We start from the raw sequence: 72,089 nt of genomic DNA on the forward strand, positions 1-72,089 counted from the left end.
CTCTGCATGTAATTGTACTGTATTAGTCAGAGCACACATAACACCAACAGTACTGTCACACGGAATGAAAGTCTAAATTGGCTTTTTTTTTTTGACAGGAAATAAACCTTAATATTTTCATGAAATTGAGCAAAATGACTGAATGAATCAATCAATAAAAAATGACCAGAGATACAAAAGGATGAATATGCAGGTAAGCGGAATCTAGAGATATAGCAGTACCAGTAGTATGACAAATCAAAGGCAGTCCATGTAAATGACACTGCATATGTTTCCCAACGTACTGTACCATATTAACTCTTTCTGTACAGTCTGAAAGTGCTGAGTGTTCTGAGTGCAGAGATAAAAGATTTGCATTAAGTCACTTAAGAGGAATTTAGTCACTCTCCCATTGGCTTTCACTCAAAGAGGCCAGATAATTCTTAAATATGCAGGAGTGGTTGATATTTTAAGAAAGTAATTTGTGTGAAATTCGACTTTGCTTGAAAAACCGCAGACAGCAAGGAATAAGTAAGAAGTAAGAAAATGGAAGATCCAAGAGAGACAGTGTGTGGCGGAATAAATGATGAAGCAAAAAAAAAAAAAAAAGATGCAGAAAGGGAGCAAAATAGATGACATGAAGTATATAACTGATATACAATATATAAATCTTTGAAAGATTTTGGGGATTTTTTGCTAAGGACATTGATTGACAGTTCTCATGTTACCCGAAACAGTATGAATGATTTTAAATATGTGAATGATTTTTTTTTTCATAGATTTTAAGGCATGCCATGTAACATGTCAAACATCTGAACTCTGCATAATAAGGGAAATAGGATTTTTCTAGGATTTGATGACTAATGATGAAGTATACTGCTGAATGAGTTGAGATAAAAGGCAATGCTGAAATTTTTGAAGGACCACGCTTGATTAAAAACATAGAAAAAACACACAAAAAAAACTAGAAACATTAAAAAAAAAGTAATTTGTTATTTACTTTACCTTTAAGACTGCGATGCAGAACATCAGTAAAGCTAATCAAAGATGTAGAACAAGCATCCTAGTTGCAAACAAAAAAATCAACTAAACGATGACACAATCAAGAACAGCTAGACTTTCCAGTATGTTTTGTCTTAACTTTACTGTGTGCAGTATTTCTCAATGCCATGTCTGAAAAATGCAATTTATTGAACATTTTCTGATGCATGGTGTGTAAACTGGTAAGCTAGCAAAAGCCCTTTGTGTCCCATGGCAACTTTTCTGTTCTTAGCCTGTGTTGATAACATTGTGTAGACTGTGACCGATTGATGGTTTCTTCCCGCTTATATCAGAAAATTCATCGTTTACAAATTTGCCAAAAATAAGCATTTATCTATTTGCAACATTACCAAACTACAATTATTCAAAGATCAGACGTAGTTTGACATCATCACATTAAAAAAAAAAGTCATCGAAAACAAACAAAAATAGATAAATGTGGTTTTGCATGTTAATCCTGAATTTTTTTGATTTTTAGAAATGGGTTGGGCTTTGCGTTCCACTTTACAATTATTTATTTCCTCACATGTTTTTCCTGGGGATTTTGTATCTGACACGGTTTATCTAACAAAATCAGATTCAAGAGTATCAATGAGCTGGTGACATTCCAAGATTTTCTTCACAACCTGATGCTTGATCCATATAAATAAGAAAGGGTAAGTGAAAAAGATAAAAGATTACAACTATATTAAAGGAATTTAATATACATGAGCAGTGTTGGGAAGGTTACTTTTCAAATGTACTCCACTACAGGATTACAGAATACATGCCCCAAAATTTATTTTGAAACATATTCTGTTACGTTACTCAGTGAGAGTAACGTATCCTGAATACTTTGGATTACTTAATATATTATGATGTACTATTGCTGTGTGATTTATTACTATTACTGAAGTTATTCGCCATACCAATACCAACTAGATTTTAAATTCTTAATATGAGTAACAAGATGAGTAACAGTAGGGTGGACATTAGGTAAGGCTGCACTTTTTGCAGCGATCTCGTATAGATAACTATTCTGCACATATAGAAAACAGGTCCGCGGCTCCGAACCATAAAAGCATAAAACCGTAAAGGGACCTCTGGCTAACACGTTGGGTTCCGTAGCCGAAAACTAGCTTTACTTTGTTGTCTGGGTCAACTGTGCTAGCGAGAGACAGAGAAAGGCGTTGAAAGGCTGCTCCAACAGAACTTATTGTTTCGGAGGAAAACAAGAACACAGTGTACAGTTGAGTCTTAATAACTTACTTACAACTGGGCTCGTCAGGCACTCTTTTTGGCTGTAGTGGTTATTATTATATTTACATGCTTCCATCTCCTGTTTCTAGTCGGTGAAAACTCTGACTTTTAGACTCTCCTTTTTCTCCCTCCTTTGCGCTCACAGACACAGAACTGGTATGGCGGTCCACAGTAGCGGTTTTAGATACGGGCGACACGGGCAGTTGCCCGGGGCGGCATCGTGGTGGTGGGCGGCATCACGGGCATCGGCAAAAAAAAACAAAAACTCATGCTGCCCCGACATCAGCCAGCGCATATTGGGAATGGTACAGGCACCGATCGGTTTTCTATCGTACATTTGCTGGGGCGCCCTCCGTTTGCGAGGTGCGCCTGCTGCTTGCGACACAGGGAGGAGAGGGCGGGGCGGCGGGGGATTCTCTCGCTGGCTGGAGCAGCATCTAATAACCAACTCGCAAAATAAAATAAAATAAAAACAAAACAACAAACACGAAAACATCAGACATCATGATAGAGACTTATAATTTGCACCGATGTTTTTTCGAAATTCTATACACGAAAAGTGAGCGCGAGAGCCCTCGGTGCGCCTGCTTGCTGCTGAAGTCAAAGTAAACTTTATTGTCATCTCCGCTACATACAGTCCAGTAGAGAGACAAGACGACGAGGTTCCAGTTACAGCAGTGCAAGTAAACAAACAATAAATATAAGAAGAGTAAGAAAATAAATATACACTTTAGGACTCGGGGTAAAGGGATCAATAACAATTTAAAATTTATAATTTACAGTTTGATGATTTAAAGTCTCACACACAAGCCGTCGAAAGGGGATGGGGGGCCTGCTGCTTCCAAGTAGAGCACATTTCATTCATAATGTTGTAAATCCAAGCCCATTATGTATTCATGATTTGAATCCTGGGTTGTGTGAAATCTCAGAAATAAACCCTAGACAAAGTGAATGTGTGAACTAAGGTGTAGGTGTGTTAGATCATGTTGTGGTGATCCTCGAGTTGGGGGATTTGTGTTCATACTGGAGTGCAAAATTAAAACCAATGGAAGATGGACAAGAAAAGTTCAAAGCCATCAGGTCCTCAGTTTAGAAAAAAGAGAAAAGAAGAGGAGGAGAAATGAGCAAAAGATACAGGTAAGCAGATGTGTCACTGGATAATGGCAGGTAATCCTGAAACAATCAGAATCAGAATACTTTATTAATCCCTAAGGAAATTATCTGGGTTACAGTTGCTCCAAAAAGAAATGGTAAAAATAGTAACAGTAACAGACTAAACTCCAAACAATACATTATGTTACAGATTTTAATATTAATTAGTCATTGTCAATTGTTGATTTGTCCTGTTCTCATTGTATGACGAATTATGATGGCTGTTTGGTAGCCGTTTGCATACTATGCATACTCTCTCTCTCTTCATATGTGTGTGTGTGTGTACAACAGTTTTATGTTAATGTACAATCCTTAATATGTTTTGTGTGTGTGTGTGTGTGTGTGGTGGGGGGCGCCAGAGGGAGTGTTCGCCCAGGGCGCCAAACAGGCTAGGACCGCCACTGGCGGTCCATTCTCCCTGCAGCACAGACTACACTGCCCATGAGGCTACATTCTTTAGGGCTATGCCTGTAACACTCTGCCTATTGCCTTCATATTAAATCATTTTAATATATAATATGATCACATCATTATGCGGGCCGCAAGTAGGGGTGACATGGGCCGCGGGATTAAGACCCAGGGATTAGAGCCTCTTAATGTGTGTTTTGTTTGGGTTTCCACCAGAAATTGGAATTGCCAAAATATGAAACAGGAAAATACCGCCGTGTAATCCATTTATTTCAACAAAGTAACTCTATTCTGAATATGACCCTTTTAAACGGTAACTGTAATGGATTACAGTTACTCATATTTTGTATTTTAAATACATAACGGCGGTACATGTATTCTGTTACTCCCCAACACTGTACATGAGTGTATTATGTGTCTGCAGAAGTGAATGTGTGAGGCAACGGAGAGAAAGATAGTATAGTGATAGTATGACTTCGTGCAGGCCTGAAAATTAATTAATTTATGTGGGGCATTTTGTGATATTAGACATTAGGTATTTCTCAATGAGCTTTATAAAGACACTCCCACTCATGAATACTATGCACACATGGACATACACACACAGACACAAGCACAAACACATCTGCTATGTTCCTGTTCAGGCCAAATACCATTATTCTAATTCAAGACTCAAGCAGTTTTGGACCACAAGAGGCAGTTGTTGGATAGCCATACCCTTCAAATCCAGTGACACACAATCTGCCTCACACATACACATATGTGCACACATGGCTAGACACCCCACTCAACCCCCCATCATGCCATCTCCCCACCTTACCCCCAAAACACCCGAAAACAAAATTTATTCATTCATTTATTCATTCATCCAATCATTTTGGCCCCTTCACTATTTGAGAGGAGGTGAATAGGCCCATTGTGCTGCAACCTGTGTACCTCAACGCCTCAAGCACTCTGGCCAATTTTTGCTCCCATGCTGTCCCCTTAAGAGGAAAGAGCTGAAATGAAAAGCCTCGTCCTTCTTTCTCCCTCCTGCTCTCCTTCCCCCCTGCCATCATCCTCCCATCCTCCTCTCCTCTCCAAAAACAACCCATAATGGGGGACTGGAGGCTGTCTATCTATTTTTTTTTACTGCCAAAAGAAGCGAAAGAGAAAGAGAGTAAGGGAGAGAGAGAGAGACCAACAGTGAGCTCATCATCCTTGATTAGGCCTGTCACCACCAGGTAGGAGGCAGCAATTAGCCTTGGCCAGGCCTGTTCCACTGAGACATACGCATGCACACATGCCCACACGTGCTCCCTCACACACACATGCTTAATTACGCCGACACAACAGACACTCGTTCAGACACACACCCATACACTTGGGGGACCAACTGAATGAGTGCGGCATCTGTTAGAGAGTGATTTGGCTGGTGAAGTGAAAGAAAGGATGGATGAATGTGCAGTGAGGAGGAGAACAGCAGTGGCTCACCCGCATGGAGGGATGAGAACAGCAAAAGAAGTCATGGTGAAGGACAGGAGAGGAAAATGATGGAGGGAGGAAAAGTTTTTTTTATAAAGCTAGGAGAAAGGTAAGAGGACAGGTGGAAAAGGACAATGTAGGGGAAGGAGTAAATATAATTCAATTCATGAATGTATAAAATGCTCAAATTTGGTAATGTGGTGAATAGTCCAGGAAGGAGCAAAAGAAACACTAAGCTGAGGAGTGGCTAAAGCAGAAAAAACAAAACAAAAGAGTGGAAATAAAAAGAGTAAGGCTGCATAGATTGATAGTATAGTTTGTAATGGGACAAAAGGAAGGGCCAAGCAAGGCATGAAGGGAAATGAGGAATGAGGAGAGGAAGGGGGAGTGGGGCAAATGTGCAAGTGAAGGAAGAAATGAGAGATGGAGGAGTAGAAGGGAGGACAGATGGAGTGAGGAAAGGGAAAGGAAAGCAGGCATGTAGCAAATGAGAGGTGGGGAGAGATGGGAAGAAAGAGCAAGGGCTGAGATGGACGAGGGAGAGGAGATTGGCTGTTTGGTTTTGATAGCATGTGCCAAATCGATTGTGGCTGACTAATCCAGTTAGTTATGGCAGAGGCATGCAGAAAAGGCGCTTATGGGGGTGTTAGGTTATTGGGTAGGGGTACGGGTGTGTGCGTGCATGCACGTGTGTATGTGTGTGTGTCTGCGTGCATGTGCATGTATGTCCGTCTGTAGTGGTGCGACTGGTGTATATTTCCTGCCCTGTGTTTCTACATGTGTTTGCACGCGTGTTTGTGTGAAGCATGTCCAAAACAGCCATGCAATGAAAATTTGTTATCTGAGAAAATAATGAAATAAATGAATAACACAGCACACAACAGTTATTATTCGCTCATACATATTAATTAAAAGTGTTCCAACATAAAACTCATTTAAACGACTTTTATTATAAATGAAAGGACCGGCAACGAAAAAATAAAGGGATTACCTTTAACATGGTATGATTCTTTTCATTCTTTTTTGACTAAATGATAGATTAATTAGATTCTTCAGTGCAAACAGACATGGACAGATGGACTCTGTTGGCAAATAACCACTTGCAAAGGATTTTCTTAAGGTGTCCAGTCAACTAAACATTTTCAGGAATTACTGTATGTTAAAGAACAAGGAATTTCTTTGTCAGAATTCTTAAAAAAAAAAAAAATACATGGTAAAATATTATTGCTAAACAGCAGTAGTGCTACTTGGTGCTTACCATGCACTGCCCTGGTAGGCTGCTCTTAACAATGAGCCACTTATATAGAAAAGGAACGCTGGCATGTTAAATCAATTCTATAAATGCCTGCATTTACTTCTCCTTAGAGGGGAAAAAAAGAAATTCTCTTAGGTCTAATAAATGCTGCCACTGACCATATTTCTGATTAGGGGCTTTGGGTGGAGGAAGGGGTTTGACACTCATTTTTCACAAACAATTTTTCCATTTTTCTTCACAGGCAGACAGTTGGCATTAGATTAGCACAGGCCTAACAGAGACAGGGCTGCTAGCAAATTGTGCAGCTTGAAGGGCAAACGCCCCTCTGAATTTATCAACTTATGGCTCCAGTGAGCTGCAAGGGATGGTGATGACCTTAAGATACCCTCCTTTTACCGTCAGTCCAAGCTACATGCAGAGGTTTGTTAGAGAGCCATAGGCTACTAGCCTGAATGGATAGATTGTTTTCTGTAATTTCATATTTAATAAATCTGTATGTGCTGCACTACGACATATGTCTGTGGCTTAATTAAATAGTGAATACACATTTACAGCTTTATTCTTACTATGTTGTTATTTAAAGGTACAGTCAGTTGTTTTGGTTTATTTAATAGAAAAACAAATATTATACTCATAAATATACATTGATTTCTCTGTAATTATGTCTTCTAACAAATAAATTCAGTCTCATGAACTTACAATACATGGTAGGGAGTGCCAGTTTGTGAAAGCTGCCAGTGGCAGAGATGGCCATTCCACCTAATCATATTTTATGTATGTGGTTAGAGATCTATAGATGGAGTATAAGTGCGTGTGCCGTAGTGGCAAATGTTAATTTGTTGCTGCATTTTGAGACTCAAGATATAAAGGGTCATATCTTCACATAAGGGGTCTCCTTCACCAAAGAAGCAAAAACACAAAGGGAAAAGAGTGCAATCAATATTTTAATAAAACAAGTTTCCCTTTTTCCTCATCTAAAACGTCATTTCCTGAACAGAAGTCAGCCAAAAATGTGCATAAATATGCTTATTTATGCTGATATTGTTGCAATTATTTATGGTCAGCAGATTAGATGTTTGACCCTCCTGTACCCGGATTGCTGTCAAGGAGCTGGCTAAACAGCAACAGCTGGTTATAAGTTAACATTATGACTGCATTCTCACATCATATGGAACCTTTTTGCTAAGTAAGATATGAGAGCATTAAGTCCATCAAAAAGTAGTTAATAAACCAGCAAACAAGCAGCAAAAACGCAAGAACAGAAAAGTTCATTATATGATCAACAGTTCACAAGTATCACTGCCATTGGTCAGAAGTGAGCTTCACTGACTCATCGACTTGTTTTGGACTTCTTTCAAAAAGTTTTACATCCTTCTTCAGAAGTAAACTGACACCATTTTGACTAGAGACCGGCCCACCAGGTATTATAGGAAAAGCCATAAAGCCTTTGAATGAAAACAAATGCTGTTGTGACAGTAATGTACAGTCTCGTTGGTATATGCATGATTTCTATACATTTTACATCAGATGAAAACGTTTGTTGTACGATTCAGATAAGTTTTAATTTAAAGCTAGACATTTTACATGAGAATAAGAAAGAAAAGTATGTCTTTGTGGCCCCCTTTGCCCTACCTGGCCCCCTGGGAAAACTTTGCTAGATCCGCCCCTGCACAGTTACCAGCTGTAAGCTTCTTAGAAAAGGATCCTGGTGTTATTTGTCTCTCAGAAACAGTTCATAACTTCCCTTCAACTCATTCATGTCACCTAAAAGGTAAACCTGTTTCTCCATCACCTGTTCAGCTCTGATGATTCAGTAAGGACATCTCCTGGTTTCATCTTCAAAGAAAACAAAAAACATTGGCCCATAAAAATGAAAAATCACCATCGGCCCACCAGTGCCCTCACATACAGAGCACTAAAGGGCCAGACTCCAGACTTCTTCTTTTCAATCTCTGGCACTAAGTCTTTGGAACAGAAATTATGTTATGCTGACTCTGTGGAAAAACCTGTAAAGACTCTTTTAAAAAAAAACTCTATTAAAACCTTGTTTAACCAAGATTTTTTTTAAATTGCTGATTGTATATTTATTCTGTATCAAAATAAATGTTACTTATTTTATACTTTATGGATAATTATGGATAATGTTAATACAATTTTATTGATAGATCCAATGTTGTTCAGAATGTTGTTTAAAGTAAAAACTTTGAGTATTAATGGAAACTAACAGTTTGGCACAGATACCACTCTTTATGTGCTGTCTTATAAGACTGAATGAAGATGGAATAGAGAGGGTATGCTTGAGACTTGGATATATACGCATAGCATGCTGTGTGTACTCAAGTGTGTGCTCCTCAAACTCCATCACTCATGTATATGACAGCTTGATACAAAGAGCTGTTGTTCACTGCTGCAACTCAACTAAAAGGACAGAAACAATGGAAGCATAGATTTCAAAGCCATTCTAAAATACACTGTACTGCATTGTACTGTGCAGGATTTCCTTTGTTAGATTAATTTAACAAAGTATATCCTTAAATTAAATAAGTGAAATGTAGCTGGATGAGTACATTGTGCCTTAAAAACAAATGGACTTTGTTAAATGCAATTGGTTTCTTTTCATAAGGCAGCTAGTCATAGTGCTTCAGTAACAGAGTAAGAGTAAGTCTTTAGGACTGTTTGATTATGTAGACTGCATGCAACCATTCTACATTTAGTATCTCTGGATTTGCTTACTAGCTTACTAAATCACTTGATTTACTGATTGATTGACTCACTGATTATTTACTTATTGTTTTTGCATTCCATAGATCAGCACTAAGAACACTGACACTCAGATTCCTAACTGTGTTATTAAAATAATAAATATAGTACAATGGACATATTTCATACTGTAAAGTAATTATCACCCAGTCTAGATAATCAAAAGACTTGTTTTTAGTCTAAAAGTCATTCTTACTACTTACTTACTTACTTACTACTCTTACTACTAAATGAAAACATAGTTGTTAAAATGGCAATGTCACAAATAGCACCAGTTTTTTTTTTATGTTTTTTAATGTTTAAAGAATGAGTAGAGTCAAAGTTAACATTTTATTTTCACAGATAAAGTTGCATCAAATGAAAGACAAGGAGGGCATCAGGCAACATTTTTACAAACAATAAAAAGAGACAGACAGGGAACAAGTTAACGTAATGAACAAACGCTCTGAAAACCCATATGGTTTACCTCAATATAACATTTTGCACTTAACTTTGAAAGCATGGTGTAATGGCCATGGATAAATTGGGCTATTTCAGAGGAAATACACTAAGCTTTTATGTTTGTTTTTTTTTTATTTCCGTTTGTTCCAAATTGACTTAAAGCATAAAGGATTACCTCTATCAAAATGGAGAAGGAACTTCCTCAATTGCCATCTGCTGCACTGAACGACTACTTTGTTACTTGCTGCTATTTCAGAATAACAACATCATATTCCCTTTCCTGATCATTTAAGTTCTTATTAAAATAATGATGTTTGTAATGGTAAACATTTTGAACAGGTATGTACTGTAAGCTAAAAGTAAAATAAACATTTTTGTTGTTGGTTTTTCAGTTTTGATTCCCTTGGGGTCAAGAACAATGTTAATATTTTGCTAGAATGACTATGACTCCTATCTGTCCACATGCAGTTGAGATGTGTGCACATGATGTACAGTGTTTTTTCCAATGACGTTTTCTGAGGTTTTGACTTGTGTCTGTGTGCGACTCTGTGGGATATAATTTATTCTTAATGTAACCAACTCCACCTCATCCTGTTTCTCCTCACCTGAAGCCTCAGAACTCAGGACTTTAACATGCTAAAACATTCATAAACATGCTTTTTTCAGATATTGCCACAATTGATTAATATCATTAGAATTAATATGTGACTCTCCCATCTACTGACAGCTGATAAATCTGCTAGTAACAGCTGTTTATAAGCTAAAATAACATTAGGCTAGTGCCCCAAAAATCACACTTTCCATCTGATAAACTGATTGATTACATTCTTATATTGTATGGGAGTTCATTTGTTAATTGTAAAAGTCTGACATTAGATCCATTTTCTATTTACTTTAGAACTAGTTTCAGTAACACCATCTAACAGTGGCTAACACCGGCAAAAATAGCAGCACTTACAGAAAATGTCATGATCTTCAGGATCTTTAACAGCTCACCTCAATCACTGTCCTCAGTCCAAAAGGAGTCTAAGCCATATTAGACTCCTTTCACAAAGTTTTATCATCTCCTTTATTTACTCTGACTGGACCCACATTTCATACAGATGCATGATGGTCAGAGAGTTTGAGTTAACTTGGAGTAAAAATGCAAAATATTGTAAAATACTTGAAACAAATATTTTTTTTTCATAATTTGCTATTAAGTGTTGAAATTGTTCAAATGCCTTAAAACAGTGTTTACAAAAAAATGTTTTTATATACAGCTGTAGAAACTTGCTGGGCATCCTCATTTGTTATTGGGAAAACAGAGTGGCCAGAGGAAAAGATTTTCCTCAGTGTGACCCTTTTAATTTTGATGGATCAGAATCTTTGTTTAGTCAGAATAACATCAGTTAGACTGCACTCTTAATACTGTATTAGTTTGGATTATTTCTGCTCAGTGAGAATTAATTAGGAGGCTCCCCTTTTTTAGGAATTGCTGATTTCTATTCAATGGATTTTGACCTAAAAAAAAAACCCGACCTGCAGTGAACCCAAAGCTCAAAAATGCTTATATAATGTCAGAATTATTAAACAAAAACAATCATATTAATGAATAATAATTAATAATCTAAATCTAATTTCTCCACCATACTTACGGTAAGGTGTCAATCCGTGAGTCAAACCTCCTCTCAGTTGGGTGAATATAGTGACCTAGAGGTAGTCAACATGTTGATATGTTAATGAGTTGTATAAAAAGGTAAATAATTAAAAATTCATAAAAAGTGCTGCACTGTAATGAAAAACATTGGACATTTCATGAGTTGAAAGTGGGTCAACATAAAATTTGCACTGCTACTGTCCCTGTATTAAATCATCCTGAACCTTACAAAGTAAATGTTGACTCAGAGTTAATCTATTTCATAAAATTTGAAAATTCAAATTGTGTTTTTGATTGCTTCTTTGTCAGACTGCATTTCCCTTCTGACTCATATCTGGCAGGACGCTGAGAGGGAGAAAGCGAGTGAGAGGGACAAGGAGAGAGCTTTGTGCATTACAATGGCTGGAGCCAAGAGCTCGAATTGATATGGCTCGGGACCACCATGGTCCTCCACCAAACTAATGGCTGCTTCAGAGGATGCTAGAGAAGAAAAGTCCATCCATCAATCTATTTTCTTAACCGTTTATCCAACTAGAGTCTTGGGAGAGCTGGAGCCTATCTTGGCTGAAATTTGCCGGGAGGTGGGGTACACCCTGGACTGGTTGCCAATCCATCACAGGAAAGGAAAAGTCCTTCACCTCAAAAGAGCTTTCTGTGTCACTTTCAACTGTTCTATGGCCCGGGGATCACTATTTAACTCTTGCCACACATATTCACCCAAATTTCAAGCCTCGTTTAATTTAAACTATCTATTCAGTGCCAATCTGATCAAACAGATCAGTTAATTGAATTTTGCTCTTTGATGGTGACACTACAATAGACTATGTATTAAAAATAATAGGGCTTCAGGAACAAAGCATACAAATGTTCTTTCACCTTCAAACTTTTCCTGCTTTCTTTTTATTAATGAAGCACTGAAGGCAAGCTATAAAAATATCTTGGAGTTCAAACATGTTTTGTAGAATCCTTAGAACATACAATAGCATTGAGATGACCTCAGCAGATTGGATATCCTATTTTAGCTTAACTACTGTACATTTAGTTGGCATCACAGATTATGAAATGCCTACCGAACACCTTTAAATGTCAGTTTGAAGAGTATCAATTAATCACAAATCTTTGGCTATACAATTACAAAGGAAAGACAGGTAGTACAGACGAAAAGAAGAAGAAGAATGGGGATTATGGATATACAAAAATGCACCAAAAAGATGCACAGGATTTCAATTTAATAGTTTGAGATGACACTTTAAATCCATTTAATTCACCATTGCAACACAGTTTCAATTTTCATCAGATATTGTGAATAAATAAGTGTTTCTACTCCTTTTTTGATTTACAAAAAGACAGAATACTATATAAATAGCATATAGTATATAACAATGACACAAGACTAACCAAACCCTTGCTCTCAAACATAATTATAACACATCATGGCCATGAATCATGGCTAGTAAAGCTATTCAGCCTGGTGTCACTTGCAATGTGACACATAAAGAAGCATAGCTGCTATCTCTTTGCATCACATTTGACTACACTACAAGCTCCATTTAGTGTTACATCTCATTTTTTTCCTGTCCAATTTTAATGGTGTGTTAAGCTTCATGCAAGCAAGACTGATCTACTGTTTTTCCTAAAATAAATAGGTTTTTTAATGTAAAAACCTGATCCTAACAGTGAGAGAAATTTAAGGGAAATTGAAAAATTGGCCATTTTTGATTCCTTGGGAGTGTTAAAGGTTGCATCTTTTGATAATAATCAATATAATTATTGTAATGGCCACAACATAGCTATCGCCATGGACCTCTGGGAATTCAGTGGGCCAGATATAGAAGTTCTAAACTATGTGATTGCTTTTGCTGTTATGGCTGCATTCAATTATGAACTCTCCCTCATAACCTCAGGTATTGCGAAGCACAGCAAAACCATGGCTGATTCAATTCACTACAAATAAAACCTGGGACAGGGTGCCCGCAATCAATGGATAATTTCCACGTTACATGTCCTGTGGAGTTCTGTGGTGTCAGATGCAATCAAAAGTGTCAGAACCTGTAAAACTTCCTCTCACCTTGTGTGTATATAGGAGAGCGAGTGTGCTCAGAGGGTATGTGTGCACATGTTACCTTGCCCCTCAATAACCACACTGTCGCGCACTGCTCTGTCAACAACAAATGGTACCAACCACTGTGTTGTGAATCCAATTTTCAACACCCAGTAGGTGTCATTCTGTACTTTATGTCAATAAAGCCGTTTCATTTGCATCATTATAAGTATTTATATTGATACTAAAATACTTTTACTTCTCAGAAGGCAGAGTGCTATTGTGCTATTGTGCTATGGCTTTACCAGAACATAACTTTAACAGAACATGCTACGTTTAAGATAACATCACATGCTGCAGGTGCATTAATGAGCACCTCAAACATGCTTACAGTTATTTGCAAAAACCGCACATCGTCATTGCAAAGACTCTTTTATTAAAATACTGCTAGAAATTGCACAAAACCTTAACAGTAATGTCTTCTCTTAGTTTTAACATTAAAACCTCTCACAGCAAAGGGGTTTTTGGTTGATTATTGACCTTAACATAGTAAGAATGTTATATTAACATAGTGCTATGTATCTGTCACTCTAAAAAACATAATGACCAATTCTAATATTAATCATCAAGAGGTGCTATATCTCTAATAGTTATGAGGTGTATCTTTGCTTAACTCTTGGAAGACATAAGAATAAGAGGAATGATTAAATTTCTTTCCTTTTCCTGTGCTTGCTAATGGCATTACATCTCTTTGTTATGCCTTGCTGGTGCAGACAGCAGTCCCTCGGTAATTAAGTACAAATGCTAGAGAGAGAAAGAGAGCGAGGGAGGGAGAGGACGAGAAAGAGGAAGGCTCAGCTGGTTCCTTGAACATAAAAACAGGTCTAATTAACAGCGCTGGCTTCACACATGAGATTGACTCAAAGGGGAGTGAATTGCAGGCAATTACTCATACAGCAGAATATCATTTATAGACAGTTCATCTGGAAACTTCTCCCAGTTTATTAATTTTACTGCTATGATACTGGAAAATGTTAAGCATGGATGTATTGCAATTTATAAAATGATGTAACAATGTTAGAACGACCGAGAATCTTCTGTTGTGAAGACAAAAGTACAAATCTGTTTTCCGTACAATGTGGGCTAATTACCCCTCCTTATTTTGACTTTAGGATGAAGTTGTTCCATTTTTACAATGTGGATGTTACCTGATGTGAGGATATTGCTTCGTCATCAGGTTTGTCTGACAAAAGATGGAGAAAAAAACCAACGAAAAAAACCTCTCCACTCTCCCTGTCTCTTATTTTCTTTTCACAGTGAGACATAATAAATGGCTAGTCAGCATCCCACCAGAGAATAATATAACTCCAGCTGTTGCTTTCTGTCCATGTCTTCCATGTCTACCTCCACCAGTATTTTCCTTTTCCCTCCACCTTTTTTTTTTCTGAACATGCAGTCACTGGCAGACACTCCCCACCTCATCCCACATACACACATACACCTCCCACCCTTCACTCCCATCTTAACTCTATCAGTCCCCCCCGTCTGGAACACTCTCCTTTCCCTTGTACCAACCCTTTCCCCTCTCACTCCATCGTCAGCACTCAGCATCCTCCCCCACAGAACAGAGAGAGAAGCCAACATTATTCTAGCAGAGGAGCAGGTGAGGGTTAAAAGGCGACCATGGCCTAGTCTTCCAGGAATTAAAGGGAAAGAGCTCGGGGAAGCTGGGGATAAAGACAGGGCCTGTTTAAAATTCTGACACCTCTCTGCTATAAAGTAGGATTTCTGAGCCACTTGGGGCACAGGGAGGAGGAAAAGCGACTTAAGCAGATGCAGAGGGTAAATGCAGGGCTTTGTTATTTCTGACAAGCCCACAGAATGGAAATGTCATTAACTGACTGTAAATATTCAAACTCCATCTCTTCCATTCCCACTGTCTGATGGAGGTTTTTACAATGTTATTTTGTCTTTAGGCATTTGCATAGATAATACACATTGCGCACTGAGAAGAAATTCTCTTAAACCTACATCAATAATTCAAGCATATAGGTAAAAAAAAGGAAAACAAAAAAAAAAGATAGGAATATGAAAGCCTCCGTACAAGAATTATTCATTTGCATTAATTTTGTGTGAGGTTTGCTGAATTATGCAACTAAAAAAGAGGGAACAATGTCTTCCATAGTGTAGTTGCAGTGCAGGAAAATGTACAGTTTTGTCTAGGCAACTGTATTACATTTTGCTGAAACTGCTTCATAAGAATTTTATTCAACAAGCCACAGAACTTTTTTCCACCAAGTGTATGTTATTTCGTTTGTAATGTGCACTATTTTATTGACCTGTTATGCATATATTATGTTAAATTATTTACTTTTAAAGATTCTATTTAAAACCTGCACAAATTCAAACAACAAATCTCAAGATTCGGGGTTTGGGCAACTGTAAAGCCATTGCATGTAAGATCAGACATTGCTCTGCTCTAACATGGAGTAGAAGTGCATGTTTGCCTGTCTACCATAGCGTGTCCATATATTGCACAGGGCAACATGATAGTAATACAGATTTCCCCTAAGGATATATAACAAGATAGCAAGAAATACATGGAAGAGTGAAAAAAAGCAGCAAAGAAGTGGGACTCCCAAGTCCAAACTAAGACAAGACTAGCCTAGGTAATGTACACAAACAAACTAGCCACAAAAGACAACCCAAGCAGATGACAACATTTGCAGCCAACACCTTCAAGGACAAATGGAATACTGCTGGCAGCCACAGAGCACCTCAGGGCAGCCAGTGGAATCACTCTACCACCAACAACATATATTTATCATTTAGCCCTTGGCAATTCAGCCTCCTGAGACATTTGGAATGCCTCATCAAATGATGCCGATGTTCCCTTTCAGTGGTTTTGTGTTGTTTGCCCAAAAGCTGCAAGGCACATTCATCTTTGGAATAAGCCAATCCCCTTTCTTCCTTTCTCCCCTTGTGGATATGTTGAGAAGCCTGCTGATGTGGGTTATTTGTCCCCCTCATACTGAACACAAGGAGCGAGTGTATTTGGGTTGATTTTGTTGCAATATATTCTACACTACTGCATGAGATGGTTATTGGGAGACTTAAAACAAAAAAGAAAATGAATGTTTTTCTAGCCTGTTTATTTATTTATTTACTTTGTAGAGTTAGTTAGAGATATCACTCCATCAGTCAGTAAGTGATTGCTTTGACAAGACTGAGAAATACCAGAAACTTTATCACTAGAAGGTTCTGTACAGTAATATTCAGCAGACATGAATAATCATCTGCATTTTTCTTTATCAAAACTTATTGTGTGGATTGCCATAAAATGTTATATTCAAATCTCCCAGCGAATGAATCAGTGACTTTTGTGGCTGTGACCAATGACAGACCTAGTTTTCACCTAGTTTTCAGTGAAATATCCTCATAAAATGACAGAACACTTTGACCATTCCCCTTACTATGTTTCCCCATAACTTTTGCAGTTTTGTTACTTCTAAGATTGATATTTTTGTTTTTGATGAAATAACTAATATCTAATAAATGCACTGCCTTGAAACGTGTTATACACACTCATGTTTCCCTGAAGATAACATATATTAAGTGGTTCCTTAACTTAAAAGGTATGGTAAGGTGTCAAAAGAAAAAGAAAAGAAATTGAGAATTTAGTCTTTTTTAACCAAATACAAAAATTTCCACCCGACTTTGTCCTTCTTAAATAAATACCAAGACCTACTGCCATTCAATCGCCTGCACTAACACGCTAAAGTAAGGCTTTAGCCTGTAAACTAAGATGACGAGGTTATAATTTTACCGGCTGATCAGCATGCATTTCAATACTGATGTTAAAATGTAGTACACTGAAAATTTTGATTATTAAGTATGATTCCCAATCATGGCGTTACCTGCCTTTTATCTTATCTTGCCAAACCAGGAGAGTAAAAAATAGACAAATAAGGGTTAAAAAAAAATCTTTATCTGCAGCAAGCAGACACAAAATTGTAATGAAATAGGCATGCTCATTACTCGTCCATTTAAAGTCCAAAGATATCCATTGTACATGCGGCAGTTCCCTGGAAGCAGCTCGTTATAAAGAATGGAAAGGTACTGAACATCAATAGCATGCATGACTTCTTTTATGAGCCTTGCACACAGTTAAATTGGTGACATTTGGCCTTTAATGGGCTGGCTGAAAACTCATATCCTTTCTAACTACTGAATGAGGACTTCTAATGAACACCCAACCAGCTAAGAGAGTTAGTGGCCAGTACTCAGTGAACTGAAAAACCAGGAAAGGCAATTATCAGCGCTCCCAAACAGCACTGATCGAGGATTGCTGCCCAGAGCAATGTTTTTAACCTTGATTTTAGAACCCTAGATTTACTGCAGCTGCTATGCAGCAATTTTTATTATTAATCATATAAAATTTAATTATACTCTTTTTGAGGACATACTAACAGCACTAAATTGAAATGTAAAAAAATATACAGCCACAGAAAAATAACTACTGCAGTATAATAATTATAATGATGATGATGATGATGATTAGAACTCCAGTTTGGGCTTATTGGTCGGTTTTAGCCTGTAATCATAGCATAAACAACTAAACCTCGAGATCAGCTAATTCATAAGCTGAAAGGTCACGAAACCCTAGCTTACTGACCCAGCTAAAAACTTGCTGAGGGGGAACATATACCATGTTTTATACTTCAGCATTACTTTTCATGCCTTCATTTCAAGCACAGGACTTTGCTATTGATCTATGAGCCTGAAGATTGGACGTTGCGATTAATGACCTTAGATGAAAGAAGTATTCCTCTGAGGTCCATTTCTTGAAATGCCACTAGATTACCTCCCACCTTCCACCAGAGCTTCATCATGAGTGTGAGTGATGCAGGGGCAGGAGGACTGAAGAAATGATGGCCCCTGAGTCGCAAGAGAGCTGTGTAAGTATAAGGTAAGGTAATTTTTGCGAAGAGCTATCTCCATCTCTCTTTTCGTGTCATTTACTCATTCTCTAAATTTTCCTTCTTCATCTTTCCTCTTCTTTCTGCCTTGCATCCTCACTCCCTCTTTTTACTCACCCCATCCCATTTTGCTTGGCTCAAGTCCTCAATTATTTTCAGACTGCCAGGCAAGGCAGTGCAGGGGCACAGGGGACCATTTGGACTTAGTACATTAAAGAATTCATGATTTGAAACCACCACAGCCCACGCTGACGACTCTATGATATGACTTTTCAGTGCCTGAAGCTGCTTCCTTCTTCCCCCCTTTTCCACCAGACTGGCTTTCATTCCCCCTGACGACTGACATTGATCTATCCTTGAGTCTTTTAGCTCCAGGACTCCCATACCTTAAACTTCTAAGTCTTGACCATTAAAAGAACAGAGAAGCCAATATTTATGAATCTGTCTGCAATGATTTCCTGGTCCGTTTCTTGTGTCACCATCTGTAAATTGGCTTGTTGGTATTAGGCACATACAGCGACAGACTTGACAGCAAACTGCTGAAAAAGTGATGAAATGTCTCAGGGAAACACGATGTAATGGTGTTAAAGAGAAGAAGGGATAACACAACACTGAGCAGTGTGTGCTGAACAAACAGAGTTTAACATATTTGGAAAAGGCAAAGTAAAACAATACAGGTCATATCTACTGACACATTAATGTTTTCATTTCTTTTTTTCTTTGAGTATTAAGTTGAGTATTCAATAATTAACATTACACTCTAATAGGTTAACTAGAATGCTTTTGTATTAAGCATCCTGTACCAGTGGACTCAAACAACGACAGCTTATCAAAAAGACAAGTAGGAGGGGGGTATTAATTTAGTCAAATTCACAAAATTGAGCTTTTTAAAGTTGAGTTTTGCTTGAAAAATGTGACTTCCTCAGGTTTATGTACACATTAGCTAAATTAGGGTTAATTATTGCACAAACAGTAGGTTTAACATTATGTTCAGTGTCAACATCACAGCCAGTACCTGTTCTCTGCGGGAGAGACTTCAGATTTCGCTCTCAGTGGGACGGTGGTGACACTGCACACATCTAATGTCGCTACTCTACTTGTAGTGACTTCATTCATAAACTGCAATGTGTGAAATAGCACATTCAAAATATTTGTATTATCAGAGTCCCAACAATATCTAAATGCCACAGCTATAAAATGTATAGTCTTTTACACACTTAGCCACTCACCCTTCACAATTTCATTCAAGCTCCACTGTGTATCCTGCTTTTAATGTTTTGTGTGTGTGTTTGAACGACCTGCTCTTCTGTGAATACAGTAAAGAGCATGGCGTGAGCAATGTGATGGGAACATAGTGCCATCTTCTGCTCAGACTTGTTACTGCTATTTTCTTGATTACACTGGTTCATGTCTGCGACATCTGGTTGCAGGGACATAATGTGATGTTAATCTCCTGAGACCTGGTCTTATTTTACCTCAATATTCTGTTCAACCTGGTGCTTTTATTTACTTGTGTGGAATAAGAAGAACTCAGACAGACACCATCTCTGCTACGCACACCTAGTCAACATACTGAATGTCCTAACATGTGTTTCCAGACTGCAGGGGCATTCTTCCATTGCTTGGCTTCAACATCCAATACCAAACAAGCCTTCCTCACTGTGGGCGGCATGCTGCTCACAGTGTGAGCTCCCTAATGGCTATAATGGAGGACAAGACCATTTATTATTACTGGCGGGATGAGGTATGTATACGGCTACAATTAAGGAGAAAAACATCCTGGTGCTTGTAAAGGGCAGTAATGTGACTCTGGGAGTGATGGATGCAGGAGGAATGAGTCTCGCAGGCCTGTGGGAGTATCTTATTATCTGAGGCAGGTGGGGGATCCGTCATTGAGGAAAATTAGAAAAGGGAGCCAGAATGAGCGGGAAAAGAAAGACATGGGGGAGAAAGAGGCTGGAAAGATAGGTATCTTGAAATTGGAGAGAAGGAAAAGGAGAGGAGCCAAGAAACAAAGTAAGAGATGTTAAAACAAGAGAAGGTAGAACACAGGTTTGCTCTGCTGGTCAGTTGCATAGTGACAGTAGGCAAGATAAGTGTAGCTAAACTTGCTTTGAAGCAAATTCATCTGTTATTACAGATAATTGGAAATCAAATTGAAGAACTGCCCTTGATGTAATGCTTTCCATGTGGAATTCACTTATTTACGATTCCATTGGGAATTAGATTATTAGTAAAGTTACTGACGATCCTTTCAAATTGCTGGTAATAATGCCCCCTTCTTGCCATGTATGTGCTCTATGTGGAAAAGGATTTCTCTCTCTCTCTCTCATCATTTTTCCTATTCAGAAATCTGTTTCCTTAAAGAACAGGAAATATTGCCTATACTTTACCCTGCATCCATTTGTTTATATTTTGGTATCACTGCAGATATAAAGCCATTAATCTGCGCCTAAGAACACATTATTGTATGCATGAAAAGGACAGGCACCACTATCTGTGTGAATTATTACAAACACCAGAGTTCATGTTCACTACTAGCAAGCAAATCTCAATTAAACTGGCAGGTGAAAGTTAAATGCATAAAATACCGTGCTTGCAGAGTTACAGCCAAATGTATTACTTTTGGGATGAACAGCCATATGCATGAATTCATTCTGTGGGGCAGCAAATGCCAATGAGCTGCCTAATAGCACCATTAGGCTCTGACAAATGAAAAAACAAACTTACTCTAGAATGGAGATTCATACGTTTCAGTGCCTTTGGTTTCTTAACCGTCACTCCTGGGTCGATCTTACAATTATCTATGGCTGTGACATTTGAACTGCAATTGATTCAAATGGAACATTCATGCCCATGGATCACTGTTATTCAAATTGTACAACAGATGAAATTGTAGACTCTAATGTGGACTGATTTCATTATCATTGGCGCTTGGAAATGTCCAGTTGGAATACTTAACATAATCAGGCAATCAGGGAAGGTTAACTCTACACTGTACTTAGACTTTCAAATACCAATATTTTATTAAGCTATGATTGGCTGTTTGAGCTAAAAATCAAACTGATAAAATAATGGGTGCACTGTTTCACAAATACTGCTACTCTTTTTAACTCTACATTATAGACATGTGTGAGTCAAATGCATTACAGAATTACTGCCTAATGTGAATTTTTGCTAAATGTAGTAGACCGTCTGTGTATTCTTGAGGCTTAAATGCATGATGGGCAATAAAGATTATTGCATCACAGATTTTAAGAATTTTTCAATACAAGTCAATTTTAAAATAACAGAAATACACACACAGAAAGATATTTTCCAGTTGCTTGTGTAAGAAAAATGCAGTTATATAATCTCAAAAAAGTAGTTTGTACACAAAAAGAAAAATATGCATTCCTTTTCCCCCCTATCTTTTACTTATCTGGATAATCCGAAAATTCCTAAAAATGTCAATAAAATGTCAGGGTCCCCTATCTCATGTACATACTCCTGACATTTCGTGAGGATGTGGTGGAAACTTTATACAGTATATACCTCTGTCTGCGTGCACTGGGCTTGATTCTGTGTATGTGCACGAGTGTCGCCGTGCCCATGTGGACTTGTTAAATCGATTTTCTGGAAGATGTACGTGATTTGCAGTGTCAGTTGTACACATTGACAGGCAGCCTAGTCTAATGTAAAAATGGATAATCCCCAGCCTCATGGTGGATGCTCCATGATAAGAAATTTATTGTCATTTTAATGTGTTTTCATTGATATAATCATCTGCCAAAAGCAGGGAGGTGAAATTGAGAGAAACAGAACAGCACAAAGAAACACATAGAAAAGCACACCGAGACAATTAGTCATAAAATAAGGCAAAGTGAACATTAGCAAGACTAAAAATCTATTTATTTATGCAGAAAGAAAAAAAACTACAACAGTCAGACAGAAGGAGCAAGTGATAGAAAGAGGCAGATGGGGGACATTAAGTCAAAGTTAAGTAACCATCGTCTGCTTCTTTATCTCACCCAGATATGGTAATCCAGTGAGCCTCTGATATTTGTTTAACAGCCTGGCTTGTGTGTGTGTGTGTGTGTGTGTGTGTGTGTGTGTGTGTGTGTGTGTGCGTGCGTGCGTGCGCATATGTGTGAGATTGAGAATAAGAGTGAGAAAAGGCCCAGTCGTGCTTTTTCATCTTGCTCCCAGTTACACCAGCTCAGCTTAGCCAATGCTGAATGAAACAGTTATAATCTCATTGTGATGGAAAAGTGAGTATAAACTACTTCTAAGGCATTCAGAAAAAACACAGCTGTGCATATGTGTGTTAAAGTAATCTCAGTAAACAGATATCTGCATATAAATTTGCAGGATCCGTAGGCAAGGGACATGACTTTTTATTACTGATGTGCTTTCTGATGTGTGGTTGCAGTGCCACTACTATTGAACAGTCAAGTCTGAACAGACTCTGGTTGCATAAACAGGTCTAAGGGAGAATTAAAGAAAAAAAAAAATCAGCTAGTAACATAGTAAAAAATCTACTCACTGGTCACATGATGAGTCTCTGCAGCATTTGTAAAATGATGCATGGAAATATCAGTCATTTGAACCAAAATCAGGCCATTGGTCCCAGAAGCCAAATGCATGTTTTAGCTAGGTTTGTTGAGTCTTCAGACACAGAGGTCTAATTAGCTGACTGGCTTTTTTCAGCTTGCTCAGTCACCATGGTAACTTTTTTTCTAGCATTAGGCTGATAGTAATATAAATTCTTAGCTGAGGAAAGACTTTTGGATACTGCAGACTTTATTTGCCTGCCAAGTAAACACACTCAACCTAAATTGTATCACACACATTTAGTTGTTGATGGTAGTGATTTTATGTAACTTGTACTTGATAATATATATAAATACACTGCAGTAAACACATTTAGACACCCTGCATTTTTGCTTTGTTCCTGGAAATATATGGGCATTTCCAGGAATGGTATACTGTCAATGAGTGGTTAAAAAATATGAAAAATAAATAGAGGGTGCTTAATTTTAAAATGGTAGATTGTACTTTTTTTTTTTTTTGTTGTTGTTTGTTTGTTTGTTCTTTTCAAAACATATTCAATTTACATTTAATATATAACCAGACTTTGGTTATATTTCTTTTGAACCTAATTTTGTTTCTGTTAATCAAATTCATTTTTTTATATCATAGGGCATCCATGTGAATCCTCCTTGGAAGAAAAACAAAAGTCAATAAAAGCATGAAAGTTAATAAACACATGTGTACTGATGTTTGATTTTCTGTTTTTAATTGCCAACTTGATTTTGCCTGTCCCAGGTCAGATAAAAAGTATGTCAAGTGTGAATGAAAAACCTACTCTTGCAGCTATAATGTATTGAGGGATTTCACAACCAATCCTGTTTTATTTCCATGCACAGATTTCTTAAGTTTTAATTCTAGGGATTTAATAAAAGTACCACTTTAACTATTTAGGAATTGCCTGAAGTCTAGAGCCCATGGACATCACCAATTGCTGATTTTTTTTTCCTTTGAGATGCTCTGCTAGGCCTTTACTGCAGCCACCTTCAGCTTCTGCTCATTTGTTTGTCTCTTTGCATTTAATTTTGTATTTAATAAGAGCCATCTCTACTGGATTAAGATCAGATGAATGACTCAGAGTTGGAAGTATCATTATAGTCACAACACTACCGCCTCCTCCATGTTTCACAAATAATGTGCTACTGTCATTGTCAGGATATCGTGTTTGTTTTTTCCTCCTCTGTGCTTTGGTTTCCCTCTCTGGAGTTGGTTATAGTGGGTTCGCCTGTGGATGAGTTTGGATGCCAATACCATTCATTTCCCCTGGTCTTAAATACAGCAGACTCATTGAGTTTGCTGTATTTAGGATTGATAATTGTCCCAAGAGCATCTTCACCCTTATAGTTGTAGTGACTACTCTGTGATCCATAGCTCAGTAATAATAATTCTCTTTCCGTTCCAGCTCGCCTTTTCCAAGCTTGGCTCCTCGATTCCAGCCCATTTTTGTCCGTGGTTCATCCTCAGTGCCTCCAGTGTGCTCCCCGCTGTCTCACTAGGATACTGTAAGCTGCTTTCACTAACTGCTGTCCGCCTGCCCACTCTCCGCCACAGCTGCTCACCTAGCCTGTTGAGTAGATGTACCGAACCCCTCCCAACCTTGGATCCCCCTCACAGAAAAGTAAGAGTGTCTAAACTCACAAGGCAAACCTGTCTCTCAGAAAATTCAGCTAACTGTCTCCTCTCCTTCCCCAGCACCTCCTCGAGTCTCGCTGGTTTCTATTAAAAGGAGTACCTGGTACCTATTAGTCTGTTCGAGATGGTGTTCTGCTGCCAGTCTGGTAAATGGTGGAGAAGATTGGTCAGGATTATCGATGATGGGCAACAGTTTGGTCAGTGACCTTCTCTCAACCACAGCTTCAAAAATGTCTTGTTTGAAGCCAATCACAGACCCATTCCTAGTAGTTTCATTCAGTCTATTTTTGTCGCCAGCGCCATCGCTGGTCTCCCGTAGACTACAGCAAAGTATGCTGCATTCGCCCCAAACGAGTGATGAAAAATCACCAACATTTTGTGGACACAATGAAGCATCCCAGCTTCCTTAAGAAACAGAGCCTTCTCATCCTCTTTTCATCCACCAGTGCTCTGTACTCCTTCATAGAGAGTATTTCTCTAAATTGCATGACCCTAGGTTGTGCTGAACCTGAGGCATACAAGGTTGACATGGATGGAGATGGCACAGCCCCTTGTGAAGCACTGCTTGTGCGCATCACCAAATCAGAAGAACATTGACCAATCTGACACTGGCCTGTCAGGAAGTCAGTAATCCATGAGAAGGTTGACATCTACCCTGATATTTTCTGTAGCTTCTCTCTCAGTAGCAGGGGCTGGATGATGTTGAATGAGAAATCAATGGTGATCTTCATTATACAGCTGTTACTATCTTGATTGGAGAAAAATCTCTGCAGCATGGAGATTATTGGGTCATCCACTCCCATGTTTGGTCTATATGCAAACTTTAGAGGATCAAGAGATTTTTTTTTACCTGAGACAGCTATGTGGAGCCAAAACTAATCTCTCCAAGTTGATTGATAATCATTAAGTGAGGCTGACAGTGTTAACTTTTTTAACACTAGTATCTTCTCCTGTTTGAGTTAATAGTAAATGTGACAGAGGATCACAGACATTTGGCTAGCACAGGTCCTTGGAGCCTTGAGAATGATACGGTACCATGAAGCCCAGCAACCTTCCCCTTTAGTCACGTGTAGTGCGAGAGATCATTTGTTTTCTGTGACTTGTGTATTAGTGGGGTATGGACTTACACTGATTATGTGTATCCCATTATTGCATTGCCATAACAATTGGATGAATACATAACAAAGTTCAGTATAAACACAGGACCATTTCAACATGCTGTTGATGGCACACTTGCAAGTTCAGACATGGAAAAAGACCCATTCTTACTCACTGGCTTGCACATTTGATTATGGCCACGCTCACCCTTTGCTGGCAAAATGACTTCTTGCAGGCCCTGATGGCTAAAGTGAATAAACCTCCATTAACTTTACCTTTTTCTTCCCTCTACAGTTCTCTCAGATTTTCTCCCATCTCTTCTGTTTATTTCTTAGTTCTTTCTTTGTCCCTTAACCCTCTTTTCTTTCTTACCACTCCCTTACCACAATCCATCTAACTCTCCTTCTGAGCCCTCTCTCTAATATCTCCCCTGCAGCCATTTTTGGGACCCTACAGGGAGGGAAGCAATCTTAGATTTATTTTACCTCCAATTTCCAATTTGAGAGACCCCTGCTGCTCGAGGCGAATCTTCAAAGGGCCTGATGTGAGTCGTACTGTTAAATTAAAGTCTGTAAAAAATGGCAAAATATTTCAACCCCCCCATGTTCCTAAATAGAGCAACAAGAACCAGAACATCATCTACGCTCTGTACACAGAACAGCATGTATTACCTCCCTGAATAGTTTCTAGGGATACAATCCCTGGCAAGGAACATGACTTAAAGTGAACATGAGACAGAAATGTGCCAAAAGTGAATAATAATAATAGAAAAAACACAACTTGAACTGTAATCAGAACTTTTCATGTAAATAGTAAATCCCTTCAACAGGACAGTTAACATAACAAGAAGCATTTCAGCTACATAAATGACTTTCATGCCACTATATTAACCTCTCTTCCATGACATTCATTTTAAATTTCTCTTTGATATTTGGGCTGATTGGCACCTGATGAATGTAAAAACAAAGAATTACCAGATTTTTATTTTTTTTTTACCTAATTTTTGTTTCTGAGAAAAATGAGATCCACATATAAGGATATTTGTTTAAAATTTCAATAGAACAGTGGCAGTATAATGTCCTCGTAAGTGGATATCAGGCCCTTGTAGAGCAAAATGTAGTATTTTGGTGTAGACAACCCAAAATGTGATGTCCACATATAGGGATGCCAGGTCCTAGGAAGTTAAATACCGTGTTGGGAAAATACTATATACTTGCAGTCAGTGCCACAGTGATACATTCAACAGTTACAGTAGGTGGCATTAAAAGACAAATTAAAGCTCTCCTGGCCTTATTTCATAGCTGATCTGACCCCATGCAAAATAAGACCCAAACTATTGCCCGAATGTCCTTTGATACGCCATCACCACTGAAAAGAATACAGTCTGCCTTGTAGTCTCCATATGTCAGTTCTCAAATCCTTCCACAAAAGAGCCACATACACGCCATTTCTTTTTTGTTCTTGATCTCTCAGAAACACAAACTGTCTCTCTCTCTCCCTTTCTTTCTTTCAAAAACAAACACTCTCTCTTTGACTGGCCTATACACACACTGTACTCTTGCATTTACACTCGCGCAGCACACAGTCCTCTTCTCACAGTATAAAGCCTGAAGACAGGTGTTGGATTAGCTTTCTGGAAGAAAAGAGCTCAACTCCTTTCATAGGAGTTGAGCTGGCCTGGAGAGCCGGGGAGGCAGGTGCACCATGAGAAGAGGGAACGGGAAAGAAGTGCGTGTATGCATGTGCGTTTGTGTGTCAGAGGATGCAGCCCAGTCATCCTATCTATTGAGAGGAAAAGAAGGGGCTTTTGGCAAAGCTGGCTCCTGTAATTGGAGATCCTGGCGTGGCCAGAAGTGAAGCGTGGTTGGCTGTTGCCACGTGGTGACAGTTGCTTGCCAGCCATCCTGTCTATACACATATACAAGCACACTTTCATACACACAGAGAGACAAATGCACACTTGGACGTTTAAACTTTTGAATGCCTTCCACTGACTAACAGTTGCTCTAATCTGTTTAGATTTTCCCCACAAAAATTGTTATGTTCATCATGAGAATCAGATCATTTTCTGCATCATCTCTAAAATGAAAAACAATCTTTTTATTATTAATTGTAAATCCAACAATCATGCAATCAGGAACCTGGCCAGCATAGCAAATACTTACATTGCAGACTCACAGACTTTGCAAACATGCACAAGCTGCCAGCTTGTAACCAGGGTAACAGAGAGAGCAAAGGAGGCCTCTTCCAGATGCTTTTGTTCTTAAGGACAACCCTTGGAGACTGTCTGCCATATTACCATGGGACTCTAGCCCTCTCTCTCACTCACCCTCTCCCTCGCTCTCTCTTCTCTCTCTCTATCACCTTTAATCCTCCAATTTGAGGCTTTTTTCATTTAAATGACCAATTACAGAGATGCAGAGAAAAGGGGGAAGCGCAACAAAGTAGAGGGGGTTTGAGGAGGGGAGTAAACTGAAGGGCAGATGGAAAAGTACAGAAAGAGCTGAAGATAGGCAAGCATACTGCAGTGTGGTTGTGTGTGTTTGTGTGTGTCTGTGTGTGTCTGTGTGTGCATGTGTGTGTGGGTGGGTGGATGGGTGGGTTGTGTGTTGGTGTGTCATATTAAAACCCAGAGGAACCCAACCTTACCCTGCCAGCTGTGAGGCAGGTGCAAGGTTACATTCTACACTCAAGTTGCACTCCAAAAAAACTCTTGCATTTGTGTTTAGCAAATAAGTGTGTGTGTGTGTGTGTGTGTGTGTGTGTGTGTGTGTGTGTGTGTGTGTGTGTGTGTGTGTGTGTGTGTGTGTGTGGCACTTGAATTTCAGCTGAACATTCAAACAAAAAGTAAAGTAGCTTTTTTTCATACATTTACTTATCATAAAAGCAAAAGAAGTTTGGATCTTCACATATACGGTAGCTCATGAAATAAAGTCTTGAGCATGGCGTGGCTCCTGTGATTTTACCTGTTGTTTTTTTCCCATTCTGATCTTCATTTAATTGGGAATGGAAGATAAACTCAAAGTGCTTAAAGTAATAACACACAACTTCACACTTATTAATTAATAACAGGTCCTCCTTTACCCCTGAATAAATAGCTGCAGATTTGAAATCATGTTTTTCCCTCCGCTGTATTTCAGCTATGGGTTGATCTTTTCATGTTTGCTTGCAGTGCTCTTTTTGCTACATGCTACGTGTTCTTCCTAAATTAAGAAACTTAATAAACCAAACCTTTCTGGGGAACTGCTCTATCCTTTTGAAAAAAATTTTTTAAATTTATTATACTTTTTTGGCAGTTCTCAGTTAAATGGCTTGAAACAAGTGTGTGAGAGAGAGTGTGACCCTGTGGGGTGTGATTCAGCGTGATTAATTGTTGTTAAGTGCGCTTCTTATAAAAGATGTTGTGCCTGCAGAGGAAAGAGACTATTACAGCTGAGACCCATACATCAAGCCTGATAGACCAGTGAAAGACGACCACCATCGGCGCACATGTGCACAAATGGTACAATTAAAACAGCTAAAAATGTGGGGGTAGGTAACTACAGGGACATCAGGCTATTGACCCAGCAATCTGTGTTCATAACTGTGTGCGTGGCAGGGCATGTGCATTAAGTGTTACTGGCTATTAATAATTTTGTGTTGGACGATATACAGGATTTATACCTGACAGCTCCTTTCAGATGAGGAGATCATATTTCCTCTCTATTTGCCTTCAAATCCATAACTTTGAAAATCCCAGTCTTCTCTGTTTATTAAAGCATGATGGGAGCATAAGGATAATTATAATTAAGGATAAACATCATTATTAGTTTACTGAAATTGATGTAAAACTGATCCTTTTTGGTCACAATACATTACATGGATGCCATTACTGAAGGGCCTGTGTCAGAATTACATTAGCATTTATAGATATGGGATTTCTCTCATATTACTGGCTTATATGGCGCATGGCCCATATAAGAATGAAGCTAAAGATAAACCAATTAATTTAACCAAAGGTTACCGCTCCATCTTACTTTTTTTTTTTCTCACCACAATTCTTTCCAACTGAATAAATGCTGCCTTGGTTTAATGTCTGTACAGCTATAACTTTGACAGCTTTCTCTCTAAAGAGAAAGATCACCTCCATCACAATGGCACTTTTGCCCCCTCCAGTCAGTGGTTTATGAAATACAGCATGGTCCAAGTCCAAGTGGAAAGTCCAAGCTTCCAGCCCTGGAATGGCAGATTGACTGAGGAATCAATAAGATGACAAATAGGCCACAACACCAAGGCTAAGGATTCAAGATGGATAAATCTGGTCTTCCTTCTCTCCATCTATCATACAATATAAGAGAGTTAGGGAGAGCAAATGCAATGCAGGTACGATCACGACTACAAAATCTTTCTTATCTTTTGTCTCACTTGAAAAAAGAAAACAAACAAGAAAACATTAATTAGTTTCTGTGTAAGAAATCTTGAAACTTCAGTTCAGAAATGTTGAATTATGGATGCACACTTCACAATTGTAATAGCTTTTGCAAAGAATCAGCTTTCATTTCCTCTGTGCCTCCAATTCTCATCATAATATAATATAACAGGAAATAAATAAATCACATTATATCAAAGAGCTATTGCACAAGCCTTGACATCGAGGAAAAGCTTCTGTTGCAGATTATTTCATTTCATGAGCAGAATGTTTCAGGTTTTCATTGGCTGCACCGACATCAAATGCTGTTATAATTTTTTAAAACGTAATTTAAGTATTAAAATCATAGTTTACCTTAAAATGACTGTCAAACAGTACACATAATAATATCAGTACATGTTTGACGAATGTAGGTCAGTGTCTAGATAGTATGTAATGGTGCTGAGGCTAGGCTAAATTTGTTCACTGTTATTGCAGTTCCCACGAAGTCCAGTAGATGTCAGGCTTGTTAGGAGAAAGTTAATATTGACTGCAGTGTGGGTGTTGACGTTGGTAGATTAACGGCAAATAATGTATTGCCATGAGATGCTTAAATTATTTATCTGATATTTTCATTTATAACATCTCTGTCACCATGGGATTTTTTTCTTGTTAAGATTTAGTGGCTAATGGAAGATAGATTTGTATGTTGTACAGATAGCAAAGCCAATTGATTGAAATTGTGATTTTTGAGACTGGGTTATAGAAATATAACTGACTTGATTTGCTTATATTATGTATATTATATCAAATTATCCAGAATTATCCAATCATAATGAGCCTTACTGTGTAGTATAATTTAGAGCACACTAACAGAATAGCTTAAAGTGCCCCCCCTCTAAAAAAGACTCAATTATATGGGTGCTTAATATAACTTTTAAGATATAGTGTATATAAATTATGGTGACATAATCAAATACACAACTCTCAAGGCAAAATAGCTTAATAAGGTGTACATTTCTACCAATTCAATATAGATATTTATTTTAAATATGCGAAAAATATTTATTTAAGATTAGTGCCACTTGAACATTGCATCATGAAATGAATGGTTGGTAGAAAAAAAAGATAACTGGACAACATTTTCCTATACATGACCAGTAACTTATAGAGAAAGTTCACCATATAAATCAGAGTATAATGAAATAAATTTGCAGCGGAAGAACACAAGACCACAGACGAGAACAGGGGAAATCATAGAGCAAAGGAGAATGAAATGGCTTCTGTTGCAGCCACAACACTGAATCAGCCATGAACATCTCTGTATACCAAAGTACTCTAGAATCAAATGTGAGGCCATCTGTCCAACAGCTGAAGCTTGGTCAAAACTGAGTCATGCAACAGGAAAATGATGCCAACCACCGCAGAAAATCTACAACAGAATGGCCAAAAAGGAAAAGAATCAAGGTGTTGCAGAGGCCCAAAGTCCAGACCTCAACCTTATTAAAATGCCTAGAATAAAATCTTAAGAGAGGTGCATAAACAAATGCCTGTAAACATTTAAAACAGAGTAACTGTAGCTTGCCAAGTGAAGGGACACTTCAGTAAAATGTTTTTAAAATGTTATTGTTCCACTTTCCAATGAGAAACAATACACCGGCTTATTAACAAGGGAAAGTTTATCTTGAAACATTTGACTTTTAACATGGTAACAATGACACCCTGCTAACAGCACAATATTATAGCTATGGTGCTGTTTTACTCTGTAACTAGATAATGAGAACTTTCCAAACTGTATTATTTATTATTATTTTTCTTTTACATTTCATTGAAAATTTACACCCATCAGCCAACATTAAAACTACTTGCCCAATATTGTACTGGTCCCCCACCATGCCTATCATGGTGTTCCGTTCAGTTTAGTTCAATTCGGTTTATAAAGCTCCCAACAGATAATATTATTGCCATGGGTTTGTGATCTGCAACAAAATTTGAATGGATGGTGGGTTTTCTCAGAGTAACATCATCACGAATGCCTGGACATACTGTAAGACTTCCAAACAGAATAATACACAGAGTATCACGCTCCATCTCCACAGCTTGTGTTCCTTCCTATCCTGCTACTATCTCAGATAAAAGAAAAAAAAATAATTAAGTGTACCACATTGCTATTAACATAATACACAGGGAAAAGTCCATACATCCTTGTTTGATTCTTTCAAGAAATGGGTGTGATGCTTGGATGCACAGTGTGAAGTAGACAATGGTGTAACCAGTTTGCAGCTTTTCAGGCAACACACAGTAAGTGGTAATGCATATCTTAGAGAGCATTCTTCTATAACCAGCAGAAAGCACAAGAAAAAAGCACTGTCTGCTTTTGAAATTTAATGCTAATGTATATGCCATTATGCTTCCTAAATGTACTCCCATGCAGCTTAGTTTTTTAATACAACATTTCATTCTATCTTATATCTGTGTCATGAAAATTTTACGGATAAATTTGAGCATCTAATAAAATGCACTATACAAACTTTACAAAACATAACCTCAGTTTTACTCTGCATGAGAAATGTCCACCTCAGTAGTACTTAAATCTGCATGCAAACCCCATTTTTATTTAAATAAACACAAAGTTGTACTTTTTAAAATACTGTAGTATATTTGCAGGGGATGAGGCAGTTAACCTTGAGGTGAAGGCAAACTCTGGAAGTCCCCGAAAGTAAAGAGGTTGATTTAGCAAACCTGTTATCATTACTGTCAAACCATTTCAGGGCTGCAGGATAGCTTGTGGTAAAATTGGAGTTTCCTTCATAATCAGCTGTCATACACTTATACACAAAAGGCATCTTGAGTCATAATGTACAGTATCACTGCTAATGTAGGTCACAATGTCCTGCCAGGTACCATCACCCTATATATCGGTTAACTTAAGTGAGATGCTAAGAAGCAAACATGAGCAATATGAGATGCTTTCTTTCTTATATATATTTCTTATACTATTTACTGTAGTGTTAAAAGCTACATGCCTTCTATAGCTACACAACCTTCATCCATTTAGTAATTATTGTACTGTATTTCACACTAAGTGTGTTGTAGGTGAACAACCTGTTAGCCAAACAAACACCAGACACACAGTATTTAAGTAGCATACCTTTAATATAAACATTTTATTATTTTATTCTACTGTGACCAATAATCCGCCCTGCTCTCTGCAGCTCAGTGCTGTCTCTCTCTAATGAGCTATGGTTTGCCATCAGTCATTACAGGAAGCCTGATTATCCAACTGGCATTCTGCACAGCTCACAGAGAACTTCCTGAAGGTGACCTTCTCAGGTTGCCATAGAAACCTCTCTCTCAGTGAGATAGAGAGAGAGAGTGAGAGAGAGGCAAAAGAGAGCGAGGGACAGAGACAGAGCAATACAGAGAACAATAACAGAACATTTTGTCCAAATAAAAAAGCATTAGTATGCTGTGGTGTCATTGCACAGGCACATCATCTGGCAGTAGAGTTGTCTTGTTAACCAGTGGTAAACAGATAAAAAAAAATCCCCTATCATTATTCAACAGCCTTCCATTTACTTTATTTATTGCATCCATTACCTTAAAAATGTTACTGTGAAGGTTCATTATTTATCATCAGGTAAGAAGGTGTTCTTTTTCCTTTTTCCTTTTTGTGTTTTTGGGGGTGACTTGTACACCTATACACCATGTTTATCAATGAGCTGCACCATAGAACTAAAAAACAAAACAGCTGCTGGAGTTTGGAGAGAAGTATGTTGTTCCCATTCTTGACTGATATATAACTTAAGCTTGTCTTCTTTGTCATATTATTTGTTTCATGATGTGCCAAAAGCTTTGAAGGGTTTGAACTGCACACAGGCCAGTTCAGCACCCAGACCCTTGGACTATGAACCTGATGCAAAAGATGGTTTAACATTGTCTTGCTAAAATGTGAAAGGCCTTCCCTGAAAAAGATCACATCTGCAAAGGAGCTGTGTGTTGCTTTAAATACAGGTTGCTGTTAATATACTTTTGAGCACTGATGATATATTTTTCAAATGTGCAAGCTGCCAGTTTCATAGGCACTAATGCAACCCCATTCCATCAGAGATGCAGGCTTTTGAACAGAGTGCAGAAAAAAGACAGATGGTCCCTTTCCTTTTTTTTAGTCTGGAGGATGTGGCCTCCATGTTTTCCCAAAAAGAATTTCAAATTTCAATTAATCTGACCACAGAACAGTTTTCCACTTTGCCTCAGTCAATGTTAAATGAGCTTTAACCCAAAGAATCCAGAAGTGTTTCTGGTTCATGTACACATATCATGGCTTCTTTTTTTTCATAATAGAGCTTTTACCTCCACATGTGGATTGCACAATGAACAGAGCCTGTGCATTCATTTGCATGACTGACCCAGAGTCTTTGGAACTTTATGTTGAGGAACATTATGCTGAAACTATTACACAATTTCCATGTATTTCTTTGAGATTGGTGAATTTCTGCCTATCTTTACTTCAGAGGAACTCAGCTTCTCTAATATGCTCTTTTTATACACAGTCATTTAACTGACCTTTTGCCAGTTAACCTTATTAGTTTCAAAATGTTCCTCCAGGTGTTTCTTTTTGCTACCATCTACTTTTCCAGTTTTTGCTGTCTCTATCCAAACTTTTTTGATGTATCGCTGCGCAAATTCTAGTTTGTTTGTTTTTTTCAGTTTAAAAAACTGATGCGGTTCCAAGTCACTGGATTCTATTTTAATAATGCTGTGCACAGCATCGCAACATTTTTGCGATGCTGGTTGTACATGTAATACTTTGATCTTACATTATTACGTTTCCAGTGCAACATTCGATTTGAAGCACAAGGTAACTTGACCTCTTTTTCAAGACATTACAGCATCACTTCATATATATCCAATGACTTTCATAGTGGATATTTCACTAACTTTCCACTAGAAAAACTTAAGAATTCCTTTACTGTGATTTGCCTGTGGCACAGAGACTTTTCAGCGTGCACTCCATCTATCAGTCATTCAAAATAAAGAGATGAATTTTCTCAGTTACCTTTCTGCCAAATCACTCTTTAAATTTTGAATGGTCCAGCCTTTGTTTGTTCTCCTGTTGTTTCTCTGCTCCAGTCACTTACAATTACGCCTTTTGACCAAGAAAAGACAAATTTTATTAAACCTGTTCTGCCTTTCTCCACAACCAAGTCAACAAAACAAACAGTGACAGGTTTTCTTTATACAACTTAAATTCCAAAGCCTGTATCAAAAAAAGCTAACATTTTTCTAAAAGCTGAAATAAAAATGTCATTACATTATTAAAGCAAGGCATGAGCAAGGCAAATGGGGAACTCAGTCTCCCATTCTTATTCTTTCTTTATTCCGCATGGACTTTATTTCTGAGGCGCAATATAGTTTGCTCTTTTAGATTCCAACTCCTTCATGATGATTGCTGATATGGTGACTAACACTTCCTTCAGCCATTTATGTCACCAAGTGAGCTAAAAATAGAGAGCTCTGAAATGTGACCAGAAAATATATGTTTTACGTCACTCTGTACCATTGCATGTTCTCTGACTTTGTTCTGACCTGATCCCCTTGAAATCTATCTATCTATCTATCTATCTATCTATCTATCTATCTATCTATCTATCTATCTATCTATCTATAAAACATTCTGTAAAATTATGAATGAAATCTTTTTTTCTAATCCTTCCATCACTCCTGCCTGGTTATTTATAATCGTTACTGAATCATATACTGTCATGGATGGAACGCCTGCGCAGTAGACAGCGTGAAAATGTGAATCATCGACAGAGAGAGAGGGGTGACTGTAGAGTGATGGGACCCGGCTAAGGGAAGAGCAGCGAATGATCACTCTCCGAGCTGGTAATGACAGGTAAATGGCGATTTATCATCATCATTAATTATTATCATTTGGAAATATGGGGATAGTGCTGTAGCATCGGTGCGGGTTGTTGTTTTTGTTAGTAGCACACCGAGAATTCACATTTTCTAAGAAGACTCCTTCAGTCGTGTCCTCCATGCACCGCTGCACATCTGGAAGAAGCTTCCGTGTTGACAATGTCAAAGTAATGTTTGTTTTACTCACCGTGCATTCGTTCGTATCTCATTTTTTCTATGTCGAGCATTTCTGTCTTACTTTAAACTCGTTTCGGGCGTTGCTGTCTTAATAACATGGAGCAACGTTTCTCCAATACGTTTCTTCGGCGTATGTCATTTCATGCTAAAGGATTAGCTACTTTTTCTCAAGTGGTTACAACATCAGCCAACTTGATTTGGACGTTTTTTGTGTTGTTTTTTTACGTGAAGTCCACATTTGCAAGGTTAAGCTTCAACGGTGCAGTGGGTCTCAATCTCATAGGGGGTTGGGAGGGCGAATGGATGAAGTCTATTTTCAGACTGGCGTCACATATTACGTCTGTGTGTTTTCCTGCTGGGTTAAGGCTGAATGGTTTTCAGCACCACGGTCAGTGGTCGGTGCTGATGTGTTTGGACCGCTATATCAAGACATTCTGGTTTGATTTGTCCTAACAGCTCTGATTTTTAACCGAGATGAGTTAAAATGTTTGTGTTTGATTTACTTTTATTTTTATGTCTTGTTTTATCTGTTGTAGAAAGGAAACACACAACAGCTGATTGAAGATTAGTTAAAGATTGGACGTTGTTTAAAGTTATTCAAGCCATTCTAATTAAAAATGTTTGTTTTCTTAAAAGCTATTATAACAAGTTCCCATTAAAGTTAACAGACTGAATTAAATTTGAATTACACCTTGTTGTTGACTCAACAACTAAGAAAACAGAAAATTAAAACTAACAGTCAGTCAGCAAACTCAAGCTTTCATTGTTCATTTTTCAGGTACATGATATATGAGTACAATATAAATATTCTTCTTTACTGTGCACAATTAAGCTGTGTGTGACAAAGGTAAACGTACTAGGGAAGAGTGTGCCTCATCTGTATGCAGCATTTCAGATAAGAGGCACTGGCTGGGTCGAATAGCAACATGAGAGCTGTTGTTTGCACACAGAGAGAATGTGTCCTTTATCTACTTACTTATAATTACAACAATGAAGACAAAGTGAACTAACCCTTTGTTGGTATTTGTCATATGGTTAGTTTACGCCAATTAAAAAGTTTTTGAACTATTTTGTGACTATGGAGTACATAAATAAAACAGACCAAAGTATAAACATCATCAGGTCCACTGATTATGTAATGGTAACTATATATACTATACTATATAAAAGCTAAGTAAAAATAAGCATAGCGACAGTTTAAACTAGAGTTGTGTAACAATATTAATAGCACTGTGGGTTGGAGGTTAAAAAATACTTGACATGTCCACTCAAATTTTCTGCTGTAGGACTCTTTCATATTGCACTATCACTGTACACTTTGCATTAGTAAATTGATTTAATATGACTTACTCTACAGCTCATCCACATATAATTTGGCTGTAGAACTTTCATTTAAAAATGTTGTTTAGATATTAACTGTAAAGCTTCAGATTATGACTGATAATATTGTTTACTGCCTCTATTAACATTATTTGAATGACTATTACAAAGGTGAACATCAGGTTTATAATATATGTGAAGTGTAACAGGAGTTTGAACATTAAGATCACAATCTGTTTCAATTACTGTTAACGTTTTCTTCACTAGGTGGTTAAGTTTGGGCAGCTTAATGTTGTGGTTTACACCATTAACCCGGCATATTATAAATGTCCAGTGCATGCAAATGTGAGCAAGAGGTCCTTCACAAGAGGTTTGGATCACTGATCTGCAAATAAACCATTGAATGATAGCATCTGGGAATGATTAAAACCAAACTAACAAACAAACAACCAATATGTTTTATAAAATGCAATGTGTGCCGATGTGTGTGAGGTGTTATCGTCTGACATTGACTATGATGTAATGCACAATACTATATTATTAATGATTTTTTAAATTTGATATCATAGAAACTGATCGAAAAATAGCTTATTTTATAAGATTACTAATTAGTTAAAAGTGAAGTTATTTAGTAATGTGTAATTAACTATGAATTTATATAGATGATTATTATAAAATGTTTTTCTTTTAATAATAATATTGTAAATAATTTACTCGCTAGTTTGGTATAATGTGGTTCCAGCTACAGGAGGTACTACGAATGTACTGTTATGCCTGACATCTAACTGATGAGTTTTACTATATCAGGCCAGTGGTTTTCTTATGAGGTTAGACACTTAGTTTTTTTTTTCATTATTCCAACCACAATGCATTGTATACCAGTGTCTTACTGGAAAGAGCATGATCACATTTTAACATATATGGACTCAATATTTCATTCCCACAATTATACCCTTTTCTTATTGTAATTCAGTCCAGCAGAAATAGTTGATTTAGTATTAGCTAACAAAAACATGAAGCATAATTGGTTTGTACAGAGCAGAACTGTGCAATGCAGTTAGCTCTCAGTCAGTAGGGGATTAATGTTCATCAAATCTATTCACATATGGTCACAGATATTATTAGTTTTTAACTAACACCTAATAGTTACATATTTCACATATTTCACTGTTGAGGCAAAGTCCAATATGCAGTTATGTTTGTTAATAGTTTTTCTTTAAACATTACAAAAAAGATTTTTCTATGTATGTCAGCACCCTCTGCATTTAGCTGAAACATTATTGGATCCAAAGAGTAATATGTCATGCTTTATTTTATAACAGCAGACAAGCAGAATGCATCATTAAACTCAATGCCCTATGGCACCCATTCCTTCAGTACATTGTTACATAACAACAGTGACTACATGCTTATGTGTACTAAAGCATAAATGTACTGCACATGTTTATGCAACGATGTGTTTAAACAGTTTGTCCAGAAACTGTGTATGCAAACAACAACAAAAAATAAAATAAACAAACTGCCTTTTTTAACTCCTACTGCAAGTATGATGTATAAAAACAGAAATAGCCTCACCCATGCGGCTTTGGCTGTGGTGAGCAGAAGGCTGTACTATTAGGCTTTAGTAATGCCACTGATATCAGGCTGCTTTCATGGTAAATCTAAAATTTTTAAATATGAAGATAGATCCCATTATATTCAAACCCACACTTTCCTTTTGACTGTCATTTTTTTTCTTGCCTTGCTGAATTGAGAAGTTTTTGAGCTAGATTTTCCTCCATTGAAATGAGGTTTCCAATATTGGGAGATATGTACATTATATAATTAAGAAGAGGTGCAAGAGTTTAGTTTCCTCCCAGATCTCTTGAATTAAATCAGGCTTAAAAGTTATTGGAGATGTGTGTTTTTTTGTGTGTTCTCAGGTAGACAGACGTGAAGGATGACTTCTTGCTCAGAGATCTGTGGGTCAGAATATAGAGAGCAAGTTCAAACCAGTGGGAACTACCAGCAGTATGGAGTCCGCTCCTACCTACACCAGGTAACAGTGTAACCAGACTCCACCCACACAAAGTAAGACGTCTCCTATGAAACTCACAAACGGCTAAACGCTTAAGCACAAAATCACCAAACCTTCATTTCTTGTAGGTTTAGGTTCAAGATGTGAATTTTAAGAAAGCCTGTACTTTTCTTTGATTCCTTATCCAGTTTTATGAGGACTGCACAGCTTCTATCTGGGAACGTGATGAAGATTTTCAGATTCAGAGATTGCCTAGCAGGTGGAGCTCTTTACTCTGGAAGGTCAGATTAACCCTTAGCTTGTTCAAAACAACACCAATATAATGGAACTGAAAATAAACCAGATTATTTACAACTATAACAATATATGTTTTTGACTTTCGTTGTTTTTTGACTTTTTCTTTTCACAGGTCTGTCTCACGTTCGGTACCTTGATCTTGTTTGCGGGCCTCATTGTTGTTTTGGTAGGTTATGCCACTCCAGCCAAGATTGAAGCATTTGGTGAAGATGATCTACTCTTTGTTGACAGGTATAGAAACAGTACAATGTACGAGTGGGAAAGAATTTAGGTAACCTTTGCTATTCTGAAATAGTAAAGGTTACATAGACTTAAAATTAACAGATCATGAACTTTATTTGAAGTGTTACTTCTTAGTCTTGACAATAATGTCCAAGAACAGTGTTCTAGTAGGACATGCATATGTTTAAATTTAGAAATAACTCTAAATAGTCGTATAAATATTGAACAAAGAGACTTGGTGGCAAATAAATGATTGCTTTGAACTGTTCTTGTAACAGCCATGCCGTCAGTTTCAACCGTGCACTGGATGTTTGTAAGCTGACTGGTGCAGTGCTGTTCTGTGTGGGAGGCACCTCCATGGCTGTGGGTCTCCTGCTGTCTGCCTTTGCCAAAAGCTACTCCAAAGAAGAATTGTTTCTGCAACAGAAGTTTAAGGAGAGGTTGGCAGATCTGCAAGCAACAGTTGGTAAGTTTTCATTCTCTTCTTTCCCAGTATAACACGTTCAAATTAATGTAAGCAGAATAAATGTAAAAGGTTGTTGAAATGGCTCTGCGTTTGTATATGAATATGAATATCTAAATCACAGTAACTGCTTATGCTACAGGTACTCCAATAATGAGAGCACCAACTCCCGGAGAAGGAAAGGTGCCAGTCACACTTACCAAAGTTCAGAACATCCAGCCAGTGACCACAAAGTCAGAGCCCTGATCAAGGCTAAGATCAAGGCATAAAGTGAAAGTTGTAAGAGGACCGGTGTGTGTATGTCGATCCATGTGTGCAGTTTATCTTTTTAAAAGGTCAGCTTACATAACAGATAGTATTGGTTCCTCATCTTATTTTGTTTGACATTAAAATGAGATTTTAAAAACTTAGAAAGGATGAACAAAATATAGGGGATTTATTTATCAGATGTTATGAAACAATAAAAAAACACTCACTTTAATATTAAGAAAACATTTTTTTTTAAATTTCACTAGAAAAGACATCTGCAGAATAGTGACACTGTGCAGTAGTTTCCGCAGAGCTTGTTTTCTGTTTGTTTACTGTTGAGAGAATTCTTACTTTTGTAAAAGGTAATGCTGTTACTGCTGGAGGGCGATGGGCAGCAAGTGGCATATTTGAAATTTTTGGCCCCCATTCCCAGAAATGATCAAATGTACCAGTTAACACTCATTACCTCTGACTAGTGACCATCAGGATGAGTGCGTGTTTGGAATTATTGGCTGTTAAAAGTGTAAATGTACTATATTTACCTGAAACGTTCATCCAGGCTGACAAAGCACGACATCGTTTTATAATACCTTTTTTTTTCTCCTTTCCGATAAAGTAGTAACTCAAAGGTCTTAACCTTTCTAAAGGTTCACAGTGTCCTAACAGATTAGACATAAATGCAGATTAGAAGAGACAGTATGGGGAGATTCTGTGTCTATCTTCTGTCTTATTAGGCCAGTGACCTTGTTTCCTTCAGTAAATCTTCAGACAGAATCAATATACAAGAGCAGACAGGCTGATGAAAGTTACATTGAACCAGACAGAGCATGCAGAACAGCAATGATATGTCAGATTACTTCCAACATACAGCAAATAAGACATTCATCATGTCTTCTATCTTTATTTTTAAGTTTTTAATACCTAAACACTGGCTTGCCCACCTTTTCCTTTCCATTGTTTCCTTTTCACCCTGTGACAAAAGGCTCATAGACACACACAGATCCATCAGAGCAGACGCTGTTTTGAATCAAAATGCTAATAGCTACCAGACATGAGTCAGTGCTACTCGTGAAAATGAAGATGGGTGCATCGAGAGAGACAATGTGACACACAGGTTACATAACGGAGGGAAGATGAGAGCACGTTCAGCTCTCCAATGGGATTGTATTTGACTGCACTAATGGATGAATTAAAGAGATTCAATAAATGACTTCCTACTATCACACACAAAATTTGAAACTCAATAATTTATATCACAGTCAGCAATGTTTAACACCGGAGAGCTGATAAATTCCAGGACCACATTTTTTTACACTATAGAGAATTTGCTTATGTACTGGATGTGAAACTGAAGGAGTGATTATTAAGACGGTTCCTGTTTTATTCATTCCTTTATGTTATACAAGTATTCACACTGTAACTGTAACTTAGAAGCACAATAAGCTGGTAACGGCCATGTTTTTCTGCTTTTTAATACACTGTGTCCACATGTGTTGTACATATATTTATTACAATTACTGTAATCCTACCCTACCACTTTAAAAGCTTGTTTTTGCATTGTTTTTCTTAACATGTATCTTTTGTTTCATCATTATAAACAAACCTGTACTGTAAAAAAAATCTGTACTTGGTTAGAACAATTCTACTGTCCAAGATACAAGCTTCAGTTTTTTTTTAAACCATATCTCATCATCAAATTCTTGCAGCACAGCTTGTATATTTACTCTATAAGATGTTGATTTGCTATGCTTACTACTATTGTCAATGTAAGTTGACCTTTTCAATATTATTCTAATTACCTCCAATCTTCTTTCTACTATTATTTAAAAAGTCCTGGTGTCATTTTAACACATTTACTCTCAGATGCAACACAGAAGCATAGCTGTAACTACAAAAAAAACAACCTAGTAATAAGCAAGGCATTTCATTTTCAAGATACACAGCCACTGAGCTGCGGGCCTTCAGTACATGAAGAAAAGCCAAGCTGTTAAACAAGCCATTATGGACAAACCTTCTAGTGCGGCCAGGACTTTAACAGGCAGTGCTGGTTTGTAATGTTATGCTGTTTCCTGCTGCATTACAAACTCTAATCCATAATGGATATTTTTTTCTGCTATATATCTAACTTGAAGTCTTTCCTGATGTAACAGTGGATCATCCCACTAAATAAAAAAACGATGCTACCCTTATTTGCGAACAGATCGGATAAAGAACACATATAAATCAGTGTCTACATGCAGTATGTCTATTTTTTGAATAGCACAATAAAACTGACATATCGGTGGATTGGAAATGTGTGAAAACTGTATTGCAGCACACTGTGCAGTAAACTGACAGACTGGTGGCTTAACTGTTGATAAAAGTTTATACCTCCCAACAGAAGTGAGAGGTATAAAGTGGTATAAAGTGGGAGTAGAAAGTGGCTTAGTTTATGTCTCCCTACAGAAATAAAAAAATACTTCACTGTTGTCACAAGGGTCAAATGTTTTTGATCTTATTTTAATCTTTAATCTTCCCTGCTGTTTTCATTTAATATCTCACAGTTGCCATCTATGTGTGCCAAACAACTGACACTTTTACTTCCTAAATTCCCTGCAGGGTTATTTAAATATAGTGTACAATACTAGCTAAGCAGGACTTTGTGTTCTTTAAAATCCGGTGCCTTCCCTTTTTTTCTTAATCAAGAAAAAATTATAATTTATGATTATTGATTCAAACCAATGTTTAAATAATTATAGATTTAAATTAATTCAAATAATATGTTAATAATGTTCATTTTTACATTGTAGAAGCCCCCCTTGTAATCAGTCTGGAGGGTGTGTTATTTAGGGCCTTACTGAACACGCCCACATGCATACACACTCAGAAAACAGAGTAGCTAGTGGAGGAGATAACACAGAATTAATGGTGACGCCAGAAATAGCATCTTGAGGATCATCACCTCAACCAGGCGGGCCTTATGACTCACACACTCCTGCCCCCACCTCCTTTGCTTTCTGCGTCTCCTGCTCTTTGCTCTCTCGTTCTTCCTCCTCCCTCTCAGCCAGGTTCCTTATCTCTCTTGGGATGGTGACTCACAAACACATCGACTGCATGAATCCCAATTTGAACAGCTGCAGGGATGAGCGGGCAGTGGGGCCATCGTACATACTGAATTAGATCAGAGTTCATATTTCCTGCCTGCAGCTGGTGGTTTATAGTGGATTTATGGAACTTTGTTTCAGGAAAAAAATGACAAATTAAAATCACTGAATGAGAGTGAGAAGAGTGCCTCTCCAAAAATATCACTTTTCTTCCTGTCAGGATGAAAGCAGCTAAAGACCAAAGTGCAATTTCACTAAGACAGACTGAAGATCTAGATCTAATGCATAATGAGACATTAGTTATAGTAGGTCTCTAAGTCCATATTAGTCTATCTAAGTCTTCATAACAAATACATAATGACCCATGCCTAGAGTTTTAAGGGTTTTAAGAATGTTCTGTTAGGAAAATTCAACCAAGAGTGTCCCACAAAAAGTTGGGACGCTGTAAATAAAAACAGAATCCGAGGATTTGAAAATCTCATAAACGGATATTTTATTCACCAAAGAGAAAAGAGAACATAGTTGTTTTACTATTTCAAAAATAGTATTTTGACTTTGGCAGCAACACATCTCAAAAAGTTGCGATGGGGTTAGAAATATAAATGCTACTGAAAAAGAAACCGCAGAAGGAACATTTTGCAACTAAGTAGGTTAATTGGCAACAGGTCAGTAAAATGACTGAGCATTTTACAGAGGCAGTGACAAATTGTCCAATTTGTAAAGAAAAATTCTGAATAATGTCCCTGAATGTAAAATTGCAAAGACTTTAAATATCACATCTACTACACAGAATCTGGTGAAATCTCTGTGCGGAAGGGACAGGCAGCACTGCATCAAAAACAGGATGGATTCTGCATGGGCTCAGGAAAACTTCCAGAACGTGTTGCTGATCCACAAATGGAGGTTAAAGAAAAATCTACATCTGTGAACATGATCCAAATACACTGAGTCAAAGTGGAAAGCTGTTCCACCATGAAACGAATTAAAATTTGAGATTCTTTTTGAAAAGCATGGACATCACATCCTCCAGAGTATAGAGGAGAGGGACCATCCAGGTTGTTACCGATAGTTACAAAGCCTGCATCACTGATGGTGTGGATGTGCATTAGTGCCCATGCTTCTATGCAGATGGAATCTTTTTCAGATTGTATAAGACAACACTAAACTGCATACTACATCTACTACAACAAGGCCTTCAAATAAAAAAGTCCAGGTGCTAAACATTTGGCCCATTATGAAAAGAAAAAGTGAGAAAAGTAGGACTGAAAACTACTGAGCAATTAGAATCCTGACCGTTTTTTTCTTCTTCTTTTGCAAAATAGTTTTCTCAGTTTAAATATTTGATATCATTCTGTGTTCTAAAGTGAATGAAAAATGGGCTTATGGGACATTAAAACATTTAAATCTCTTGTATTTACATTTTACACGTACATCTCAACTCTTGTGGAATGGAGAGTGTAGTTCCATCTCAGTGAACCTTTTAAAAAAGCTGCTGCTGTGAAATTAATTTCCAATATCATACATCATCATTACTTTTTTAAATGATTTTATTTTTACTATTCCATTGACTAATACATTTCATCACTAAAGTATCAGTTACAGAAGACAAAAAAACTGTCTTTTTTCCCCTCAGTTTAATTTTTCTGGAAGCAGATGGACATTGGCATAGCAGCAACATTACAAAATAATATGACATGAAACTGCCTTTAAAAATTAGACATTGAAAATATGGTTCAGTGACAGAAATCAACATTAGGCGTAACAGTAAGGTTCTGGGCCTCCACTTGCACTTGTAGACTGGGAATAATTCTGGAAGTCTCTGGAACTGCATTACAGGGATGAAACATCATTTTTATAAAAGATATTGACTAATGTGATGTGTTGATCCTGGCATTAGAGGGGACTAAAAATATAATGGACAAAAATCTTGCACGAGTGTTCTGGATATGTTAAATTTATATGATGCACATCACTTTGATGCTAACCGAATCCTTCAGTGACAAGTTTAGCCCTACAGATGGAAGCACTCATTTAGGAAGAAGATCTGATTTTTTTATAAATTAGCTTACCATTCAAAAACAAACAATAATATATGTCTCGTTAAATACATTTGTATGAGTTTCTATGAGAGGCATAATCATTCTTTCGAAAAATTTCCAAGGATAAATATATTATCATTTCTCTGCATCACTCACAACAGTGCTCACAGACAATGTGTAGAGAAACAATAAAGCAACCTATTGGTTAAGAACATTTTAATGCAAAAATAAGAATATATTACTATGGATTTTATATGTGTATTCTGTTTCAAACATGAAAGTTATAAAGTTTTGATCCATATGGTGTTTCTGTACTTGTGCCATTTAACAGACAACCATTTAAAGATTTAGGTTACATGCGCAGCATTGCAAAACTGCTTTTATATAGGAAGAAAAAAAATTCTCAGAGTGCGCTCTGATCTTGCTTTGTTTTCTATAAATTTCATCTGTCACTTTCATTATATAAATAGATTTTGTAACTTCATATTTTCAGTATAAAGAACTTGTTGTTTTTTCCTATTCTTTAAATTTTTCACTTTCGTCTTGCCTCTCTTGATCACCATCTTCCCCTGTGTGTGCACTCAGCATCTTTGCTGATTCATTTTTTCTCATCTGTGTTGAGCTCTGCTTCACCTTCTACCTCATTATCTTCTCCACTGACCTCAGCATTCACCTTGCTCTCTTCTTCTTCACCTGACTCTTTGGTAGTGCCCTCTTTTTTTTCGTTCTCATCCTCTTCTTGATTACTGTTGCCTCTGCTACTTCTACTGCTATCGTTCTCTTTAGTCTCGTTATCTGACTGAGTCGTCTCTGGATCGTTGCCGTTTCCCGTCTTTTTCTGTTCCTCCACTGTGTCTACATCATTAGTGTGATCCGTAGTGCTTTTTTCCACCTCAGTGTGGTCTTTATCTTCCTTCTCATCTTCCACAATTTTCCTCCTTTCACCTTGAGAAGACATATTGTTTCCATCCTCAATCTCCTTACTGTCCAGAGCCTTATCACTGCTAGATCCATACTCTTCACCATTAAACACCTCCTTATTCTTTTCTGGATCCTCCTTCTTTTCCTCTTCTTTTACCTCCTCCACTTTCTTCTCATTTTCTGCTATGTCTTCTCCTTTTCCATCTTTTTGTCCATCGATTTCTGTTTTTCCTCCACCTCCCCCCCCTTTTTCACTGTTTGTCTTCTGGTTATTCATCTTGTTTTCACTGCTAGGTAAATCACCTTCTTCTCTGCCATTTTCAGTGGCAACCTCTGTTTCATTTGTATCAGTAGCATCAAGTTTCTGTAATGCAGTATAACCACAGAAGCAATTAATATCTCTAAATATTTTAACAGATTCAGTATGTTGAATTCTTTCTGTGATTTACACTGTTGTGTTGATGCTATGGTTCATTGGTGCTATCTGCCTCTGTACACCCGCACAGTAGATTTTAAATCAAACATCAAGAATCAAGAAATGATAAACAGCAATCAATTATTGCCATACTGTAACTGTTTAGGAATTACAGCCATTTTTATCCATAGTTTTTAGACGCCTGAAGTAATTGAACAGTTAACTGACAAGTGGTTTTATGCCCAGGTGAAACCAGTCCGTCCCCTCATAATCTTATCAAAAATTAAGCAGAAAAAGATCTGGAGATGAATCCAAGTATTTGGTATCTTTTCCCTCGAATTCTCAATGTGATGTCTCAAAGACATGAAAAAAACATGTGAAACAAAAACCTATGAGACCTATGCACTGGCCAGCTAAGCAAAACCAAAAGGACTGGAACACCATCGTTTGTTGGTTACGAAAAAGGCCTTCACGACTTCTAGACCAGTCAAGAAAACTATCAAGGAGCTTAGTCTAAAATGAAGAGATGCTTTCATAAATGGAAAGAGAAGGTGCAAATCAGTGGTTCCACTGAAGAATGGGAAGAACATATTAGACTTTTAGCAAATATCTAAAAGAGCCTACACAGTTCTGGAACAACATTTTCATCTGTTCTTTGGTCAGATGAAATCAAGAATCATGGAAAGATGGGGAGCATGGAGAAGAAAAGGAATAGCCCATGTTCCGAAGCATACCACATCATCTGTCAAACATGATGGGCATATGGGAATGTATGGCTACCACTGAAACCAGGTCACTAGTGTTTGTTTATTCATGAAGTGTACAGGGTTGTACTCTCTGCTCCGATTCAGCCAAATGCTGCAAAACTGATCAGACGGTGCTACACAGTGCAAACTGCAAAAGCAACCCAAGAGTATGTCAAGACAAAAAAATCTGATATTTTTCAATAGCCAAGTGAGTCACCTGACCCCAACCAAATAAAGCATGTTTTTCAGTTAGCTGAAGAAAAAGCAGAGAGACCCACAAACAAGCAACTACTGAATGTGGCTGGAGAAAAAACCTGCCACCTCAAGAAGGAGGAAGAACAGCATTTGGTGATGTCCATGGGTTCTAGACTTCAGGCTGTCAGTCAGGTAGACTAGACTACCACCACTGACTTTCATTATTAGTATTAAGAACAATCCTATTTAAAAATGCTTTGTTTAATAACTTGTGAGTCTGAAAATGAGGGATTATGTATAAAAATGACTGTAAATATATATGTAAAATAAAAAGAGAGAGTGAGTAGTTTATGTTTATACCGCTTCAGCTCCATTGTCTTGTAGTGTTTGGCAATCAGCATTTCCTTCATCAAACTTCTGGTCCAGTTCATCTAGAAAAACAGACAATTTTAGCTTCGCATGCAAAATCAGAAGCTCATTTTATAGAGAGGTATTTAATTCCTTAAAGTACAGAAAAAAAACAAGTTAAAGCATGTTTTTTACTTGTGTTCCATCCTAATGTGCAATATTGAATACTGAAAGGGCTTGTTGTGGCCAGTACAACATAAAGCAAAGGTAAATAAAGAGTGTCCTACTATCCTGGTATAGATGCAGTAGACTTAACAGGACTCATTCAGAAAAAAATATGTAAAATACAGTAAAATAATAATAATTGACAATGTTAATGATTACATGTTAAAAAAAAAAAAAAGCAGATGAATATAGTGTCACACCTGTAAACACTTGCCCTCAAATCTTGTCATTCTTTGGGCATAAAAGAGCCAAAGTGTTCCTTTATGTGCCCACTGCTCATCTTTTCAAGACCCTGAAACCAAAATGTTCGCACTCACTGCAAATTAATTCATTTTACAAACCCAGAAAATCTGTCCCATAAATATGTGCTTTTATTCATCCTTCAGTCGAAGACTTGTTGAAATTATTCAGCTTTTATTCAGCAGATGTTGCCAAATTTGAATACATGCAGCACAAGAGTGACACCTGCTGGTCTAAAGGAAAAGCACCCAAGAGAATTTGTTGCAAGTAAACAACTTTCCCTAGACAATGGCAAGTGTGCAGGAGAGAGCCAGTAAACATTTTATAAGCTCATTTAGTGATCTAAATTTTACACTGAACGTCTAACATTGTCTTCATCTTTATTATCACCACTGCAGTAATCATCCTAATCATCACCACAGGTATGCAAGGTAGATGGTTTTCTCCTTTAGCCATTGCTTTTGTATGATATCACAAAACAAATATGATGACCCACGATAATCATCCAACAGACTAGAGGCCTGTAGAAGAAATCCTCCAGTCCCCGAGGAAACACCGTTTCATCATTCACAATACAAACAACTGTAAAGTGAGACTGGGAGTCTAGGAATTTAAATGAAGACATCGTACTACAACTCCAAACAAGCTTAGCTCAGCAAGGCAGTTCTGTTGGAGTGTGAAAATGGATACGGGGCTTTTCTATTTTCATGTGAGCATGTGCATCAAAGACCTTGGAGTAATTAACCCTAAACATAAGAGGAAGACAAGTATACGCTCTGATAAACAACATAATTACACACTTGTTTTGAAACATTGGATGAGACTGAAATTTCTAATCAGGAATGAAAAAAAAGAACAGTGCAATTAATATCTTTAATATTAGTTTTCCTTTCTACACATACCGGTTAAGGAAGAAAAATGACTCCGGTAGAGATTAGAAGAGTTTATGGAGACATTTAATGCATTTCAAATGCAAAACTGATTGAAGTTTAGCCATGGTGGGAGATGAAACGTTATGGTAATAATAACAGACCTCTTTAAGAATATTTTATGGAAATCACCCCGCATTCATTAGGAGTGAGGGCCAAGCGATTGAGAGTAAGCAGTAAGCAGAGGAGGAGCTGCTATGACTCTAAACATCTTAACATGATTTAAGGATGAGGAACAGGCTCATGAAAATGCTAAATCAAATTAAATATGATATTTAGAATCTCCCCCTTCTTTCTCATTCCAGTTTATCCGGAGAGTCTGGCTTTGCAAATGGTTGAACTGCTTTATGTATGTGTGTGCAACTGAGTGTAAAATGTGTCTGACTTTTCCTTTCATAATCAGGCAAACACACACACACACACACACACACACACTCCCTCCTCCACAAGGCATAAGCAGACAGAGCACACCCACATTTCAGATGATGTGCTGCATCCATTAGTAAGAAGTAAAATTGTATGCAACTGCAAGCAGATATAATTACTCATATAAACGACTCTTGCTGGCATTATCTTGGAAGGTAAAGTTACAGATGATTGTCGCTCCAGAGAAATGCAATAAAACACAACTCAAGATGAAGTGATAGGCTAGATAGATTGCACATGTGCACACACAAATACAGTCTGCTTTTAGCGATGCGGGATTTTTTTTGCTGATCTAAATCCTAAAATGCATTGTTAAAAAGTTGCCAGAGGACATTTCACCAAATTCAAGTCTTAGCACAGTAGCAAAGCAGGTATTTTATCATTTTGCCTACCAGATGTAAAGGATTGCTGAAATCATGTGATGTTCTTAGAAGGTGTAGTGAAGAGGTTAATACAGAATTGAATAATCAAACATGAGCAAAGAGATGCATTCTACAAGAACGTTTCAAAGATTTTCCACTCCTTCAGGAAGCACTTTAAAGTCCAATAAACTTCTCCACAGGACATTTTTAACCACTATTGCAAAGGAATCTGTGAGTGAGTGGTATAATTGCTACCCTGTTCTTTTTGTTGTTCTGCAAATTATTCTCTAATTTGTGTTGGGACTTTTTAGAAAACCCATTAACCCAGGTAAAACTCTTCTTTACCTTGTTTTTTTTAACCGAATCTTCCTTACAGAAAAAAAAAACTACTCTGCTCTGTCTAGTATCTGTGGATACTAGGTGGGATAGAAATTTGTTATTGCAACATTTTCAGTGCTGATGCTCACCAGGCATAATAACCTCTGACAGGGTGACACTTGCAGTAGGTTGTAACTCAGAGCAAAACAAATCACTGCTTTACACAGTAAAGCCAGTTTCTGCTGATCCCTTATTCACAAGGGGGTCACTCTGCATGTTTGATTTAGCGAGATGCCCTTCCTGACACAACCCTCGAGGGACTCGTGTCTCCTCTCAGGATCAAGCTGCAGCGCTTTTGTTAAGCGAGTGTGTAAACTACTACACTGTGGATGCACCACACTACATCACACAGTGTGTGCTTTTATTTATTTATTTGCTTGGCCTCCACAAGCCTGGTCTACTTTAGCATTAACTGTACTGCAGCTAATAAATTCTCAAGTCTTGAAATACTACTTAATGGACCTAAATCACTTCACACGTCACTCCTTGTATTTCACTGGACAGTACAGTAAATTGCATATTTACACCCAGATGATTTAATCCACTCAGCATGTACTTGAGTTATAGTTGGGTGTAAAACAACATGCACTGTGATTTGGAATGCTGCCACTCTCTCGGTCACTGACCAGGGTCCTGTTAAAACATGCAATGACTGTATGGCTACATGGGAGACCCAGCTGCTGCTGGCTTTGCATAAATCTGAAACACACAGAAAAGCTGAACAGCTGAGAATAAAAATGGTTGACTGGTCTAACTCTTTCATTCTGTGATACCACACTAACATGACTTGATACTTATAATGCTAATGATTTGTAAATGAAGATTTGGTGACTCATATGTCACTTACTCCAAATCAAACCTAAAGACTTTACTCATAAAGACAGCTGGAATCTCCCTTTGTTGGTATTATTAGAATGGTAAGATCCACCAGTTTCGGAGCTTGACTCAGTACAATGGATCACTAGCTTGGCATTTGTTGCCATTGCTAAATATTATTGTTATATAATGGAAGTGCAAAACCTTGCCATGTCCTTTTAAAAGATATGGTATATTGAAATGTCTTGCATTAAGAATAGACACAAGCCTTCTACATTGTGGCATTAAGTATTTCTTATGTATAGCCTTTATCTTTGAGATTTGTTTCCAAGATACATCTGGGAAAAAAATGCCATGCACTTTTGCGTAGAAAATTCCTCATATGCTCTGTGCTTAGATAACTTTGACATAAAATCAAAGAAAACCTTTGCTTAACAATGTTGCAACCAGACAGCCAAAGTAATATTTATAAAGGTCACAGCTTCTGTTAAATGTTTAAATAATTCATGGAGCTTTTTCCCCTGTGCTGTTCTCAAAGTTGCCTGAAATCTTGCCATTGACCGTTTTCATTAAACAAAGGTTTTAATCTGAATGAATGTCTAAGTGCAATATGAACACATATTAAAATCTGATTTCTTTTCGTTTCTACACAACTGAAAAAAACATGAGAGCATGACCATTTTATTCCAAGTCCAAGTACGTATGCTGTTGAGTTGTAATCATCAAATCTAAGAAAACACTGAACGCAATTCCTTTCTCTAATAATTCAAGCACTGATAGTCTTCTGTAAATGTATTTAATTACTAATTGATTTATATCTTTTCTGATAGTTGTTCGTGTTTTCTTTATCCTCTAAACTACATTATATGGACTAAAACTAGAAGAAAAGACAGAAAAACACATTTTAAACTGCATCGTTGATGCCATTTGCTTGCATTCCTAAACCTTTCTTTAACAAATAATATAAACTTTAGATAACCACCAATGTCAGTTATTTACCTTTGCCATTTACAGTGTAAGTCAAAGCTGTTTCAGTCTCTCAGACTAATATTAACCCCACGAAGACTTGTGATCATATCACACCAAGCTCTGAGAAATGCTAAAAAAAAAAGGCAAGCCTGAAAAGTAGAGATTGAACATGATAGACATGAGGAATATTTGTGTCAATAAGAGTGTCACACATCACCTTAACACATCACCATCACAGCCGGTGCTGTTGTATGTCACAGCCAAAACACTTGTTAACAGATGAATGTGGCAGATTAGTACAGCTTCCCTGCTCTTTAATCCAGTAATCCTGCATCAATGGGTCATGAAGAAACCTTTTCTGCTGTAGTGAAAAGGAGGAGATGAAAGGAATAGAAGAATCCACGAAGAACAGACAAGCATGGCTGTGTTGTCGGAAATTTGACATATGAGCGTGTGCACAAATGCACATAAAAACAGACATGTGCGCGCGCGCACACACACACACACACACAAACCACACGTTGTAAGAACTTAGCAAATGAAAAAAAAAAGTGGTGCCATCATTCATCCCTCACTGCTTAGCCTCTTTTTTGACACAGGCACACGATTTGAGATGCACACTCTCTTTGTGTACATGTCTCCTGCCTCCTAACACTGGGTTGAACCCTATTTCACTCTGACAAGCATTATAGATACATATGCTAACAGGGCTAATTCCCCCAGCAGAATCACATTTTATGACACCAGAGGCTGAGGTTTGATCTGGTTGGTTGGCTTGTGCATACTCAAACGCCTGCAGAGACAAGCATAATCACACAAACACACATGCACACAAGCTCACTCACTCATGTCCAGCAATTTTTATTTCTCTCACATTCAACTTTCAAATAATACAAAGAATGGTTTTGTTCCCTTTCTTATTTAAAACTGACTTCAAATCAAAGCCTTTTTGAGAAAATGTATGCTGTACATCCTTCATAAAACATACTTAAATACAACAGAAATTCAACTGGCTTCTGCTACCTTTAAAAAGATAAAGTACAAGAAAAGGAGGGAGCCATGCTATTCAGACATGAAGGTTCTGTGTAAAGTGTATGCCCTTGAAGTATTAATGCAAGTGCAGAAATCATGTGTGCAAAATTCAACATCTCTAGATTCATATTTTTAAATAAAAGGCATGATGAACCATGTTGAAATATTGGCTGCTTTGTAAGTAAATAGAAGTAGAAATAGAAAGCCCATTTTTAGCTAAGCTGGTGCATTTTTTTTACCCTATTTCTGAGGGTTTCAAGCTGCAAAGAATCCAGATTTTCCACAAATATTTCTATAGTAACTAACTACAAAGTGGAAAACAATGTTTGGCTTCCACTTCTAATCATTATTTGTACTGTAGCTTGCATTACATCCACTATTTATTGCATTGTGTGCTATTATTTCTTCCTACAAGAAAAAGCATCCTGGATTAAAAGTATTCCACAAATTTAATCACACAAAAAGTTCTTTAGGGAACAAAATAAACTTTTCAGTACCACCTGACCCTTTAATTAGTGCCCCATCCACCCCCCACCGACAGTGTTAATGTAATAAGTAGGCATGTACACAGCATGTAAAAGTTCAGATAATCAGTAGAACCCTGCTCTGCCTTTACCTTTCCTCTCTCTCCTCTTGTGCATACCTTTTTATCAGTAATTTCTTCTTGAAGTACAAGGCTCTTTTGTTGATTTTCAGAGCAGCAATTTGGCTCCAGCGAGGGGCCCAGGCAACTAAAAATCTGCTTTGATGACTCTAAATGGAGAGATTATCCAAATGAAAGGCAATTATCCAAACCCCACCCATCCCTCTACCCGTTAATATCTCTCTGAGCTTTTTTTTTTATTCCATTCAGTACTCATGCTTCATCATCCCTTGGTTATTCATCAAATTCACTGTTTGATTCCACCTGTTTTCCCTTCTCCTCCCTTCTCCACCTCCATAATGTTCTACTCACTTCATCATCTCAGCTTTTTATTCCCTCTTCTCTCCTTCTTTATCCCCAATCACCTGTCTAAACACATCCTTTTCTCCTTTTTCAGTTACGCTTTTCTTTGTCTCCCCTTTTGGTTCTGCTGCATTCCCCTTCTTTTCCCAGGAGAGCCATTAACTGAATTGGCCACAGAGGCCATTTAAGAAAGAGAACACTGATAAACATCCCATTTCTATTTTGAGGCTAGCAACAACTGCTAATTGCTTCCATTCAAGCTGTTTTTGAAAGAAAAGTCTAACACTGACTAAATTGGACCAATAAGTTTAAAAGAATAATAAAGACCAAACCAACAAGCCATGTGTCTTTTTGGTTAAGTCTTTTAACCCACAGATACTGGTTATGTTTCATGCCTTCACAGTATAGTCCGGGTTAATTCCCTTCATATTAACTGTGTTTTGAACCACAGGTCAATTTATAATGTCTAAATAGCATCTCTGAAATTAACAAATTGTTAATAATCCTTAATTAATGTTTCAGAGAGCAGGAAGAATGTATCGTTTAGGCTACTGGATGGTATCTACCATCACACAATAGCATACCCTGTTTTACTCAACACATGAAAACATAACAAATATAATGAATTTAAACACATTTTATCAAAAGCGGAAATCACGAGAACATTCTGGAACTGTTGGGAGTTATTATGCCTTACCACTAAAACCTTACGTATGTGGCATTTTCACATATGCTTCCCACATATTACATAACTGCATGATGCTTGATTTAAATATCCTTCTCCTTATATTTTATGACTTGAGAAAGGAAATCCCAGAAATACGACACAACAGGTTCTGGTGCAAAAATCTTTGAGCTCCCACCTCTTCCAAACAATCTTATCACTGCACTCTCTTTGTAAATGCCAAGAGTACTTTTTTAATGCCAAAACCAGATCGCACTGGCATAAGACATTAGCAAATTTGACCTTATGTCTCTTGGCTGACTGGGAATACTTTGGTGAATATTGATATATATCCAAAATCGTTTGGGTCAAATTTGACCCTGAACAGTCTCAGGGTACAACAATTTATATTATACTATACAATTTTTAAATACATCTTGTGTATTTTGGGTCACTTTATAAAAAAGTCTTAAAATTCAGGTCAAAAGCATAACATTTAGGGTACGTTTTCTGCTGTCAAATGTCAAAAAAGGCTACATTTGGCCTGAACAGGATGCAAGGGTTAAGCTGGGTGTCTTTGTTATATTAAGGTCAAATTAATTTCATTCATTCCAAGTTTGCTGCACGAGATGTCACACCTCCTCTCCCTTCTCTCTGCTCTCACTCACCATTGTGTTCCCTAAAGAAACAGCAAAGGTAAAGGCTTTACAATAGACGGTGAGTAATGGGGACTGGTGAACACAGACACACACAGACACACGCACTCAAAAACTAAACTCCATGTTGTAAACACAGTGAGTGCACTGCAGAGGGAGAATCTCTGGTTACAGGGTCACTCGGTCTCGTTCGTCTTTTTTTCCCGCTGTCATCGGCTTGCTTGTCCTTTCAGTCTCATCCCTCATTCCAAAGCCATCTTTGACAAATACATTTATAATGAATTGATGCGTTTATAATCATATAATATCTTTTGTCTTGGTTCCAATGTTCCAACACATCAGAGATCTGAAGTGTGGGTTTCATGCTTTGTACTTTCCACAGCCTCTGCCAGTCTGGCAACCTTTTGGCTGTGTTCCTTTTGGCACCAGAGCGGGGTGTATTTACCTCATGCCCGGCCAGGGCAGGATTTCCCAAAGGGAAAATAACACCAAACACCTCTGTGCTGCTTACAATCACCATAAAAGGTGATATGAACACTGTGTTCCTGTTGCAAAGCCAAATATTAACACAACACTGAATTTAACCTGCCTAAGATAGTAGGCTAAAGGGACATTTTTATTGTTGTTGTTGTGTAAGCCAGTATTTGTTCATGTTTCATTTGAGAACCAAAAAAACAAAACAAAAAAAAAAGCAATAAATGAAAAGAATAAAGATGTCTTTGGGAATTAAATATACTGCTGAGTGAATTCAGGACCATGGACAGAGACAAACACTCTGTCTTTCTATGAAACCAAACAAATAAGGAAAATATTGTGTCTCACTCACATGAAAGGACTTAGAAAGCATTGTACAGGTCAAACGATGAGGACTGCATGAGAAAGTGAAATGTCCTCAAAGCCATTTAAAGATCTCTTATGTCAGATTTTGTTTTCTGAGATGTCTGTCTGTTAATGTAATTTTTGCTCAATGTCATCCAAGGGGACCAATAATGCAGTATGCTTTTCTGTGCCTGTAATATGACGTGCCACACAATCTGATACAGGCGATTTTGAGGGTGACATTACAGGCTGCAAATGCAGACATGCACATACCGACACAGAGAACACACACACGCACACACATGTTCCTCAGTTCTCTCGTTTGATGCAAAAAGCCACCTCCTCTGAACCACAGTCACAAATTCTCCATGCTCTTTTGGGGGTTCTGCTGTCAAATCCCCTGCCAGATAGCAAACAGGCAAAATCTATTAAGAGCCACAACATGACGTAATGTGGTTCATGCCACAGAATCAGTTATAACAAGGTCAGCAGCAGTCTGCAGAAGATTTGCTTCCCTTTGACTGTAAAAACTGATAATCATAAAGACAATGGATGAATGGATAGATGGATGAATAATAATAATAATAATAATAATAATAATAATAATGAGATTAAGAGTCCCAGAGCAGCAAAACCTCCTAATTTCCCAAAAAAAAGGATGGCAGGTGCCAAACTTTCCGTAGGACATTATTATATACGTATCACAAGAAGATGACGTAATGTGTTTGTTGTAATGAAGGTTAATGTCATCATGTTAGACCTACTTTTAATGTTTCATGGCAAATATTTTGCAGAGCAACAGTGCCACTGTGTGGACATTTATGAATGCAGCAGGTTACATAAGATTCCAGTGACAAAGCATTACATCATATTTTTGTGTATGTTAAACTCTCAGCAGCACATAAACACCACTTGTGAAACATGGGACGGCAAATTCTTAAAGAAGTAGATTATTCTGATACCTTCCACTTGCACACATCTAGCATACTCTATAGAGGAAAAATGAATACAGAAAGTGGTGATGATGATGATGACAGAATCACAGGAGCATGAGTGTTGCTAACTATTGGTTCTTGGGTATATTGTTACCCATGAACTAAACTATTTTAGTTCTCGGGTAATAATATGTCAAACAAACTTTGATTAGATTCCTTGATTTTCATTCACTAGCTCATTTTTATTAAAATGTGACTTTTTTTGACGGTGTTGAAACAAGTAAATACTACTGATTATAACTCTATGCTTAAATATATATTACAAACAAACTACTTAAGGATATAATTACAAATGCAAACCCCAGAACAATATGAGCAAGAGGAGATATGACATTAAACTAATTAAAGCAGCATTTCACTGGTATATTTTTTATCCAGTGTAGTCAAAGAAACCCTTAAATATAAACCTATACTATATACAGTAGCAATGCTTTCCTTTCTTTGACTTGGGGATGAATACAGCACCGCTGAGCTTAATAGCCACCATGAAAACAAACAGGTGTAGATATTAAAATTTCACTTCTATTCACTGTGATCTTTTTCGTGTTTTTGCATTACCATTGTCAGATGCACCAGGAGTCAAGCTCTGTCTGCTCTTAATCTTCTTTAAGGAGAGCAGTCTCGCCTGAGAAATCTCTCTTACAATGGAGGACAGGTGTTCCTTGTTGTGGCTCGGAGGCGAGGCCTTAGGAGACTCTCCATCTCCACTGTCACTGCTCTGGACCATGGACTTACCCTGCAGAAAGTAGCAGTCAGAGTTAGTTAGTAAGAAACTTCTCAAAATCATGACGATGGAGAGTAAAAAAAAGACTTACGTCTTGGGTTTGCTTCATCAGTTTATCCAAAGGTGGGATTTTGAAATGTATCGTAACTTTTTTTTTTTTTAGAAAAATGACTAAATATTTTATATTCACGATAAAATACAATTCTGCAAGTCCACTTGATCCTAAATTTAATTCAGGCTTAAAATTTAGGACTGGGGAGTCTAGCCCACCATGTTTTCACATCATTATTTGCTAGCCATCCCTAAATAATTAAACCAGTAGAATTTTTCAGAGAAATTTTTTTCTCTGTGCTTTACATGTTAAAGAATCCTGGAAAAGTTTTGGATTATAAAATATAAATAAATAACAGCTCACAAAATATTGGAAACGGAACGTGGAGTACTGACATTTTCACTCTGTTTTGAGAACCTGTAGATGGGCGGCAAAGAATAAGATTTCATCCTGTGAAAAAAAGAAAACAGACAAAAAGTGTTGACATATATATTTGATACTGCAAAAATGATTAACGAATATTGACTTACATACATGAAACCCATACATAAAGCATTGAAGTGTAATACATTTGAACATGACGTGTGCAGGTATATATGTATGTATATTTAGTATGTACATGTGTGTGTGCATGTTTATGTCTATACATAGGAATAGTAGTGGTAGAAAAGTTATTTTAAGCTATATAGTTTATGTCTTGCATATTTCCACAACCATATCCATAATCACATACTGTGTATGCAACTGTTGTATATAGTGTATTATCTTACTTCTTTTTTATTTGTTTGTATTTTATTTGTATTTTTTGTATTTCCCTTCTGATATCTGTACCTGAGCTGAAGTAATGCAAAAATTTCCCCGTCGTGGAATCAATAAAGTCTTATCTTATCTTATCTTATCTTATCTTATCTTAAATAACATCTGTTCACAAACTTCCTAATATATATGTTTGTTTTTTAGTCTGTCTATAATTAAGAAGCTCTTCATAGTTGTGTGATGTACGTGCCTATAATATCTATCTTTAATCATAATCATTTCAAACAGAACACCTTCATACAGATGGAACATGCGTGAGGATTGTAGTTTTCAAGAGAATTAAAAGCACATCTGTAGCCCTAAAGGAGTAATTAGTTGCCCCAGTGGAAAAGATCTAAACACAAACTGTACGGTTTCCAAGAAGCATCCCTGGTCACCATAGTATTCTATTTTTAAAGTTCCACGGCTCTTCGTGAATGACTCAAGACTACACATAGTGATGGATATTAACGGTGTTCATGACTCACTGCTTTTCGTGTGCAATTCTATTGTAAAAATGCTTGTGTTTATTTTTAATGCAGCCTAAATCAAATGCAAAATTTCAAACCTAATGGCATCATTTTGCAGATCTTAGATGTGTGACAGTTTGGTAAATGTCAAGTCTTCATTTTTGTTTTTAAATCAAGCACTCAGTGTTAAGATAAAGTGTTACTTTCTTTACCCTCTGACTCGCCTCGTCCCTCTGGGTTTGGTGAAGAGCAGATCATTGTAAGGAAGCTTCTTAAACTTTTCTCTTCCCACAGCCACATAAAGCTGACCGCTCTCTAGCTGATTCCCCTCAGTCACCTGTTGGCCCTCATAGGTAAAGAGACTAGAACACACAAAGAGAATCAAAAGCCTTATTGTTTACATCATGTGCTTGCTCCATGTGATCGTTTATTGAGCTGGTTGAAAACTGAAGCATACCGACTTTTGTTGTGCCAGTAGAATGTATGTTTCATATAGTGTCAGAGCAGATAGACTACCAGTTAAAAGTTTAGACACAACTTCTCATTTAATGTTTTTTCTTTATTTTTCTGACTATTTACATTATAGATTCTCACTGAAGGCATCAACACTATGAATGAACACATATGGAATTGTATAGTAAACAAAAAAGTTAAATAACTCAAAACATGTTTTATATTTTAAATTCTTATATTTGGTGTCTTTAGCATATACCTACAATATAACAAGAAAAAACACTGAATGAGAAGGTGCGTCCAAATTTTTGACTGGTAGTGTATATTTTTACTTAACAAAAGAAAATCCGTTTTAGCATCGGTAGTAAATACATTTGAGAGAAGAAATCAAAATTCATTAATGCAAATATATGAAATTAGGAATAATCTGCTGTAACGGAAGTGCATGTGTTGAAAGTCTGATGCAAATTAGTTTATATAATAAATCATTAAGTTTGCAAAGAAATGCAGTACATTTATGCAGTTTTTTGTTTTTTGAAATTGTCCACCTACCTTCTAACTCCCCCGAGGACTCTTAAACCCATCTTCTCTGTAATCATTTCTAGTATCTTGTCAAACTGGCCCAGTATCCTCTGGTGGACCAACAGCCTCACTGCGGAGTTCAGTATATCACCATTTGCCACCACACTATGGAAGGGAAATGCACACAGTTAAAAAAAAAGGCAGAACTTTGGAAACTGCTTCAGTTTCCATTGTCAAGTCCAGTTTTTCTTACGCTACCTATCTACTACATCTACTTCTTTTCTATGTCCAAATTGGTCATATATTTAAATTGTGTATTTAATCCAAATAATGGGACAATTTAAGACGATTTTTTCCCAAAGTGAAGTTAAAAACTTGAAAAATTAAAATTCAGCTTACAATATGGTGCATGGCTCCTTGATGGGTTTCAGGAATCGAGCTGACACAATGAATCTATTTGGTGGAAATGGTTTAATCTAAAATAAGAGAAAAAAAGAAACTGTCAAAAAGCGTCAATAAGTCTATATCAAACATACAGCTGTTAATTAAATTTATCTGGAAGAAAAAAACTATTAATGCAGTTTTTAATAACGCACTAAGCTGAATGAGTAATGTTGATGTTTTGTGATAACAGGACTAAGTTAAAAGCTTGTTGGTGAATCACCTTGTCCACGTGGGATCTGGAGGCTCAAAACAACAGACCTGTATAAACTTTAGGGACTTTGCAGACCAATGCTCATACTGTAGTCCAAACAGAATGGGCACTTTACTAACCCTTCATCCTAAATACTGGATACAAAAGACTCATCAGGGTTAATAATAGCATGCGAGCTCTAGAGTCAAAACTAGGAACAACAGTTTGACAGTAATTATATTGCTTTGTAAAATCATTTTAACCATATTTTAGTACACCAAATTACAAAATAAAGAAAGAGCAACATCAAAGCTTTTACTTCTAAAGGGAAAGAAACTCCGCTATTGTCCACACTAAAATCATCCGTGATGTCCGTGACAGCAAAAGAATGAGCTCCCCTGTGATGTGAGGCTGCAGAGAGTAAGCTCTGCAGGTTTTGTCCCACAACACCTGTAACCTTCTGTGAGACTTGCATCCTAGGGGAGAATGGGATGAGGGAGGAGTTATATTAAAAGTCTTCTGGTGTGTGTGAGTGCAACCTGGCAACTGAGGTGTGAAGGTCAGAAGTAAAATTAAAAAATCTTAGATAAATAAAGGGCGGTGCATGTTCAGTGGTACACCAGTTTTCAACAGCAAGCCAACTGCACACTGCACACCGGGAGAAAATGCTACAACATACTACAGAGAATATAATTATTTGTATTTATTTTATGTTTTTTGTGAGACCTAGCTAACCAATCCAAATCAAGAAGAAACCAAGCAAGGCAAGGCATGCATCAGTCTCTAGGGACATCACACAAGTTTTTTTATCTATCGATTTGTTTATCAGTATCTGATCTTTCGTTCTATAGCGGGCAAAAAGTCCCCACAGCTCGTTTTAGCGTCCTTGTACATAGTCCACTTGGCAGCAAAAAAACCAAAGGAAACTCCTTGTTCTTTCAGTGCATCATTTAAATAGAACCTCTGCCACATCACACACCTACTCAGTTATATCTCGAGTGTGCACTTGCTAGATACCAGTGAAGTAAACAACAATTAACAAGGTCATCTATAATGAAAGTTCTTGCAGCGGGTGATGAGACATAATCAAGAGCACGTTCTCTTTGAACGATAAACACGTTACAGTCAAGAGGAGCAGATGATGACAGCTAGTGTCTTTAAAGTTGCGGTCATAAGTTAAGAAAAAATAAATTACAATAATTTTAAAAATGGGCTACACACTTTTTAGAATACCCTGACAAAATTTGGAGTGCCCCATTATTTGCTCTGACAGCAATTAGCATGTCAAATTCTGCACCTCTTTATTTTCTGACATCTTGTCTATAATGCAAATGAAGTCAGCAAAATTTGTTATTTTGGGTTCTACTAGACCATTCTGTGCTTTCACCAGGATACATTTTATATTAGTTAAAAAAAAAAAAAATAAGGAGGTCATGAACCTGTAGGCTACCTGACTTTAAGCCCCTTTGGCTCTGACTTCATTGATGCATTAAAGATGTATTAAAAGGAGGGATGATTATGATCCATAAATCAATAATGCATGGAAACTGAGCCGACAACACAGTGATTCCTCACAGAGAACAATTAGGGGGAATGCTAAACATAACACCTTTCTTCAAGGAACTTCATAAAATCTTTACGCTGTGGGTGTTCCCAAATATATTTTTCATTTTGAGGCAGTTTTGGATGTTAAAAACTGGACATAACAAGTTTGTAGTTGAAATGTAGCCACTTCAACACACTTAAGTGTCTGAAACTAAATCTAATGCAACCTGTGGACTTGATGTAGTAAGAGAGCATTTGAGGAGTCTAGCTGGATTATTGGAACTGTAAATTATATAAACCATTTCTTTTAATTGTTAGTTTGAAGCCAGCTATAAAAAAAAAAATCCTGGGAATTCCAGGCTGTTAACACTGTTACCCTATAACAGCGTGGATCTTACTGACTTTTGAAGCCGCTTTGCCATACCTGCATTGGAACGGTCTGCATCATTTTCTTCTTCCTGGAGCCAATCTGTAGATAACTAAAAACAAGAGATAACGTGAAGTAAAGGTTAGGTTTCCTGTTCTGTAAGGTATTCTGCACCCCACACATGCAGAATAATGTTTTTCAGCAGTGAGGGATGAGAATTTGCTAACTGCTGAAAGCTGTACTAAGAGTTAAACAGCTAGAATTTAGCCACTTGTCGCATAAAGTCAAATACCAAATGTGCAGCTTTTTACTGCACAAAATTTAATAAGTTGTTATACAGAGAGCATTAATTTAAATTGTTCCTGCATCATCACAGCTGATATTTCAAACATTTTTATCTGAATGTTTAAAGAAAAAAAATCTGCATGCACTTTCTCTGGTTTTTACTGTAAAAAATAAAGGAGGATGGAGACAGTATGCAATCTTTTTGCATCTGGGATACATTAACTTCCCCTCTGCTGCTTCTCCATTGCATTCTATGAATGAGTGGCTGCTCAAATCTCATTATCTGCTGCATGAGGCCACTTATTTTTAGGCTAGGGCAGAGTACACTTCTCTACAGTGCTGATCTCATTTATCAAGCCGTGAGTCAGCACTGGTGCAAAACTTTAAAGCCACGACTCAGCTCCGTGTCTGACAATTGGCTCGATTTGCGTATATATATATTTGCTAATGTCAGCTACAATGATTATGAAACAGTAGGGATATTTCAAAAGAAATTTGCATGAGTCTCGATTGAATGATTGCTAATGGCCAGCTTTCCCTCTTGAATGCATCAGCAACTGGTAGATGGTTTATTCCTGGTCATCTACAGCTGTATGCATCTAATGCTTATAGACGTCTGTATAATGACACAGCGTGAAAGCCTTATAAAAGTAGGCTAGCTTATTTGCCTAAACCACAATTTATGCTTACTCTAGCTTTTTGAATTTTTCCCTCCCAGCAGCGACGTACTGCTCCCCGCTCCTCAGGCTCTCCAAGCAGTCAACTTTATGACCTCCTCTCGGTGTGTAAATGTTTCTCACGGCTCCAAACGGGGCTTGTATGCCGCCCGTCACCTCTCTTAGCAAGGTTTCAAAGTTGCTCACCCTCTTTTGGTTTATCACTATCCGCCGAGCATCGTAGTATGGATCGCCGTTTCGAAACATGAAAACGTTCTTCACCACGGGTTGAGAGAGAAAGTTTGGCCTCTCCGAACTCATCTTTGTGCGTAAAAGCGGGCGGAGAGAAAAAAAAAAAACACGTTACAACAAACTCACGGTTCAGAGGTACAGGCCATTATAACGTCATTAGAGCTGTTCCATTCTCGTCAAATGTTCTGGGTTGAGTAAAAATGGGTAATGGAGACAAATCTTCAACCAGCAGACTGGACAGAGAAAAATCCAGAGGAGGAAAAAACTGCTTTCTGCACTTAAGAAAGTTGCTGATTAAAAGTATGATGGAGCGTATAAAAGTGCTGATGTTTCCCTGCGTTACAAATGTCAGCTGTCGGCAGAATTCCCGCTCCTCTGCACAGGAGTGTGTGGAGTAACCGCTACAGCGTGTGCACCGCTATAAACCGCAGGTGATGGTAAAAAGCCCAGCGAGTCTAAGTAGTTACCTACTCTATGTAGACTGGGTATCATGGGAGCTCAACTGTTGGGATGTATCTATGGGAACAAGCCGTCGTCCCCTGGCCGATTAGAAGGGACCTTGCACAGCCATAATCACCAGGTAGTCAATCATTAGCTGATGGGATGGAGACCTAAGTGTTCAAATGTGCCCCGTCAGTGTGTGGGGTAAGAAAAGGCCCAAAGAGGTCCGTGGTCAGAGAAAAATAATAATAATAAAAAAACCAATTTGTAACCAAATACTCCTGGTGGGCAGGTGAGAACGTTAATGAGGCACCATGAGACCAGGTCGAAGCCGGGTTGCTGGTGACATCCTGAAAGCTGGGCGAAAAACATGTTTGTCTTGTGAACTGTAATTATTCTGGAAACGCAGGTCCTAGATATGTGTACCTTATGTACTTTTGCTAAAAAGTCAAACGCCAAATGTATTCATACAAGTCAAAAGACCCAGATTCGTTTTAATTAATGCATGCAATGTTTCTATTAGAACCAATACTACTAATGATACTACTAATAAGAAGAAGAAGACGACGACGAACAACAACTATAACTACTAATGCACTGTCTGTGGTTGATTTCTGTGAAGTTCTAAGCTTTCCAGCTTATTTTTATAATTTTGCTGAGCAATCCGCTTGTTAGAAGTCCGTCAGATAATTCAGAGCAAAAGTTCTACACAAGTAATTATAATAAATATAACTAAATGTAACAAATATAGCCACTGTGGTGTACTTTTTGGAGCCATTTCGGTGACATTGTAGGTGAGCGTTTGTAAGTGCGTGCATTACCTTAGAAGATGATGCATAAAGTGTAATTCATTTACAAAGAGAATTCACGCCAATATTGGGCCAATAATAGCTTACACTACTATGATTATTATCCGAATACTGAAATTTGAAGTGGAACAAAAAACCACCAAGTTTTGCATCATATTTTTAAACACTCCATAGTAGACAGGATATGAAGTCAGTTATATTAAAATGAGTTCGGTTCTTTATTTGAACTCTTCATAATGAGTAAGCTCTGTGCTCTTTTTTTTTTTTGGCAACCGAACTGTATATACAAGTAACCTCGCATTGATGGGCTGCATATAGTGGTATGTAGTGCCCTTTTCCAACCAGTAGAGGGCAGTGGACACCAAATAACGGATCATAACCACACACCTGCAAGATAAGACGCCGAAAGAAAGTATTTTTATGCAATAAAAAGTAATTTGTGTACTTATCCATTCACAGAGTGTTGCCTCTGTTGGTTCTGTGATGTCATAGTAGTACAATAGTATGGTGCATGGAAACGTGATGCATTTAGCAATACTCTTATGACATAAGAAGTTATAGAGTATTGTCTCAAATGTTCAATTAACTACAGGCAGTTTATTTGTTTTCTGTATGCTATGAAATTAAATTGATTCGTTTATTCTTTGAACATAAAAGACCTCCAGTTTGAGACTGGGAGGAGATGCAAACCCAGCCTCAGGTGGTCACAAGCTAGTATACTCCTAATGCTGGTTCCAAGCCTACACAAATGAGAGGGCTGCATCAGGAAATAACAAACCTTTGGAAATAAGGGAGCGGCTAAAAGTACCTATTTTTTTAATTTGGAAAAATGATTATGTTCCTAGCATATTTTTTTCAAAAGACATGTTTATTTAAGACTTTCAGTGCACAAGGTTTACTCAGTTTTCAGTTAAAGTGACTGGAAAGTTGCAGAATGTGTATATCCCATTAGACACAATATCAAGAATAAGCCCAAATAATATAAGCACAGTGCACATCAAAACAAGAAAATTCCATTTTCTTCCACCTTTCCTTGTGTATATGTATGTCTTTTTTTCAATCTCAACAACAGTGGCAAGACATGAAATTATACATAATTGCTGTTGTTTATCGGATGTGATAATGGCACCTTTTAAACCCTATCCCTGCACAGCCAAAATTGCTTTGCAATTGCCCTTGCTTGACAACATTTGGAAAAAACTTGATGGCAAATATCTGTCATTGCCTGATAACACTAGCGAGAAACTGAGGTAGGGTGGCATCATAAAAACGTAGAAATTCAGGTATATTAAGGATCTACTTCTGTATCAAATAAAATGTAAATGTACAAAAGTGCTTGTTTGTTGTTAAAACCTTAAATAGACTGGCTAAAAGGATCAGTAGAGAGAGCAGTTGATACAAAAACAGTTAAGTGCTGTAACTAAGAAAAATGTGTGCTTTTATTTTGTAAACCTGGCACATTAAGGAATCATAATAAAATGATAAATAAGTGAAAGCTTTTACTTTTGAAAATCTGAACAATTTCTGAGGATAACATTTCATTTTTTTAAGTTAACTGGGAGTTTTAACAACGACCCTGACAAGGATAAGCAGAAGAGAATGGGTGGATGGATGGACTGGGAGTTTTATGTTTAAAATTTCACAGCATTAAAGCAATTTTAGGTTTTTATATTGAAAAAGTGATACTTATAGGAATTTCTACAACTATCTTGGGGCATTTAATTAAAAAAAACTGAGAGTATTCCAAGCATCAAATTCATTTCCTAAAATTACCTAGGAGCATTTAGTTTGAAATTTTCACAGCATTAGGACTACTTATAACTTGAGAGCCCCAATGTGCTGGCCCATCACACATCTACTGCTCGAGGTGGGAAGTAAAGACTTAAGTAGATTTTTCAGGCATCTGTACTTTATTTGAGTAGCTGTTTTTCTGACAGCTTTTTACATTTATTCCCTACATTTTTATACAAACATCTGTACTTCTACCATTTTCAAAGGGGGCTCATTTCTTTTGGTTTAATTGATTTAAGGAAGCCATCAAACATCAAACTGATTTGAGCCTAAACAGTAACGTATGAAAGACAGTCCTGTTCTTGTATTAATCACCAGGGTATGTCACATAGAAAGAGACGAAAGAGGCAAAACTGTGTACTACAGATAGGAATACAAACTTTATTTTACTCTATCTAATAATATTACATTACTATTACATTAATGTAGCAAAAGGTTCAGCTAACTTTGCATAAAAATAGGTGGTAGAAATGTTCTTCAAGGAGCTATTTCTACTTTCTTATTTTAAGTATGTTTCAGAGCCTGTACTTTTTCACTTCACTTGAATCAGCACTTCAGCTTTTATTGTAGTATTTTTTGACACTGGTATCAAAAGTACAGATATTCTTTACTTAGTTCTACTCAAATAAAGAACATCTGTACTTTTACCACTTCTGTCTACTACTCAGCCACTGACAGCAGTTCAGCATGTCTTAAATACTCTTGAAACTGAGGAAGAATCAAGAACAATGTAAACGTCCTCCTTTTATGAGATGGTTAGCATGAGGGTCTGTGCAGACCTCCTTTTGCCTATGGACCTGCCCATACAGATGGTGCACTAGGGCTCTCAAGAACCTAAATATCTGCTCTGGCTGGAGGTGTGGCTGAATCATTTGCCACCTAGGTTCAGTTACTACACCTGTTTCCCATCTTCAAATTACCGCTGTGGATTTGAGGTCCAGTTCTTACCTCAATTTTGCTGTCATAACTGCTAGTTGTCATTTACCGCCTTGTGTTCCCATGGATAGATGGCAATGTCATGAATATATAGTACCTGCTAGTATTTTTAGATTTTATTATTATCATTATTAGTAGTAGTAGTTTTCAGTTTATCCAGCTATAATGTGTAGAAGTTAATTAATACTAGTGATAGTGCTATTGATCACTACTTTCTTATGGACACCAATGGATGATGATCTAGTTTTTTCATGAGCAAAAGCTGTTTGGTGCAAGTTTCAGGTCTGTGGTGAAATTGCTTAATGAACAGGACTTCTCTTCATGCCTGAGAAAATAATCTTGAAGGCAAACTAGCCAAATTTAAATATTTAAAGATAAATATTCTGATTCCCAGAACTTCTTCATTATGCTCAGTGTCCCATACATATTTATATATACACTCAGGGTAAGAATAAAGTGTACCCATTGTCGATTTTACATATCAGGAATCATGAAAAGATAATCTGTCCTTTAGCAGGGTCTAAAATTGCATAATAACAATACATAACAACGGCATCATTTATTTAACAAAAACTAAGCCAAAATGCAAAATTATTGCATGAAAAACTAAGCACACCCTTGCAGCTTCCATAGAAATTAAGACGGTAAGTAGGAGTGAGGTGCTTAGTTTTTCACACGCTGTTTTTGCATTTTGACTTCGATTTTTTAAATAAATAATGACACATTGTAAAATGTCATGTACTCTGGTGATCTACTTCCTCATTTAAATGAATTGAATAATTTTAAAACATGCTAAGCTTTGATAAAACTATGATATATGATGCCTTGGAAATGAGGTCAGATGCACTGAACACTAATGAAACCTTTATTTTAAAACAACAACATTTGGGAATCTTTAACAAATGCAGAATGTAGAATGTTACATTAGTGCTTCCCATCATTACTACACATCAATTAGCAAACCGTAAGTAACTAAGTAAAGTCTAATTAACAATGAAATTGCAGTGAATTAATCATCTTTTTATTCTAAATGACAAATCAACCCTTACAGTCTCATTTAATAACCAGGAAGTTAAACTTTTGATCTATTTTGAGAGATTGTGCTTTTTAATCATCAATTGTACCCAAATGTTTGTCTTGGTGGATAAGGAATATTATGTTTCTGTGGAGTGCCTCTGAAACCATTTGTCTAACGCACTTGTTACAGTAATGAACACCACAGAGTCTGGGTCACGCTGACCAATCTTGAAAGAGCTCAATTATCGGTGCTTTTCACAACATGCGGGCTGTGTTTATGTTTTTCAGTTTAGTGGTTATCTGTTTAGTCAGAATAAATCATTTGAATACAGACATGCCTGGAGGGTAGATGGCTAAAATGTCTCTTTTGGAATACCGAAGACAACGTTATGAGGGATCAATAAACCTTCTGGTTTTCGTGCACAAAATTGTTCGAGTGGAACCCTGACATTTGTGCTCCTAATGATCATACCAGATTACATCATTTTTATTTAATATTAAAGTAATAGCTTCACTGATCAGCAGTTACTTAAAAAATTTATATAGGTGCTAACGTCTGTAAAGCTATCACAGTGCCAGAAAGAAAGGAAAATAAAGTATTATCGTTATTGTTGTTGCTGTTGGTTAAAAGAGAAAACAATGAGGTATATTTAAATTGAATTAATTATACTTTATTTGACAGTACAAAACAAAATTATACAGTTGTAAACACCACAAGGCACGGTACAGCAGCACAGGCATACAATTTGGGACATAGTGTTACATGTACCATAAGGAGTGATAACAAGTCATTATTGGCCTGTTTGGGAAGGATTACTTGTTTTCTGATTAAACAGAAAGAGTTTGCAACAGGAAGAAAATGTATGTAAATCTTATATGAATATATGTGCGTTTGTGTGTTTGCAGTTATTTAATATCATACAGTACAATACAAGGCTCTCTACATTACATTTACTTACACAGATATACCAGTTTGTTACATTACACACTATTTATTTGCAGTTCAATAAAAAGCAGCTTTCAAACAGTCTTGAAATACTGATTAAGACTGTGTAAACTGTGAAATTAAAGCTTTATGCTTTCTGGAGGAAATGTGACAGTCATTGTCGCCAAATCACAACCTGAAACTTTTGAGGAAGGGGTGGGGACACGATTTGTTACAATGTGTAAAGAGTTAATGATCTTCTAAGATGAGCTGTGTACAGTTTAAGAAAGTACGTCCCTTGGCAAAATATTCTCATTAGATGACGAGATAATTTTTTTTAAACTCACTGTGCTCTTTGGTCGATTAAATCAGCAGCGTGGCTAATGTTTTTTTTTTTTTTTTGTCTATCGGTACGGTCTTTTAAACTTTAGAACTGGTGTTGAGCTCATGTGACTCCAGGGCAGCTGTAATAAATGACAGTTTTATCTTCAGCGTGTTTTGTGATTTTTAACTTAAAGCATTACGTTGTGATGCGAAGTGAATGAGCTCAGAGTAAAAGGTCCTTTTTACTCTCATGTCATTTTCGTTTAATGAAATATTGGAATTGGAAATAAAGTAAAGACCTGGTGAAATATGCTCTGCAGGAATCCTAACTTCATAACAGTCTTTTAACAGAAACAGCAAACAGATATATAGCGGCATTAACATAATATGGACTGGGATTCAGTAAAACTTTGAGCGCTCAGCATTTCAATTATTTCTGAGCGCTGAATATTTGAAGATTTTTCACCCAGAACAATAACAACAATAAAAACATAAAGGTAATGAAAATAAAGGCCACATGCTGTTTGAACTTTATCAGCTAACTGAAAATGAAACAAACCAACATAAATAAAACGTGACATTGTTGTGTGTAGCACCTCAACATCTTCCACAGTTGTCATGTTGACAAATATCCATGGGCATTCATTTTCTTGGAGCTTTCATTGGTCGATATTGGGAATGGCTAATGCAAAAATATCCAAGAACATTTCTCACACTGCTACTTAGCAAGCTGCATTCAGGGACCTTTGCATTTATGGAAAAGAACAGGCCGAACACCACATGAACTGTTTAACTGAATCCCATTCACTAGCAGTAATTAAATGGTGGAGATGTCCAATGCACAGCTTCACACAAAATTAAAGAACACTACGATTTCATTGTGTGTGTGTGTGTGTGTGTGTGTGTGTGGTTTTTTTCTTGGCACTTTTAAACTTCCCACCACCATTATCATTGTTTTTAAATAAACTGCTCTCCTCTTCTTTGTTCCTTGGACATTTACTGTGCATGCATTCACTCAGTGTCCATGCAGTCATCCTCTCTCTCGCTCTCTCTCTCTCTCTCTCTCGCACTCTCTCTCTTTCTTTCTTTCCCACTCTCTCTGTAGCCCTCAGACCACCAACCAGTGATGCAAC

The 72,089-nt window shown here is 37.3% G+C and overlaps 3 protein-coding genes across 3 annotated transcripts in view; 1 reads left to right on the forward strand and 2 right to left on the reverse strand.

Annotated features, from left to right (window-relative positions):
- Positions 1 to 35,890: 35,890 nt before the first annotated feature.
- nrsn1 (neurensin 1) lies at positions 35,891 to 43,224 on the forward strand. Its single transcript, XM_006804402.3, has 6 exons — positions 35,891 to 35,983; positions 39,429 to 39,544; positions 39,712 to 39,804; positions 39,933 to 40,051; positions 40,321 to 40,508; positions 40,648 to 43,224. The coding sequence occupies exons 2-6, from the start codon at positions 39,446 to 39,448 to the stop codon at positions 40,749 to 40,751; spliced, it is 603 nt and encodes a 200-aa protein (XP_006804465.1). The 5' UTR covers positions 35,891 to 35,983; positions 39,429 to 39,445; the 3' UTR covers positions 40,752 to 43,224.
- Positions 43,225 to 45,574: 2,350 nt separating this feature from the next.
- dcdc2 (doublecortin domain containing 2) lies at positions 45,575 to 64,811 on the reverse strand. Its single transcript, XM_087847689.1, has 9 exons — positions 64,496 to 64,811; positions 63,578 to 63,632; positions 61,374 to 61,450; positions 61,005 to 61,139; positions 60,212 to 60,361; positions 59,130 to 59,184; positions 58,517 to 58,694; positions 48,514 to 48,584; positions 45,575 to 47,161 (listed from the first exon to the last, which is right to left on the reverse strand). Exons 1-9 carry the CDS (start codon positions 64,780 to 64,782, stop codon positions 46,475 to 46,477), a joined length of 1,695 nt encoding a protein of 564 aa, XP_087703815.1. The 5' UTR covers positions 64,783 to 64,811; the 3' UTR covers positions 45,575 to 46,474.
- A 7,253-nt stretch (positions 64,812 to 72,064) lies between these two features.
- Positions 72,065 to 72,089, reverse strand: part of slc6a3 (solute carrier family 6 member 3) — a 12,068-nt gene continuing 12,043 nt past the window's right edge. The window contains exon 16 of the mRNA XM_006804401.3: positions 72,065 to 72,088. Within this exon, the coding sequence (XP_006804464.2) occupies positions 72,065 to 72,088 (24 nt within the window). The remainder of the gene's footprint in view (position 72,089) is intronic.

The sequence above is a fragment of the Neolamprologus brichardi genome, chromosome 11, assembly GCF_056152115.1.
Source record: "Neolamprologus brichardi isolate AB-2024 chromosome 11, ASM5615211v1, whole genome shotgun sequence".
NCBI lineage: Eukaryota > Metazoa > Chordata > Actinopteri > Cichliformes > Cichlidae > Neolamprologus > Neolamprologus brichardi.

Coding starts and splice junctions, on each gene's coding strand:
- nrsn1 (XM_006804402.3), top strand. CDS start 39,446: ATGACTTCTTGCTCAGAGATCTGTGGGTCAGAATATAGAGAGCAAGTT. Junction 39,545..39,711: donor TCCGCTCCTACCTACACCAG/GTAACAGTGTAA, acceptor TTCCTTATCCAG/TTTTATGAGGACTGCACAGC. Junction 40,052..40,320: donor GATCTACTCTTTGTTGACAG/GTATAGAAACAG, acceptor TTCTTGTAACAG/CCATGCCGTCAGTTTCAACC.
- dcdc2 (XM_087847689.1), bottom strand. CDS start 64,782: ATGAGTTCGGAGAGGCCAAACTTTCTCTCTCAACCCGTGGTGAAGAAC. Junction 61,140..61,373: donor AAGGAGCCATGCACCATATT/GTAAGCTGAATT, acceptor TCCCTTCCATAG/TGTGGTGGCAAATGGTGATA. Junction 60,362..61,004: donor GTCCTCGGGGGAGTTAGAAG/GTAGGTGGACAA, acceptor TGTGTGTTCTAG/TCTCTTTACCTATGAGGGCC.